Raw genomic sequence first — 72,089 nt, 5'->3', positions numbered from 1 at the left:
AACCGGATCTCTAACCCTAGCCCTCAACATAACCTTAACCCTAGGTAAAATCGTAAGCATAACCGGATCTCTAACCCTAGCCCTCAACATAACCCTAACCCTAGGTCCAATCATAAGCATAACCGGATCTCTAACCCTAGCCCTCAACATAACCGTAACCCTAGGTCCAATCGTTACCCTAACCGGATCTCTAACCCTAGCCCTCAACATAACCCTAAACCGAGGTCCAATCGTAACCCTAACCGGATCTCTAACCCTAGCCCTCAACATAACCCTAAACCTAGGTCCAATCGTAAGCATAACCGGATCTCTAACCCTAGCCCTCAACATAACCCTAACCCTAGGTCCAATCGTAACCCTAACCGGATCTCTAACCCTAGCCCTCAACATAACCCTAACCCTAGGTCCAATCGTAACCCTAACCGGATCTCTAACCCTAGCCCTCAACAAAACCCTAACCCTAGGTCCAATCGTAACCCTAACCGGATCTCTAACCCTAGCCCTCAACATAACCCTAACCCTAGGTAAAATCGTAAGCATAACCGGATCTCTAACCATAGCCTTCAACATAACCCTAACCCTAGGTCCAATCGTAAGCATAACCGGATCTCTAACCCTAGCCCTCAACATAACCCTAACGCTAGATCCAATCGTAACCCTAACCGGATCTCTAACCCTAGCCCTCAACATAACCCTAACCCTAGGTCCAATTGTAAGAATAACCGGATCTCTAACCCTAGCCCTCAACATAACCCTAACCCTAGGTCCAATCGTAAGCATAACCGGATCTCTAACCCTAGCCCTCAACATAACCCTAATCCTAGGTCCAATTGTAACCCTAACCGGTTCTCTAACCCTAGCCCTCAACATAACCCTAACCCTAGGTCCAATCGTAAACCTAACCGGAACTCTAACCCTAGCCCTCAACATAACCCTAACACTAGGTCCAATCGGAACCCTAACCGGACTCTAACCCTAGCCCTACACATAATCCTAATCCTAGGTCGAATCGGAATCCTAACGGGATCTCTAACCCCAGCCCTCAACATTACCCTAACCCTAGGTCCAATCGGAACCCTAACCGGTTCTCTAACACTAGCCCTCAACATAAGCCTAACCCTAGGTCCAATCATAACCCTAACCGGATCTCTAACCCTAGCCCTCAACATAACCCTAACCCTAGGTCCAATCGGAACCCTAACCGGATCTCTAACAATAGCCCTCAACATAACCCTAACCCTAGGTCTAATCGTAACCCTAACCGGATCTCTAACCCTAGCCCTCAACATAACCCTAACCCTAGGTCCAATCGGAACCCTAACCGGATCTCTAACCGTCGCTCTCAACATAAACCTAACCCTAGGTCCAATCGGAACCCTAACCGGATCTCTAACCCTAGCCCTCAACATAACCCTAACCCTAGGTAAAATCGTAAGCATAACCGGATCTCTAACCATAGCCCTCAACATAACCCTAACCCTAGGTCCAATCATAACCATAACCGGATCTCTAACCCTAGCCCTCAACATAACCCTAAACCTAGGTCCAATCGGAACCCTAACCGGATCTCTAACCGTCGCTCTCAACATAAACCTAACCCTAGGTCCAATCGTAACCCTAACAGGATCTCTAACCCTAGCCCTCAACATAACCCTAACCCTAGGTAAAATCGTAAGCATAACCGGATCTCTAACCATAGCCCTCAACATAACCCTAACCCTAGGTCCAATCATAACCATAACCGGATCTCTAACCCTAGCCCTCAACATAACCCTAAACCTAGGTCCAATCGTAACCCTAACCGGATCTCTAACCCTAGCCCTCAACATAACCCTAACCCTAGGTAAAATCGTAAGCATAACCGGATCTCTAACCATAGCCCTCAACATAACCCTAACCCTAGGACCAATCATAAGCATATCCGATCTCTAACCCTAGCCCTCAACATAACCCTAAACCTAGGTCCAATCGTAACCCTAACCGGATCTCTAACCCTAGCCCTCAACATAACCCTAACCCTAGGTCCAATCGTAACCCTAACCGGATCTCTAACCCTAGCCCTCAACATAACCCTAACCCTAGGTAAAATCGTAAGCATAACCGGATCTTTAACCCTAGCCCTCAACATAACCCTAACCCTATGTCCAATCGTAACCCTAACCGGATCTCTAACCCTAGCCCTCAACATAACCCTAACCCTAGGTCCAATCGTAACCCTAACCGGATCTCTAACCCTAGCCCTCAACATAACCCTAACCCTAGGTCCAATCGTAACCCTAACCGGATCTCTAACCCTAGCCCTCAACGTAACCCTAACCCTAGGTCCAATCGTAACCCTAACCGGATCTCTAACCCTAGCCCTCAACATAACCCTAACCCTAGGTCCAATCGTAAGCATAACTTGATCTCTAACCGTAGCCCTCAACATAACCCTAAACCGAGGACCAATCGTAACCCTAACCGGATCTCTAACCCTAGCCCTCAACATAACCCTAACCCTAGGTCCAATCGTAACCCTAACCGGATCTCTAACCCTAGCCCTCAACATAACCCTAAACCGAGGTCCAATCGTAACCCTAACCGGATCTCTAACCCTAGCCCTCAACATAACCTTAACCCTAGGTAAAATCGTAAGCATAACCGGATCTCTAACCCTAGCCCTCAACATAACCCTAACCCTAGGTCCAATCATAAGCATAACCGGATCTCTAACCCTAGCCCTCAACATAACCGTAACCCTAGGTCCAATCGTTACCCTAACCGGATCTCTAACCCTAGCCCTCAACATAACCCTAAACCGAGGTCCAATCGTAACCCTAACCGGATCTCTAACCCTAGCCCTCAACATAACCCTAAACCTAGGTCCAATCGTAAGCATAACCGGATCTCTAACCCTAGCCCTCAACATAACCCTAACCCTAGGTCCAATCGTAACCCTAACCGGATCTCTAACCCTAGCCCTCAACATAACCCTAACCCTAGGTCCAATCGTAACCCTAACCGGATCTCTAACCCTAGCCCTCAACAAAACCCTAACCCTAGGTCCAATCGTAACCCTAACCGGATCTCTAACCCTAGCCCTCAACATAACCCTAACCCTAGGTAAAATCGTAAGCATAACCGGATCTCTAACCATAGCCTTCAACATAACCCTAACCCTAGGTCCAATCGTAAGCATAACCGGATCTCTAACCCTAGCCCTCAACATAACCCTAACGCTAGATCCAATCGTAACCCTAACCGGATCTCTAACCCTAGCCCTCAACATAACCCTAACCCTAGGTCCAATTGTAAGAATAACCGGATCTCTAACCCTAGCCCTCAACATAACCCTAACCCTAGGTCCAATCGTAAGCATAACCGGATCTCTAACCCTAGCCCTCAACATAACCCTAATCCTAGGTCCAATTGTAACCCTAACCGGTTCTCTAACCCTAGCCCTCAACATAACCCTAACCCTAGGTCCAATCGTAAACCTAACCGGAACTCTAACCCTAGCCCTCAACATAACCCTAACACTAGGTCCAATCGGAACCCTAACCGGACTCTAACCCTAGCCCTACACATAATCCTAATCCTAGGTCGAATCGGAATCCTAACGGGATCTCTAACCCCAGCCCTCAACATTACCCTAACCCTAGGTCCAATCGGAACCCTAACCGGTTCTCTAACACTAGCCCTCAACATAAGCCTAACCCTAGGTCCAATCATAACCCTAACCGGATCTCTAACCCTAGCCCTCAACATAACCCTAACCCTAGGTCCAATCGGAACCCTAACCGGATCTCTAACAATAGCCCTCAACATAACCCTAACCCTAGGTCTAATCGTAACCCTAACCGGATCTCTAACCCTAGCCCTCAACATAACCCTAACCCTAGGTCCAATCGGAACCCTAACCGGATCTCTAACCGTCGCTCTCAACATAAACCTAACCCTAGGTCCAATCGGAACCCTAACCGGATCTCTAACCCTAGTCCTCAACATAACCGTAACCCTAGGTCCAATCGGAACCCTAACCGGATCTCTAACCCTAGTCCTCAACATAAACCTAACCCTAGGTCCAATCGAAACCCTAACCGGATCCCTAAACCTATCCCTCAATATAACCCTAACCCTAGGTCCAATCGGAACCCTAACCGGATCTCTAACCCTACCCCTCAACATAACCCTAAACCTAGGTCCAATCGGAACCCTAACCCGATCTCTAACCATAGCCCTCAACATAACCCTAACCCTAGGTCGTTTCGGAACCCTAACCGGATCTCTAACCCTAGCCCTCAACAATACCCTTACCCTAGGTCCAATCGGAACCCTATCCGGATTTCGAACCATATCCCTCAACATAACCCTAACCCTAGGTCTAATCGTAACCCTAACCGGATTTCTAACCCTAGCCCTATTCATAACCCTAACACTAGGTCCAATCGGAACCCTAACCGGATCTCTAACCCTAGCCCTCAACATAACCCTAAACCTAGGTCCAATCGTAACCCTAACCGGATCTCTAACCCTAGCCCTCAACATAACCCTAAACCGAGGTCCAATCGTAACCCTAACCGGATCTCTAACCCTAGCCCTCAACATAACCTTAACCCTAGGTAAAATCGTAAGCATAACCGGATCTCTAACCCTAGCCCTCAACATAACCCTAACCCTAGGTCCAATCATAAGCATAACCGGATCTCTAACCCTAGCCCTCAACATAACCGTAACCCTAGGTCCAATCGTAACCCTAACCGGATCTCTAACCCTAGCCCTCAACATAACCCTAACCCTAGGTCCAATCGTAAGAATAACCGGATCTCTAACCCTAGCCCTCAACATAACCCTAACCCTAGGTCCAATCGTAAGCATAACCGGATCTCTAACCATAGCCCTCAACATAACCCTAACCCTAGGACCAATCGTAAGAATAACCGGATCTCTAACCCTAGCCCTCAACATAACCCTAACCCTAGGTCCAATCGTAACCCTAACAGGATCTCTAACCCTAGCCCTCAACATAACCCTAACCCTAGGTAAAATCGTAAGCATAACCGGATCTCTAACCATAGCCCTCAACATAACCCTAACCCTAGGTCCAATCATAACCATAACCGGATCTCTAACCCTAGCCCTCAACATAACCCTAAACCTAGGTCCAATCGTAACCCTAACCGGATCTCTAACCCTAGCCCTCAACATAACCCTAACCCTAGGTAAAATCGTAAGCATAACCGGATCTCTAACCATAGCCCTCAACATAACCCTAACCCTAGGACCAATCATAAGCATATCCTATCTCTAACCCTAGCCCTCAACATAACCCTAAACCTAGGTCCAATCGTAACCCTAACCGGATCTCTAACCCTAGCCCTCAACAAAACCCTAACCCTAGGTCCAATCGTAACCCTAACCGGATCTCTAACCCTAGCCCTCAACATAACCCTAACCCTAGGTAAAATCGTAAGCATAACCGGATCTCTAACCATAGCCTTCAACATAACCCTAACCCTAGGTCCAATCGTAAGCATAACCGGATCTCTAACCCTAGCCCTCAACATAACCCTAACGCTAGATCCAATCGTAACCCTAACCGGATCTCTAACCCTAGCCCTCAACATAACCCTAACCCTAGGTCCAATCGTAAGAATAACCGGATCTCTAACCCTAGCCCTCAACATAACCCTAACCCTAGGTCCAATCGTAAGCATAACCGGATCTCTAACCCTAGCCCTCAACATAACCCTAATCCTAGGTCCAATTGTAACCCTAACCGGTTCTCTAACCCTAGCCCTCAACATAACCCTAACCCTAGGTCCAATCGTAAACCTAACCGGAACTCTAACCCTAGCCCTCAACATAACCCTAACACTAGGTCCAATCGGAACCCTAACCGGACTCTAACCCTAGCCCTACACATAATCCTAATCCTAGGTCGAATCGGAATCCTAACGGGATCTCTAACCCCAGCCCTCAACATTACCCTAACCCTAGGTCCAATCGGAACCCTAACCGGTTCTCTAACACTAGCCCTCAACATAAGCCTAACCCTAGGTCCAATCATAACCCTAACCGGATCTCTAACCCTAGCCCTCAACATAACCCTAACCCTAGGTCCAATCGGAACCCTAACCGGATCTCTAACAATAGCCCTCAACATAACCCTAACCCTAGGTCTAATCGTAACCCTAACCGGATTTCTAACCCTAGCCCTATTCATAACCCTAACACTAGGTCCAATCGGAACCCTAACCGGATCTCTAACCCTAGCCCTCAACATAACCCTAAACCTAGGACTCATCGTAACCCTAACCGGATGTCTAACCCTAGCCCTATACATAACCCTAACCCTAGGTCCAATCATAAGCATTACCGGATCTCTAACCCTAGCCCTCAACATAACCGTAACCCTAGGTCCAATCGTAACCCTAACCGGATCTCTAACCCTAGCCCTCAACATAACCCTAACCCTAGGTCCAATCGTAACCCTAACCGGATCTCTAACCCTAGCCCTCAACGTAACCCTAACCCTAGGTCCAATCGTAACCCTAACCGGATCTCTAACCCTAGCCCTCAACATAACCCTAACCCTAGGTCAAATCGTAACCCTAACCGGATCTCTAACCCTAGCCCTCAACATAACCCTAAACCGAGGTCCAATCGTAACCCTAACCGGATCTCTAACCCTAGCCCTCAACATAACCTTAACCCTAGGTAAAATCGTAAGCATAACCGGATCTCTAACCCTAGCCCTCAACATAACCCTAACCCTAGGTCCAATCATAAGCATAACCGGATCTCTAACCCTAGCCCTCAACATAACCGTAACCCTAGGTCCAATCGTAACCCTAACCGGATCTCTAACCCTAGCCCTCAACATAACCCTAACCCTAGGTCCAATCGTAAGAATAACCGGATCTCTAACCCTAGCCCTCAACATAACCCTAACCCTAGGTCCAATCGTAAGCATAACCGGATCTCTAACCATAGCCCTCAACATAACCCTAACCCTAGGACCAATCGTAAGAATAACCGGATCTCTAACCCTAGCCCTCAACATAACCCTAACCCTAGGTCCAATCGTAACCCTAACAGGATCTCTAACCCTAGCCCTCAACATAACCCTAACCCTAGGTAAAATCGTAAGCATAACCGGATCTCTAACCATAGCCCTCAACATAACCCTAACCCTAGGTCCAATCATAACCATAACCGGATCTCTAACCCTAGCCCTCAACATAACCCTAAACCTAGGTCCAATCGTAACCCTAACCGGATCTCTAACCCTAGCCCTCAACATAACCCTAACCCTAGGTAAAATCGTAAGCATAACCGGATCTCTAACCATAGCCCTCAACATAACCCTAACCCTAGGACCAATCATAAGCATATCCGATCTCTAACCCTAGCCCTCAACATAACCCTAAACCTAGGTCCAATCGTAACCCTAACCGGATCTCTAACCCTAGCCCTCAACATAACCCTAACCCTAGGTCCAATCGTAACCCTAACCGGATCTCTAACCCTAGCCCTCAACATAACCCTAACCCTAGGTAAAATCGTAAGCATAACCGGATCTTTAACCCTAGCCCTCAACATAACCCTAACCCTATGTCCAATCGTAACCCTAACCGGATCTCTAACCCTAGCCCTCAACATAACCCTAACCCTAGGTCCAATCGTAACCCTAACCGGATCTCTAACCCTAGCCCTCAACATAACCCTAACCCTAGGTCCAATCGTAACCCTAACCGGATCTCTAACCCTAGCCCTCAACGTAACCCTAACCCTAGGTCCAATCGTAACCCTAACCGGATCTCTAACCCTAGCCCTCAACATAACCCTAACCCTAGGTCCAATCGTAAGCATAACTTGATCTCTAACCGTAGCCCTCAACATAACCCTAAACCGAGGACCAATCGTAACCCTAACCGGATCTCTAACCCTAGCCCTCAACATAACCCTAACCCTAGGTCCAATCGTAACCCTAACCGGATCTCTAACCCTAGCCCTCAACATAACCCTAAACCGAGGTCCAATCGTAACCCTAACCGGATCTCTAACCCTAGCCCTCAACATAACCTTAACCCTAGGTAAAATCGTAAGCATAACCGGATCTCTAACCCTAGCCCTCAACATAACCCTAACCCTAGGTCCAATCATAAGCATAACCGGATCTCTAACCCTAGCCCTCAACATAACCGTAACCCTAGGTCCAATCGTTACCCTAACCGGATCTCTAACCCTAGCCCTCAACATAACCCTAAACCGAGGTCCAATCGTAACCCTAACCGGATCTCTAACCCTAGCCCTCAACATAAGCCTAAACCTAGGTCCAATCGTAAGCATAACCGGATCTCTAACCCTAGCCCTCAACATAACCCTAACCCTAGGTCCAATCGTAACCCTAACCGGATCTCTAACCCTAGCCCTCAACATAACCCTAACCCTAGGTCCAATCGTAACCCTAACCGGATCTCTAACCCTAGCCCTCAACAAAACCCTAACCCTAGGTCCAATCGTAACCCTAACCGGATCTCTAACCCTAGCCCTCAACATAACCCTAACCCTAGGTAAAATCGTAAGCATAACCGGATCTCTAACCATAGCCTTCAACATAACCCTAACCCTAGGTCCAATCGTAAGCATAACCGGATCTCTAACCCTAGCCCTCAACATAACCCTAACGCTAGATCCAATCGTAACCCTAACCGGATCTCTAACCCTAGCCCTCAACATAACCCTAACCCTAGGTCCAATCGTAAGAATAACCGGATCTCTAACCCTAGCCCTCAACATAACCCTAACCCTAGGTCCAATCGTAAGCATAACCGGATCTCTAACCCTAGCCCTCAACATAACCCTAATCCTAGGTCCAATTGTAACCCTAACCGGTTCTCTAACCCTAGCCCTCAACATAACCCTAACCCTAGGTCCAATCGTAAACCTAACCGGAACTCTAACCCTAGCCCTCAACATAACCCTAACACTAGGTCCAATCGGAACCCTAACCGGACTCTAACCCTAGCCCTACACATAATCCTAATCCTAGGTCGAATCGGAATCCTAACGGGATCTCTAACCCCAGCCCTCAACATTACCCTAACCCTAGGTCCAATCGGAACCCTAACCGGTTCTCTAACACTAGCCCTCAACATAAGCCTAACCCTAGGTCCAATCATAACCCTAACCGGATCTCTAACCCTAGCCCTCAACATAACCCTAACCCTAGGTCCAATCGGAACCCTAACCGGATCTCTAACAATAGCCCTCAACATAACCCTAACCCTAGGTCTAATCGTAACCCTAACCGGATCTCTAACCCTAGCCCTCAACATAACCCTAACCCTAGGTCCAATCGGAACCCTAACCGGATCTCTAACCGTCGCTCTCAACATAAACCTAACCCTAGGTCCAATCGGAACCCTAACCGGATCTCTAACCCTAGTCCTCAACATAACCGTAACCCTAGGTCCAATCGGAACCCTAACCGGATCTCTAACCCTAGTCCTCAACATAAACCTAACCCTAGGTCCAATCGAAACCCTAACCGGATCCCTAAACCTATCCCTCAATATAACCCTAACCCTAGGTCCAATCGGAACCCTAACCGGATCTCTAACCCTACCCCTCAACATAACCCTAAACCTAGGTCCAATCGGAACCCTAACCCGATCTCTAACCATAGCCCTCAACATAACCCTAACCCTAGGTCGTTTCGGAACCCTAACCGGATCTCTAACCCTAGCCCTCAACAATACCCTTACCCTAGGTCCAATCGGAACCCTATCCGGATTTCGAACCATATCCCTCAACATAACCCTAACCCTAGGTCTAATCGTAACCCTAACCGGATTTCTAACCCTAGCCCTATTCATAACCCTAACACTAGGTCCAATCGGAACCCTAACCGGATCTCTAACCCTAGCCCTCAACATAACCCTAAACCTAGGACTCATCGTAACCCTAACCGGATGTCTAACCCTAGCCCTATACATAACCCTAACCCTAGGTCCAATCATAAGCATTACCGGATCTCTAACCCTAGCCCTCAACATAACCGTAACCCTAGGTCCAATCGTAACCCTAACCGGATCTCTAACCCTAGCCCTCAACATAACCCTAACCCTAGGTCCAATCGTAACCCTAACCGGATCTCTAACCCTAGCCCTCAACGTAACCCTAACCCTAGGTCCAATCGTAACCCTAACCGGATCTCTAACCCTAGCCCTCAACATAACCCTAACCCTAGGTCCAATCGTAAGCATAACTTGATCTCTAACCGTAGCCCTCAACATAACCCTAAACCGAGGACCAATCGTAACCCTAACCGGATCTCTAACCCTAGCCCTCAACATAACCCTAACCCTAGGTCAAATCGTAACCCTAACCGGATCTCTAACCCTAGCCCTCAACATAACCCTAAACCGAGGTCCAATCGTAACCCTAACCGGATCTCTAACCCTAGCCCTCAACATAACCTTAACCCTAGGTAAAATCGTAAGCATAACCGGATCTCTAACCCTAGCCCTCAACATAACCCTAACCCTAGGTCCAATCATAAGCATAACCGGATCTCTAACCCTAGCCCTCAACATAACCGTAACCCTAGGTCCAATCGTAACCCTAACCGGATCTCTAACCCTAGCCCTCAACATAACCCTAACCCTAGGTCCAATCGTAAGAATAACCGGATCTCTAACCCTAGCCCTCAACATAACCCTAACCCTAGGTCCAATCGTAAGCATAACCGGATCTCTAACCATAGCCCTCAACATAACCCTAACCCTAGGACCAATCGTAAGAATAACCGGATCTCTAACCCTAGCCCTCAACATAACCCTAACCCTAGGTCCAATCGTAACCCTAACAGGATCTCTAACCCTAGCCCTCAACATAACCCTAACCCTAGGTAAAATCGTAAGCATAACCGGATCTCTAACCATAGCCCTCAACATAACCCTAACCCTAGGTCCAATCATAACCATAACCGGATCTCTAACCCTAGCCCTCAACATAACCCTAAACCTAGGTCCAATCGTAACCCTAACCGGATCTCTAACCCTAGCCCTCAACATAACCCTAACCCTAGGTAAAATCGTAAGCATAACCGGATCTCTAACCATAGCCCTCAACATAACCCTAACCCTAGGACCAATCATAAGCATATCCGATCTCTAACCCTAGCCCTCAACATAACCCTAAACCTAGGTCCAATCGTAACCCTAACCGGATCTCTAACCCTAGCCCTCAACATAACCCTAACCCTAGGTCCAATCGTAACCCTAACCGGATCTCTAACCCTAGCCCTCAACATAACCCTAACCCTAGGTAAAATCGTAAGCATAACCGGATCTTTAACCCTAGCCCTCAACATAACCCTAACCCTATGTCCAATCGTAACCCTAACCGGATCTCTAACCCTAGCCCTCAACATAACCCTAACCCTAGGTCCAATCGTAACCCTAACCGGATCTCTAACCCTAGCCCTCAACATAACCCTAACCCTAGGTCCAATCGTAACCCTAACCGGATCTCTAACCCTAGCCCTCAACGTAACCCTAACCCTAGGTCCAATCGTAACCCTAACCGGATCTCTAACCCTAGCCCTCAACATAACCCTAACCCTAGGTCCAATCGTAAGCATAACTTGATCTCTAACCGTAGCCCTCAACATAACCCTAAACCGAGGACCAATCGTAACCCTAACCGGATCTCTAACCCTAGCCCTCAACATAACCCTAACCCTAGGTCCAATCGTAACCCTAACCGGATCTCTAACCCTAGCCCTCAACATAACCCTAAACCTAGGTCCAATCGTAACCCTAACCGGATCTCTAACCCTAGCCCTCAACATAACCCTAACCCTAGGTCCAATCGTAACCCTAACCGGATCTCTAACCCTAGCCCTCAACATAACCCTAACCCTAGGTAAAATCGTAAGCATAACCGGATCTTTAACCCTAGCCCTCAACATAACCCTAACCCTATGTCCAATCGTAACCCTAACCGGATCTCTAACCCTAGCCCTCAACATAACCCTAACCCTAGGTCCAATCGTAACCCTAACCGGATCTCTAACCCTAGCCCTCAACATAACCCTAACCCTAGGTCCAATCGTAACCCTAACCGGATCTCTAACCCTAGCCCTCAACGTAACCCTAACCCTAGGTCCAATCGTAACCCTAACCGGATCTCTAACCCTAGCCCTCAACATAACCCTAACCCTAGGTCCAATCGTAAGCATAACTTGATCTCTAACCGTAGCCCTCAACATAACCCTAAACCGAGGACCAATCGTAACCCTAACCGGATCTCTAACCCTAGCCCTCAACATAACCCTAACCCTAGGTCCAATCGTAACCCTAACCGGATCTCTAACCCTAGCCCTCAACATAACCCTAAACCGAGGTCCAATCGTAACCCTAACCGGATCTCTAACCCTAGCCCTCAACATAACCTTAACCCTAGGTAAAATCGTAAGCATAACCGGATCTCTAACCCTAGCCCTCAACATAACCCTAACCCTAGGTCCAATCATAAGCATAACCGGATCTCTAACCCTAGCCCTCAACATAACCGTAACCCTAGGTCCAATCGTTACCCTAACCGGATCTCTAACCCTAGCCCTCAACATAACCCTAAACCGAGGTCCAATCGTAACCCTAACCGGATCTCTAACCCTAGCCCTCAACATAACCCTAAACCTAGGTCCAATCGTAAGCATAACCGGATCTCTAACCCTAGCCCTCAACATAACCCTAACCCTAGGTCCAATCGTAACCCTAACCGGATCTCTAACCCTAGCCCTCAACATAACCCTAACCCTAGGTCCAATCGTAACCCTAACCGGATCTCTAACCCTAGCCCTCAACAAAACCCTAACCCTAGGTCCAATCGTAACCCTAACCGGATCTCTAACCCTAGCCCTCAACATAACCCTAACCCTAGGTAAAATCGTAAGCATAACCGGATCTCTAACCATAGCCTTCAACATAACCCTAACCCTAGGTCCAATCGTAAGCATAACCGGATCTCTAACCCTAGCCCTCAACATAACCCTAACGCTAGATCCAATCGTAACCCTAACCGGATCTCTAACCCTAGCCCTCAACATAACCCTAACCCTAGGTCCAATCGTAAGAATAACCGGATCTCTAACCCTAGCCCTCAACATAACCCTAACCCTAGGTCCAATCGTAAGCATAACCGGATCTCTAACCCTAGCCCTCAACATAACCCTAATCCTAGGTCCAATTGTAACCCTAACCGGTTCTCTAACCCTAGCCCTCAACATAACCCTAACCCTAGGTCCAATCGTAAACCTAACCGGAACTCTAACCCTAGCCCTCAACATAACCCTAACACTAGGTCCAATCGGAACCCTAACCGGACTCTAACCCTAGCCCTACACATAATCCTAATCCTAGGTCGAATCGGAATCCTAACGGGATCTCTAACCCCAGCCCTCAACATTACCCTAACCCTAGGTCCAATCGGAACCCTAACCGGTTCTCTAACACTAGCCCTCAACATAAGCCTAACCCTAGGTCCAATCATAACCCTAACCGGATCTCTAACCCTAGCCCTCAACATAACCCTAACCCTAGGTCCAATCGGAACCCTAACCGGATCTCTAACAATAGCCCTCAACATAACCCTAACCCTAGGTCTAATCGTAACCCTAACCGGATCTCTAACCCTAGCCCTCAACATAACCCTAACCCTAGGTCCAATCGGAACCCTAACCGGATCTCTAACCGTCGCTCTCAACATAAACCTAACCCTAGGTCCAATCGGAACCCTAACCGGATCTCTAACCCTAGTCCTCAACATAACCGTAACCCTAGGTCCAATCGGAACCCTAACCGGATCTCTAACCCTAGTCCTCAACATAAACCTAACCCTAGGTCCAATCGAAACCCTAACCGGATCCCTAAACCTATCCCTCAATATAACCCTAACCCTAGGTCCAATCGGAACCCTAACCGGATCTCTAACCCTACCCCTCAACATAACCCTAAACCTAGGTCCAATCGGAACCCTAACCCGATCTCTAACCATAGCCCTCAACATAACCCTAACCCTAGGTCGTTTCGGAACCCTAACCGGATCTCTAACCCTAGCCCTCAACAATACCCTTACCCTAGGTCCAATCGGAACCCTATCCGGATTTCGAACCATATCCCTCAACATAACCCTAACCCTAGGTCTAATCGTAACCCTAACCGGATTTCTAACCCTAGCCCTATTCATAACCCTAACACTAGGTCCAATCGGAACCCTAACCGGATCTCTAACCCTAGCCCTCAACATAACCCTAAACCTAGGACTCATCGTAACCCTAACCGGATGTCTAACCCTAGCCCTATACATAACCCTAACCCTAGGTCCAATCATAAGCATTACCGGATCTCTAACCCTAGCCCTCAACATAACCGTAACCCTAGGTCCAATCGTAACCCTAACCGGATCTCTAACCCTAGCCCTCAACATAACCCTAACCCTAGGTCCAATCGTAACCCTAACCGGATCTCTAACCCTAGCCCTCAACGTAACCCTAACCCTAGGTCCAATCGTAACCCTAACCGGATCTCTAACCCTAGCCCTCAACATAACCCTAACCCTAGGTCCAATCGTAAGCATAACTTGATCTCTAACCGTAGCCCTCAACATAACCCTAAACCGAGGACCAATCGTAACCCTAACCGGATCTCTAACCCTAGCCCTCAACATAACCCTAACCCTAGGTAAAATCGTAACCCTAACCGGATCTCTAACCCTAGCCCTCAACATAACCCTAAACCGAGGTCCAATCGTAACCCTAACCGGATCTCTAACCCTAGCCCTCAACATAACCTTAACCCTAGGTAAAATCGTAAGCATAACCGGATCTCTAACCCTAGCCCTCAACATAACCCTAACCCTAGGTCAAATCGTAACCCTAACCGGATCTCTAACCCTAGCCCTCAACATAACCCTAAACCGAGGTCCAATCGTAACCCTAACCGGATCTCTAACCCTAGCCCTCAACATAACCTTAACCCTAGGTAAAATCGTAAGCATAACCGGATCTCTAACCCTAGCCCTCAACATAACCTTAACCCTAGGTAAAATCGTAACCCTAACCGGATCTCTAACCCTAGCCCTCAACATAACCCTAACCCTAGGTCCAATCGTAACCCTAACCGGATCTCTAACCCTAGCCCTCAACATAACCCTAACCCTAGGTAAAATCGTAAGCATAACCGGATCTCTAACCATAGCCTTCAACATAACCCTAACCCTAGGTCCAATCGTAAGCATAACCGGATCTCTAACCCTAGCCCTCAACATAACCCTAACGCTAGATCCAATCGTAACCCTAACCGGATCTCTAACCCTAGCCCTCAACATAACCCTAAACCTAGGTCCAATCGTAAGCATAACCGGATCTCTAACCCTAGCCCTCAACATAACCCTAACCCTAGGTCCAATCGTAACCCTAACCGGATCTCTAACCCTAGCCCTCAACATAACCCTAACCCTAGGTCCAATCGTAACCCTAACCGGATCTCTAACCCTAGCCCTCAACAAAACCCTAACCCTAGGTCCAATCGTAACCCTAACCGGATCTCTAACCCTAGCCCTCAACATAACCCTAACCCTAGGTAAAATCGTAAGCATAACCGGATCTCTAACCATAGCCTTCAACATAACCCTAACCCTAGGTCCAATCGTAAGCATAACCGGATCTCTAACCCTAGCCCTCAACATAACCCTAACGCTAGATCCAATCGTAACCCTAACCGGATCTCTAACCCTAGCCCTCAACATAACCCTAACCCTAGGTCCAATCGTAAGAATAACCGGATCTCTAACCCTAGCCCTCAACATAACCCTAACCCTAGGTCCAATCGTAAGCATAACCGGATCTCTAACCCTAGCCCTCAACATAACCCTAATCCTAGGTCCAATTGTAACCCTAACCGGTTCTCTAACCCTAGCCCTCAACATAACCCTAACACTAGGTCCAATCGGAACCCTAACCGGACTCTAACCCTAGCCCTACACATAATCCTAATCCTAGGTCGAATCGGAATCCTAACGGGATCTCTAACCCCAGCCCTCAACATTACCCTAACCCTAGGTCCAATCGGAACCCTAACCGGTTCTCTAACACTAGCCCTCAACATAAGCCTAACCCTAGGTCCAATCATAACCCTAACCGGATCTCTAACCCTAGCCCTCAACATAACCCTAACCCTAGGTCCAATCGGAACCCTAACCGGATCTCTAACAATAGCCCTCAACATAACCCTAACCCTAGGTCTAATCGTAACCCTAACCGGATTTCTAACCCTAGCCCTATTCATAACCCTAACACTAGGTCCAATCGGAACCCTAACCGGATCTCTAACCCTAGCCCTCAACATAACCCTAAACCTAGGACTCATCGTAACCCTAACCGGATGTCTAACCCTAGCCCTATACATAACCCTAACCCTAGGTCCAATCATAAGCATTACCGGATCTCTAACCCTAGCCCTCAACATAACCGTAACCCTAGGTCCAATCGTAACCCTAACCGGATCTCTAACCCTAGCCCTCAACATAACCCTAACCCTAGGTCCAATCGTAACCCTAACCGGATCTCTAACCCTAGCCCTCAACGTAACCCTAACCCTAGGTCCAATCGTAACCCTAACCGGATCTCTAACCCTAGCCCTCAACATAACCCTAACCCTAGGTCCAATCGTAAGCATAACTTGATCTCTAACCGTAGCCCTCAACATAACCCTAAACCGAGGACCAATCGTAACCCTAACCGGATCTCTAACCCTAGCCCTCAACATAACCCTAACCCTAGGTCAAATCGTAACCCTAACCGGATCTCTAACCCTAGCCCTCAACATAACCCTAAACCGAGGTCCAATCGTAACCCTAACCGGATCTCTAACCCTAGCCCTCAACATAACCTTAACCCTAGGTAAAATCGTAAGCATAACCGGATCTCTAACCCTAGCCCTCAACATAACCCTAACCCTAGGTCCAATCATAAGCATAACCGGATCTCTAACCCTAGCCCTCAACATAACCGTAACCCTAGGTCCAATCGTAACCCTAACCGGATCTCTAACCCTAGCCCTCAACATAACCCTAACCCTAGGTCCAATCGTAAGAATAACCGGATCTCTAACCCTAGCCCTCAACATAACCCTAACCCTAGGTCCAATCGTAAGCATAACCGGATCTCTAACCATAGCCCTCAACATAACCCTAACCCTAGGACCAATCGTAAGAATAACCGGATCTCTAACCCTAGCCCTCAACATAACCCTAACCCTAGGTCCAATCGTAACCCTAACAGGATCTCTAACCCTAGCCCTCAACATAACCCTAACGCTAGGTAAAATCGTAAGCATAACCGGATCTCTAACCATAGCCCTCAACATAACCCTAACCCTAGGTCCAATCATAACCATAACCGGATCTCTAACCCTAGCCCTCAACATAACCCTAAACCTAGGTCCAATCGTAACCCTAACCGGATCTCTAACCCTAGCCCTCAACATAACCCTAACCCTAGGTAAAATCGTAAGCATAACCGGATCTCTAACCATAGCCCTCAACATAACCCTAACCCTAGGACCAATCATAAGCATATCCGATCTCTAACCCTAGCCCTCAACATAACCCTAAACCTAGGTCCAATCGTAACCCTAACAGGATCTCTAACCCTAGCCCTCAACATAACCCTAACCCTAGGTAAAATCGTAAGCATAACCGGATCTCTAACCATAGCCCTCAACATAACCCTAACCCTAGGTCCAATCATAACCATAACCGGATCTCTAACCCTAGCCCTCAACATAACCCTAAACCTAGGTCCAATCGTAACCCTAACCGGATCTCTAACCCTAGCCCTCAACATAACCCTAACCCTAGGTAAAATCGTAAGCATAACCGGATCTCTAACCATAGCCCTCAACATAACCCTAACCCTAGGACCAATCATAAGCATATCCGATCTCTAACCCTAGCCCTCAACATAACCCTAAACCTAGGTCCAATCGTAACCCTAACCGGATCTCTAACCCTAGCCCTCAACATAACCCTAACCCTAGGTCCAATCGTAACCCTAACCGGATCTCTAACCCTAGCCCTCAACATAACCCTAACCCTAGGTAAAATCGTAAGCATAACCGGATCTTTAACCCTAGCCCTCAACATAACCCTAACCCTATGTCCAATCGTAACCCTAACCGGATCTCTAACCCTAGCCCTCAACATAACCCTAACCCTAGGTCCAATCGTAACCCTAACCGGATCTCTAACCCTAGCCCTCAACATAACCCTAACCCTAGGTCCAATCGTAACCCTAACCGGATCTCTAACCCTAGCCCTCAACGTAACCCTAACCCTAGGTCCAATCGTAACCCTAACCAGATCTCTAACCCTAGCCCTCAACATAACCCTAACCCTAGGTCCAATCGTAAGCATAACTTGATCTCTAACCCTAGCCCTCAACATAACCCTAACCCTAGGTAAAATCGTAAGCATAACCGGATCTCTAACCATAGCCTTCAACATAACCCTAACCCTAGGTCCAATCGTAAGCATAACCGGATCTCTAACCCTAGCCCTCAACATAACCCTAACGCTAGATCCAATCGTAACCCTAACCGGATCTCTAACCCTAGCCCTCAACATAACCCTAACCCTAGGTCCAATCGTAAGAATAACCGGATCTCTAACCCTAGCCCTCAACATAACCCTAACCCTAGGTCCAATCGTAAGCATAACCGGATCTCTAACCCTAGCCCTCAACATAACCCTAATCCTAGGTCCAATTGTAACCCTAACCGGTTCTCTAACCCTAGCCCTCAACATAACCCTAACCCTAGGTCCAATCGTAAACCTAACCGGAACTCTAACCCTAGCCCTCAACATAACCCTAACACTAGGTCCAATCGGAACCCTAACCGGACTCTAACCCTAGCCCTACACATAATCCTAATCCTAGGTCGAATCGGAATCCTAACGGGATCTCTAACCCCAGCCCTCAACATTACCCTAACCCTAGGTCCAATCGGAACCCTAACCGGTTCTCTAACACTAGCCCTCAACATAAGCCTAACCCTAGGTCCAATCATAACCCTAACCGGATCTCTAACCCTAGCCCTCAACATAACCCTAACCCTAGGTCCAATCGGAACCCTAACCGGATCTCTAACAATAGCCCTCAACATAACCCTAACCCTAGGTCTAATCGTAACCCTAACCGGATCTCTAACCCTAGCCCTCAACATAACCCTAACCCTAGGTCCAATCGGAACCCTAACCGGATCTCTAACCGTCGCTCTCAACATAAACCTAACCCTAGGTCCAATCGGAACCCTAACCGGATCTCTAACCCTAGTCCTCAACATAACCGTAACCCTAGGTCCAATCGGAACCCTAACCGGATCTCTAACCCTAGTCCTCAACATAAACCTAACCCTAGGTCCAATCGAAACCCTAACCGGATCCCTAAACGTATCCCTCAATATAACCCTAACCCTAGGTCCAATCGGAACCCTAACCGGATCTCTAACCCTACCCCTCAACATAACCCTAAACCTAGGTCCAATCGGAACCCTAACCCGATCTCTAACCATAGCCCTCAACATAACCCTAACCCTAGGTCGTTTCGGAACCCTAACCGGATCTCTAACCCTAGCCCTCAACAATACCCTTACCCTAGGTCCAATCGGAACCCTATCCGGATTTCGAACCATATCCCTCAACATAACCCTAACCCTAGGTCTAATCGTAACCCTAACCGGATTTCTAACCCTAGCCCTATTCATAACCCTAACACTAGGTCCAATCGGAACCCTAACCGGATCTCTAACCCTAGCCCTCAACATAACCCTAAACCTAGGACTCATCGTAACCCTAACCGGATGTCTAACCCTAGCCCTATACATAACCCTAACCCTAGGTCCAATCATAAGCATTACCGGATCTCTAACCCTAGCCCTCAACATAACCGTAACCCTAGGTCCAATGGTAACCCTAACCGGATCTCTAACCCTAGCCCTCAACATAACCCTAACCCTAGGTCCAATCGTAACCCTAACCGGATCTCTAACCCTAGCCCTCAACGTAACCCTAACCCTAGGTCCAATCGTAACCCTAACCGGATCTCTAACCCTAGCCCTCAACATAACCCTAACCCTAGGTCCAATCGTAAGCATAACTTGATCTCTAACCGTAGCCCTCAACATAACCCTAAACCGAGGACCAATCGTAACCCTAACCGGATCTCTAACCCTAGCCCTCAACATAACCCTAACCCTAGGTCAAATCGTAACCCTAACCGGATCTCTAACCCTAGCCCTCAACATAACCCTAAACCGAGGTCCAATCGTAACCCTAACCGGATCTCTAACCCTAGCCCTCAACATAACCTTAACCCTAGGTAAAATCGTAAGCATAACCGGATCTCTAACCCTAGCCCTCAACATAACCCTAACCCTAGGTAAAATCGTAACCCTAACCGGATCTCTAACCCTAGCCCTCAACATAACCCTAAACCGAGGTCCAATCGTAACCCTAACCGGATCTCTAACCCTAGCCCTCAACATAACCTTAACCCTAGGTAAAATCGTAAGCATAACCGGATCTCTAACCCTAGCCCTCAACATAACCTTAACCCTAGGTAAAATCGTAACCCTAACCGGATCTCTAACCCTAGCCCTCAACATAACCCTAACCCTAGGTCCAATCGTAACCCTAACCGGATCTCTAACCCTAGCCCTCAACAAAACCCTAACCCTAGGTCCAATCGTAACCCTAACCGGATCTCTAACCCTAGCCCTCAACATAACCCTAACCCTAGGTAAAATCGTAAGCATAACCGGATCTCTAACCATAGCCTTCAACATAACCCTAACCCTAGGTCCAATCGTAAGCATAACCGGATCTCTAACCCTAGCCCTCAACATAACCCTAACGCTAGATCCAATCGTAACCCTAACCGGATCTCTAACCCTAGCCCTCAACATAACCCTAACCCTAGGTCCAATCGTAAGAATAACCGGATCTCTAACCCTAGCCCTCAACATAACCCTAACCCTAGGTCCAATCGTAAGCATAACCGGATCTCTAACCCTAGCCCTCAACATAACCCTAATCCTAGGTCCAATTGTAACCCTAACCGGTTCTCTAACCCTAGCCCTCAACATAACCCTAACCCTAGGTCCAATCGTAAACCTAACCGGAACTCTAACCCTAGCCCTCAACATAACCCTAACACTAGGTCCAATCGGAACCCTAACCGGACTCTAACCCTAGCCCTACACATAATCCTAATCCTAGGTCGAATCGGAATCCTAACGGGATCTCTAACCCCAGCCCTCAACATTACCCTAACCCTAGGTCCAATCGGAACCCTAACCGGTTCTCTAACACTAGCCCTCAACATAAGCCTAACCCTAGGTCCAATCATAACCCTAACCGGATCTCTAACCCTAGCCCTCAACATAACCCTAACCCTAGGTCCAATCGGAACCCTAACCGGATCTCTAACAATAGCCCTCAACATAACCCTAACCCTAGGTCTAATCGTAACCCTAACCGGATCTCTAACCCTAGCCCTCAACATAACCCTAACCCTAGGTCCAATCGGAACCCTAACCGGATCTCTAACCGTCGCTCTCAACATAAACCTAACCCTAGGTCCAATCGGAACCCTAACCGGATCTCTAACCCTAGTCCTCAACATAACCGTAACCCTAGGTCCAATCGGAACCCTAACCGGATCTCTAACCCTAGTCCTCAACATAAACCTAACCCTAGGTCCAATCGAAACCCTAACCGGATCCCTAAACCTATCCCTCAATATAACCCTAACCCTAGGTCCAATCGGAACCCTAACCGGATCTCTAACCCTACCCCTCAACATAACCCTAAACCTAGGTCCAATCGGAACCCTAACCCGATCTCTAACCATAGCCCTCAACATAACCCTAACCCTAGGTCGTTTCGGAACCCTAACCGAATCTCTAACCCTAGCCCTCAACAATACCCTTACCCTAGGTCCAATCGGAACCCTATCCGGATTTCGAACCATATCCCTCAACATAACCCTAACCCTAGGTCTAATCGTAACCCTAACCGGATTTCTAACCCTAGCCCTATTCATAACCCTAACACTAGGTCCAATCGGAACCCTAACCGGATCTCTAACCCTAGCCCTCAACATAACCCTAAACCTAGGACTCATCGTAACCCTAACCGGATGTGTAACCCTAGCCCTATACATAACCCTAACCCTAGGTCCAATCATAAGCATTACCGGATCTCTAACCCTAGCCCTCAACATAACCGTAACCCTAGGTCCAATCGTAACCCTAACCGGATCTCTAACCCTAGCCCTCAACATAACCCTAACCCTAGGTCCAATCGTAACCCTAACCGGATCTCTAACCCTAGCCCTCAACGTAACCCTAACCCTAGGTCCAATCGTAACCCTAACCGGATCTCTAACCCTAGCCCTCAACATAACCCTAACCCTAGGTCCAATCGTAAGCATAACTTGATCTCTAACCGTAGCCCTCAACATAACCCTAAACCGAGGACCAATCGTAACCCTAACCGGATCTCTAACCCTAGCCCTCAACATAACCCTAACCCTAGGTCAAATCGTAACCCTAACCGGATCTCTAACCCTAGCCCTCAACATAACCCTAAACCGAGGTCCAATCGTAACCCTAACCGGATCTCTAACCCTAGCCCTCAACATAACCTTAACCCTAGGTAAAATCGTAAGCATAACCGGATCTCTAACCCTAGCCCTCAACATAACCCTAACCCTAGGTCCAATCATAAGCATAACCGGATCTCTAACCCTAGCCCTCAACATAACCGTAACCCTAGGTCCAATCGTAACCCTAACCGGATCTCTAACCCTAGCCCTCAACATAACCCTAACCCTAGGTCCAATCGTAAGAATAACCGGATCTCTAAACCTAGCCCTCAACATAACCCTAACCCTAGGTCCAATCGTAAGCATAACCGGATCTCTAACCATAGCCCTCAACATAACCCTAACCCTAGGACCAATCGTAAGAATAACCGGATCTCTAACCCTAGCCCTCAACATAACCCTAACCCTAGGTCCAATCGTAACCCTAACAGGATCTCTAACCCTAGCCCTCAACATAACCCTAACCCTAGGTAAAATCGTAAGCATAACCGGATCTCTAACCATAGCCCTCAACATAACCCTAACCCTAGGTCCAATCATAACCATAACCGGATCTCTAACCCTAGCCCTCAACATAACCCTAAACCTAGGTCCAATCGTAACCCTAACCGGATCTCTAACCCTAGCCCTCAACATAACCCTAACCCTAGGTAAAATCGTAAGCATAACCGGATCTCTAACCATAGCCCTCAACATAACCCTAACCCTAGGACCAATCATAAGCATATCCGATCTCTAACCCTAGCCCTCAACATAACCCTAAACCTAGGTCCAATCGTAACCCTAACCGGATCTCTAACCCTAGCCCTCAACATAACCCTAACCCTAGGTCCAATCGTAACCCTAACCGGATCTCTAACCCTAGCCCTCAACATAACCCTAACCCTAGGTAAAATCGTAAGCATAACCGGATCTTTAACCCTAGCCCTCAACATAACCCTAACCCTAGGTCCAATCGTAACCCTAACTGGATCTCTAACCCTAGCCCTCAACATAACCCTAAACCGAGGTCCAATCGTAACCCTAACCGGATCTCTAACCCTAGCCCTCAACATAACCTTAACCCTAGGTAAAATCGTAAGCATAACCGGATCTCTAACCCTAGCCCTCAACATAACCCTAACCCTAGGTCCAATCATAAGCATAACCGGATCTCTAACCCTAGCCCTCAACATAACCGTAACCCTAGGTCCAATCGTTACCCTAACCGGATCTCTAACCCTAGCCCTCAACATAACCCTAAACCGAGGTCCAATCGTAACCCTAACCGGATCTCTAACCCTAGCCCTCAACATAACCCTAAACCTAGGTCCAATCGTAAGCATAACCGGATCTCTAACCCTAGCCCTCAACATAACCCTAACCCTAGGTCCAATCGTAACCCTAACCGGATCTCTAACCCTAGCCCTCAACATAACCCTAACCCTAGGTCCAATCGTAACCCTAACCGGATCTCTAACCCTAGCCCTCAACAAAACCCTAACCCTAGGTCCAATCGTAACCCTAACCGGATCTCTAACCCTAGCCCTCAACATAACCCTAACCCTAGGTAAAATCGTAAGCATAACCGGATCTCTAACCATAGCCTTCAACATAACCCTAACCCTAGGTCCAATCGTAAGCATAACCGGATCTCTAACCCTAGCCCTCAACATAACCCTAACGCTAGATCCAATCGTAACCCTAACCGGATCTCTAACCCTAGCCCTCAACATAACCCTAACCCTAGGTCCAATCGTAAGAATAACCGGATCTCTAACCCTAGCCCTCAACATAACCCTAACCCTAGGTCCAATCGTAAGCATAACCGGATCTCTAACCCTAGCCCTCAACATAACCCTAATCCTAGGTCCAATTGTAACCCTAACCGGTTCTCTAACCCTAGCCCTCAACATAACCCTAACCCTAGGTCCAATCGTAAACCTAACCGGAACTCTAACCCTAGCCCTCAACATAACCCTAACACTAGGTCCAATCGGAACCCTAACCGGACTCTAACCCTAGCCCTACACATAATCCTAATCCTAGGTCGAATCGGAATCCTAACGGGATCTCTAACCCCAGCCCTCAACATTACCCTAACCCTAGGTCCAATCGGAACCCTAACCGGTTCTCTAACACTAGCCCTCAACATAAGCCTAACCCTAGGTCCAATCATAACCCTAACCGGATCTCTAACCCTAGCCCTCAACATAACCCTAACCCTAGGTCCAATCGGAACCCTAACCAGATCTCTAACAATAGCCCTCAACATAACCCTAACCCTAGGTCTAATCGTAACCCTAACCGGATCTCTAACCCTAGCCCTCAACATAACCCTAACCCTAGATCCAAACGGAACCCTAACCGGATCTCTAACCGTCGCTCTCAACATAAACCTAACCCTAGGTCCAATCGGAACCCTAACCGGATCTCTAACCCTAGTCCTCAACATAACCGTAACCCTAGGTCCAATCGGAACCCTAACCGGATCTCTAACCCTAGTCCTCAACATAAACCTAACCCTAGGTCCAATCGAAACCCTAACCGGATCCCTAAACCTATCCCTCAATATAACCCTAACCCTAGGTCCAATCGGAACCCTAACCGGATCTCTAACCCTACCCCTCAACATAACCCTAAACCTAGGTCCAATCGGAACCCTAACCCGATCTCTAACCATAGCCCTCAACATAACCCTAACCCTAGGTCGTTTCGGAACCCTAACCGGATCTCTAACCCTAGCCCTCAACAATACCCTTACCCTAGGTCCAATCGGAACCCTATCCGGATTTCGAACCATATCCCTCAACATAACCCTAACCCTAGGTCTAATCGTAACCCTAACCGGATTTCTAACCCTAGCCCTATTCATAACCCTAACACTAGGTCCAATCGGAACCCTAACCGGATCTCTAACCCTAGCCCTCAACATAACCCTAAACCTAGGACTCATCGTAACCCTAACCGGATGTCTAACCCTAGCCCTATACATAACCCTAACCCTAGGTCCAATCATAAGCATTACCGGATCTCTAACCCTAGCCCTCAACATAACCGTAACCCTAGGTCCAATCGTAACCCTAACCGGATCTCTAACCCTAGCCCTCAACATAACCCTAACCCTAGGTCCAATCGTAACCCTAACCGGATCTCTAACCCTAGCCCTCAACGTAACCCTAACCCTAGGTCCAATCGTAACCCTAACCGGATCTCTAACCCTAGCCCTCAACATAACCCTAACCCTAGGTCCAATCGTAAGCATAACTTGATCTCTAACCGTAGCCCTCAACATAACCCTAAACCGAGGACCAATCGTAACCCTAACCGGATCTCTAACCCTAGCCCTCAACATAACCCTAACCCTAGGTCAAATCGTAACCCTAACCGGATCTCTAACCCTAGCCCTCAACATAACCCTAAACCGAGGTCCAATCGTAACCCTAACCGGATCTCTAACCCTAGCCCTCAACATAACCTTAACCCTAGGTAAAATCGTAAGCATAACCGGATCTCTAACCCTAGCCCTCAACATAACCCTAACCCTAGGTCCAATCATAAGCATAACCGGATCTCTAACCCTAGCCCTCAACATAACCGTAACCCTAGGTCCAATCGTAACCCTAACCGGATCTCTAACCCTAGCCCTCAACATAACCCTAACCCTAGGTCCAATCGTAAGAATAACCGGATCTCTAACCCTAGCCCTCAACATAACCCTAACCCTAGGTCCAATCGTAAGCATAACCGGATCTCTAACCATAGCCCTCAACATAACCCTAACCCTAGGACCAATCGTAAGAATAACCGGATCTCTAACCCTAGCCCTCAACATAACCCTAACCCTAGGTCCAATCGTAACCCTAACAGGATCTCTAACCCTAGCCCTCAACATAACCCTAACCCTAGGTAAAATCGTAAGCATAACCGGATCTCTAACCATAGCCCTCAACATAACCCTAACCCTAGGTCCAATCATAACCATAACCGGATCTCTAACCCTAGCCCTCAACATAACCCTAAACCTAGGTCCAATCGTAACCCTAACCGGATCTCTAACCCTAGCCCTCAACATAACCCTAACCCTAGGTAAAATCGTAAGCATAACCGGATCTCTAACCATAGCCCTCAACATAACCCTAACCCTAGGACCAATCATAAGCATATCCGATCTCTAACCCTAGCCCTCAACATAACCCTAAACCTAGGTCCAATCGTAACCCTAACCGGATCTCTAACCCTAGCCCTCAACATAACCCTAACCCTAGGTCCAATCGTAACCCTAACCGGATCTCTAACCCTAGCCCTCAACATAACCCTAACCCTAGGTAAAATCGTAAGCATAACCGGATCTTTAACCCTAGCCCTCAACATAACCCTAACCCTATGTCCAATCGTAACCCTAACCGGATCTCTAACCCTAGCCCTCAACATAACCCTAACCCTAGGTCCAATCGTAACCCTAACCGGATCTCTAACCCTAGCCCTCAACATAACCCTAACCCTAGGTCCAATCGTAACCCTAACCGGATCTCTAACCCTAGCCCTCAACGTAACCCTAACCCTAGGTCCAATCGTAACCCTAACCGGATCTCTAACCCTAGCCCTCAACATAACCCTAACCCTAGGTCCAATCGTAAGCATAACTTGATCTCTAACCGTAGCCCTCAACATAACCCTAAACCGAGGACCAATCGTAACCCTAACCGAATCTCTAACCCTAGCCCTCAACATAACCCTAACCCTAGGTCCAATCGTAACCCTAACCGGATCTCTAACCCTAGCCCTCAACATAACCCTAAACCGAGGTCCAATCGTAACCCTAACCGGATCTCTAACCCTAGCCCTCAACATAACCTTAACCCTAGGTAAAATCGTAAGCATAACCGGATCTCTAACCCTAGCCCTCAACATAACCCTAACCCTAGGTCCAATCATAAGCATAACCGGATCTCTAACCCTAGCCCTCAACATAACCGTAACCCTAGGTCCAATCGTTACCCTAACCGGATCTCTAACCCTAGCCCTCAACATAACCCTAAACCGAGGTCCAATCGTAACCCTAACCGGATCTCTAACCCTAGCCCTCAACATAACCCTAAACCTAGGTCCAATCGTAAGCATAACCGGATCTCTAACCCTAGCCCTCAACATAACCCTAACCCTAGGTCCAATCGTAAACCTAACCGGATCTCTAACCCTAGCCCTCAACATAACCCTAACCCTAGGTCCAATCGTAACCCTAACCGGATCTCTAACCCTAGCCCTCAACATAACCCTAACCCTAGGTCCAATCGTAACCCTAACCGGATCTCTAACCCTAGCCCTCAACATAACCCTAACCCTAGGTAAAATCGTAAGCATAACCGGATCTCTAACCATAGCCCTCAACATAACCCTAACCCTAGGTCCAATCGTAAGCATAACCGGATCTCTAACCCTAGCCCTCAACATAACCCTAACGCTAGATCCAATCGTAACCCTAACCGGATCTCTAACCCTAGCCCTCAACATAACCCTAACCCTAGGTCCAATCGTAAGAATAACCGGATCTCTAACCCTAGCCCTCAACATAACCCTAACCCTAGGTCCAATCGTAAACCTAACCGGAACTCTAACCCTAGCCCTCAACATAACCCTAACACTAGGTCCAATCGGAACCCTAACTGGACTCTAACCCTAGCCCTACACATAATCCTAATCCTAGGTCGAATCGGAATCCTAACGGGATCTCTAACCCCAGCCCTCAACATTACCCTAACCCTAGGTCCAATCGGAACCCTAACCGGTTCTCTAACACTAGCCCTCAACATAAGCCTAACCCTAGGTCCAATCATAACCCTAACCGGATCTCTAACCCTAGCCCTCAACATAACCCTAACCCTAGGTCCAATCGGAACCCTAACCGGATCTCTAACAATAGCCCTCAACATAACCCTAACCCTAGGTCTAATCGTAACCCTAACCGGATCTCTAACCCTAGCCCTCAACATAACCCTAACCCTAGGTCCAATCGGAACCCTAACCGGATCTCTAACCGTCGCTCTCAACATAAACCTAACCCTAGGTCCAATCGGAACCCTAACCGGATCTCTAACCCTAGCCCTCAACATAACCGTAACCCTAGGTCCAATCGGAACCCTAACCGGATCTCTAACCCTAGTCCTCAACATAAACCTAACCCTAGGTCCAATCGAAACCCTAACCGGATCCCTAAACCTAGCCCTCAATATATCCCTAACCCTAGGTCCAATCGGAACCCTAACCGGATCTCTAACCCTACCCCTCAACATAACCCTAAACCTAGGTCCAATCGGAACCCTAACCCGATCTCTAACCATAGCCCTCAACATAACCCTAACCTTAGGTCGTTTCGGAACCCTAACCGGATCTCTAACCCTAGCCCTCAACAATACCCTTACCCTAGGTCCAATCGGAACCCTATCCGGATTTCGAACCCTATCCCTCAACATAACCCTAACCCTAGGTCCTATCGTAACCCTAACCGGATCTCTAACCCTAGCCCTCAACATAACCCTAACCCTAGGTCTAATCGCAACCCTAACCGGATCTCTAACCCTAGCCCTCAAAATAACCCTAACCCTAGGTCCAATCGGAAACCTAACCGGATCTCTAACCCTAGCCCTCATCCTAACCATAACCCTAGGTCCACTCGGAACCCTAACCGGATCTCTAACCCCAGCCCTACACATAACCCTAACCCTATGTCGATTTGGAAACCTAACCGGATCTCTAACCCTAGCCCTCAACATAACCCTAACCCTAGGTCGATTCGGAACCCTAACCGGTTCTCTAACCCTAGCTCTCAACATAACCCTAACCCTAGGTCCAATCGGAACCCTAACCGGATCTCTAACCCTAGTCCTCAACATAAACCTAACCCTAGGTCCAATCGAAACCCTAACCGGATCCCTAAACCTAGCCCTCAATATAACACTAACCCTAGGTCCAATCGGAACCCTAACCGGATCTCTAACCCTACCCCTCAACATAACCCTAAACCTAGGTCCAATCGGAACCCTAACCCGATCTCTAACCATAGCCCTTAACATAACCCTAACCCTAGGTCGTTTCGGAACCCTAACCAGATCTCTAACCCTAGCCCTCAACAATACCCTTACCCTAGGTCCAATCGGAACCCTATCCGGATTTCGAACCCTATCCCTCAACATAACCCTAACCCTAGGTCTAATCGTAACCCTAACCGGATTTCTAACCCTAGCCCTATTCATAACCCTAACACTAGGTCCAATCGGAACCCTAACCGGATCTCTAACCCTAGCCCTCAACATAACCCTAACCCTAGGACTCATCGTAACCCTAACCGGATGTCTAACCCTAGCCCTATACATAACCCTAACCCGAGGTCCTATCGTAAACCTAACCGGATCTCTAACCCTAGCCCTCAACATAACCCTAACCCTAGGTCTAATCGCAACCCTAACCGGATCTCTAACCCTAGCCCTCAAAATAACCCTAACCCTAGGTCCAATCGGAAACCTAACCGGATCTCTAACCCTAGCCCTCATCCTAACCATAACCCTAGGTCCACTCGGAACCCTAACCGGATCTCTAACCCCAGCCCTACACATAACCCTAACCCTATGTCGATTTGGAAACCTAACCGGATCTCTAACCCTAGCCCTCAACATAACCCTAACCCTAGGTCGATTCGGAACCCTAACCGGTTCTCTAACCCTAGCCCTCAACATAACCCTAACCCTAGGTCCAATCGGAACCCTAACCGGATCTCTAACCCTAGTCCTCAACATAAACCTAACCCTAGGTCCCATCGAAACCCTAACCGGATCCCTAAACCTAGCCCTCAATATAACACTAACCCTAGGTCCAATCGGAACCCTAACCGGATCTCTAACCCTACCCCTCAACATAACCCTAAACCTAGGTCCAATCGGAACCCTAACCCGATCTCTAACCATAGCCCTTAACATAACCCTAACCCTAGGTCGTTTCGGAACCCTAACCAGATCTCTAACCCTAGCCCTCAACAATACCCTTACCCTAGGTCCAATCGGAACCCTATCCGGATTTCGAACCCTATCCCTCAACATAACCCTAACCCTAGGTCTAATCGTAACCCTAACCGGATTTCTAACCCTAGCCCTATTCATAACCCTAACACTAGGTCCAATCGGAACCCTAACCGGATCTCTAACCCTAGCCCTCAACATAACCCTAACCCTAGGACTCATCGTAACCCTAACCGGATGTCTAACCCTAGCCCTATACATAACCCTAACCCGAGGTCCTATCGTAAACCTAACCGGATCTCTAACCCTAACCCTCAACATAACCCTAACCCTAGGTCTAATCGCAACCCTAACCGGATCTCTAACCCTAGCCCTCAAAATAACCCTAACCCTAGGTCCAATCGGAAACCTAACCGGATCTCTAACCCTAGCCCTCATCCTAACCATAACCCTAGGTCCACTCGGAACCCTAACCGGATCTCTAACCCCAGCCCTACACATAACCCTAACCCTATGTCGATTTGGAACCCTAACCGGATCTCTAACCCTAGCCCTCAACATAACCCTAACCCTAGGTCGATTCGGAACCCTAACCGGATCTCTAACCCTAGCCCTCAACATAACCCTAACCCTAGGTCCAATCGGAACCCTAACCGGTTCTCTAACCCTAGCTCTCAACATAAACCTAAACCTAGGTCCAATCGGAACCCTAACCGGATATCTAACCCTAACCCTCAACATAACCCTAAACCTAGGTCCAATCGGAATCCTAACCGGATCTCTAACCCTAGCCCTCAACATAACCCTAACCCTAGGTCCAATCGTAACCCTAACCTGATCTCTACATTAGCCCTCAACATAACCCTAACCCTAGGTCAAATCGGAACCCTAACCGGGTCTCTAACCCTAGCCCAACACATAACCCTAACCCTAGGTCCAATCGGAACCCTAACCGGAACTCTAACCCTAGCCCTCAACATAACCCTAACCCTAGGTCCAATCGGAACCCTAACCGGATCTCTAACCCTAGCCCTCAACATAACCCTAACCCTAGGTCCAATCGGAACCCTAACCGGATCTGTATACCTAGCCCTCAGCATAACCCTAACCCTAGGTACAATCGGAAACCTAACCGGATCTCTAACACTAGCCCTCAACATAACCCTAACCCTAGGTCCAATCGAAACCCTAACCGCATCTCTAACCCTAGCCCTCAACATAACCCTAACCCTAGGTCCAATCGGAACCCTAACCGGATCTCTAACCCTAGCCCTCAACATAACCCTAACCCTAGGTCCAATCCGAAACATAACCGGATCTCTAAACCTAGCCCTCAACATAACCCTAACCCTAGGTCCAATCGGAACCCTAACCGGATCTGTTTACCTAGCCCACAACATAACCCTAACCCTAGGTCCAATCGGAACCCTAACCGGATCTGTATACCTAGCCCTCAACATAACCCTAACCCTAGGTCCAATCCGAAACATAACCGGATCTCTAACCCTAGCCCTCAACATAACCCTAACCCTAGGTCCACTCGGAACCCTAACCGGAACTCTAACCCTAGCCCTCAACATAACCCTAACCCTAGGTCCAATCGGAACCCTAACCGGATCTCTAACCCTAGCCCTCAACATAACCCTAACCCTAGGTCCAATCGGAACCCTAACCGGATCTGTTTACCTAGCCCACAACATAACCCTAACCCTAGGTCCAATCGGAACCCTAACCGGATCTGTATACCTAGCCCTCAACATAACCCTAACCCTAGGTCCAATCCGAAACCTAACCGGATCTCTAACCCTAGCCCTCAACATAACCCTAACCCTAGGTCGATTCGGAACCCTAACCGGTTCTCTAACCCTAGCCCTCAACATAACCCTAACCCTAGGTCCAATCGGAACCCTAACCGGATCTCTAACCCTAGTCCTCAACATAAACCTAACCCTAGGTCCAATCGAAACCCTAACCGGATCCCTAAACCTAGCCCTCAATATAACACTAACCCTAGGTCCAATCGGAACCCTAACCGGATCTCTAACCCTACCCCTCAACATAACCCTAAACCTAGGTCCAATCGGAACCCTAACCCGATCTCTAACCATAGCCCTTAACATAACCCTAACCCTAGGTCGTTTCGGAACCCTAACCAGATCTCTAACCCTAGCCCTCAACAATACCCTTACCCTAGGTCCAATCGGAACCCTATCCGGATTTCGAACCCTATCCCTCAACATAACCCTAACCCTAGGTCTAATCGTAACCCTAACCGGATTTCTAACCCTAGCCCTATTCATAACCCTAACACTATTTCCAATCGGAACCCTAACCGGATCTCTAACCCTAGCCCTCAACATAACCCTAACCCTAGGACTCATCGTAACCCTAACCGGATGTCTAACCCTAGCCCTATACATAACCCTAACCCGAGGTCCTATCGTAAACCTAACCGGATCTCTAACCCTAGCCCTCAACATAACCCTAACCCTAGGTCTAATCGCAACCCTAACCGGATCTCTAACCCTAGCCCTCAAAATAACCCTAACCCTAGGTCCAATCGGAAACCTAACCGGATCTCTAACCCTAGCCCTCATCCTAACCATAACCCTAGGTCCACTCGGAACCCTAACCGGATCTCTAACCCCAGCCCTACACATAACCCTAACCCTATGTCGATTTGGAAACCTAACCGGATCTCTAACCCTAGCCCTCAACATAACCCTAACCCTAGGTCGATTCGGAACCCTAACCGGTTCTCTAACCCTAGCCCTCAACATAACCCTAACCCTAGGTCCAATCGGAACCCTAACCGGATCTCTAACCCTAGTCCTCAACATAAACCTAACCCTAGGTCCAATCGAAACCCTAACCGGATCCCTAAACCTAGCCCTCAATATAACACTAACCCTAGGTCCAATCGGAACCCTAACCGGATCTCTAACCCTACCCCTCAACATAACCCTAAACCTAGGTCCAATCGGAACCCTAACCCGATCTCTAACCATAGCCCTTAACATAACCCTAACCCTAGGTCGTTTCGGAACCCTAACCAGATCTCTAACCCTAGCCCTCAACAATACTCTTACCCTAGGTCCAATCGGAACCCTATCCGGATTTCGAACCCTATCCCTCAACATAACCCTAACCCTAGGTCTAATCGTAACCCTAACCGGATTTCTAACCCTAGCCCTATTCATAACCCTAACACTAGGTCCAATCGGAACCCTAACCGGATCTCTAACCCTAGCCCTCAACATTACCCTAACCCTAGGACTCATCGTAACCCTAACCGGATGTCTAACCCTAGCCCTATACATAACCCTAACCCGAGGTCCTATCGTAAACCTAACCGGATCTCTAACCCTAGCCCTCAACATAACCCTAACCCTAGGTCTAATCGCAACCCTAACCGGATCTCTAACCCTAGCCCTCAAAATAACCCTAACCCTAGGTCCAATCGGAAACCTAACCGGATCTCTAACCCTAGCCCTCATCCTAACCATAACCCTAGGTCCACTCGGAACCCTAACCGGATCTCTAACCCCAGCCCTACACATAACCCTAACCCTATGTCGATTTGGAACCCTAACCGGATCTCTAACCCTAGCCCTCAACATAACCCTAACCCTAGGTCGATTCGGAACCCTAACCGGATCTCTAACCCTAGCCCTCAACATAACCCTAACCCTAGGTCCAATCGGAACCCTAACCGGTTCTCTAACCCTAGCTCTCAACATAAACCTAAACCTAGGTCCAATCGGAACCCTAACCGGATATCTAACCCTAACCCTCAACATAACCCTAAACCTAGGTCCAATCGGAATCCTAACCGGATCTCTAACCCTAGCCCTCAACATAACCCTAACCCTAGGTCCAATCGTAACCCTAACCTGATCTCTACATTAGCCCTCAACATAACCCTAACCCTAGGTCAAATCGGAACCCTAACCGGGTCTCTAACCCTAGCCCAACACATAACCCTAACCCTAGGTCCAATCGGAACCCTAACCGGATCTCTAACCCTAGCCCTCAGCATAACCGTAACCCTAGGTCGATTGGGAACCCTAACCGGATCTCAAAACCTAGCCCTCAACATAACCCTAACCCTAGGTCCAATCGGAACCCTATCCGGATCTCTAACCCTAGCCCTCATGAAAACCCTAACCGTAGGTCCAATCGTAACCCTAACCGGATCTCTAACCCTAGCCCTCAACATAACCCTAACCCTAGGTCCAATCGGAACCCTAACCGGTTCTCTAACCCTATCCCTCAATATAACCCTAACCCTAGGTCCAATCGGATCCCTAACCGGATCTCTAACCCTAGCCCTCAACATAACCCTAACCCTAGGTCCAATCGGAACCCTAACCGGATCTCTAACCTTAGCCCTACACATAACCCTAACCCTAGGTCCAATTGGAACCCTAACCAGATCTCTAAACCTAACCCTCAACATATCCTTAACCCTAGGTCCATTCGGAACCCTAACCGGTTCTCTAACCCTAGCCCTCAACATAACGCTAACCCTAGGTCCGATCGTAACCCTAACCGTATCTCTAACCCTAGCCCTCAACATAACCCTAACCCTAGGTCCAATCGTAACCCTAACCGGATCTCTAACCCTAGCCCTCAACATAACCCTAACCCTAGGTAAAATCGTAAGCATAACCGGATCTCTAACCATAGCCCTCAACATAACCCTAACCCTAGGTCCAATCATAACCATAACCGGATCTCTAACCCTAGCCCTCAACATAACCCTAAACCTAGGTCCAATCGTAACCCTAACCGGATCTCTAACCCGAGCCCTCAACATAACCCTAACCCTAGGTCCAATCGTAACCCTAACCGGATCTCTAACCCTACCCCTCAACATAACCCTAACCCTAGGTCCAATCGTAACCCTAACCGGATCTCTAACCCTAGCCCTCAACATAACCCTAACCCTAGGTAAAATCGTAAGCATAACCGGATCTCTAACCATAGCCCTCAACATAACCCTAACCCTAGGACCAATCATAAGCATAACCGATCTCTAACCCTAGCCCTCAACATAACCCTAAACCTAGGTCCACTCGTAACCCTAACCGGATCTCTAACCCTAGCCCTCAACATAACCCTAACCCTAGGTCCAATCGTAACCCTAACCGGATCTTTAACCCTAGCCCTCAACATAACCCTAACCCTAGGTCCAATCGTAACCCTAACCGGATCTCTAACCCTAGCCCTCAACATAACCCTAACCCTAGGTCCAATCGTAACCCTAACCGGATCTCTAACCCTAGCCCTCAACATAACCCTAAACCGAGGTCCAATCGTAACCCTAAGTGGATCTCTAACCCTAGCCCTCAACATAACCCTAAACCTAGGTCCAATTGTAACCCTAACCGGATCTCTAACCCTAGCCCTCAACATAACCCTAACCCTAGGTCCAATCGTAACCCTAACCGGATCTCTAACCCTAGCCCTCAACATAACCCTAACCCTAGGTCCAATCGTAACCCTAACCGGATCTCTAACCCTAGCCCTCAACATAACCTTAACCCTAGGTCCAATCGGAACCCTAACCGGATCTCTAACCCTAGCCCTCAGCATAACCATAACCCTAGGTCGATTCGGAAACCTAACCGGATCTAAAACCCTAGCCCTCAACAGTACCCTAACCCTAGGTCCAATCGGAAGCCAAAGCGGAACTCTAACCCTAGCCCTCTACATAACCCTAACCCTTGGTCCAATCGAAACCCGAACCGGATCTCTAAACCTAGCCCTCAAGATAACCCTAACCCTAGGTCCAATCGGAACCCTAACCGGATCTCTAACCTTAGCCCTCAACATAACCCTAACCCTAGGTCCAATCGGAACCCTAACCGGTTCTCTAACCCTAGCCCTCAACATAACCCTAACCCTAGGTCCAATCGTAAACCTAACCGGAACTCTAACCCTAGCCCTCAACATAACCCTAACACTAGGTCCAATCGGAACCCTAACCGGACTCTAACCCTAGCCCTACACATAATCCTAATCCTAGGTCGAATCGGAATCCTAACGGGATCTCTAACCCCAGCCCTCAACATTACCCTAACCCTAGGTCCAATCGGAACCCTAACCGGTTCTCTAACACTAGCCCTCAACATAAGCCTAACCCTAGGTCCAATCATAACCCTAACCGGATCTCTAACCCTAGCCCTCAACATAACCCTAACCCTAGGTCTAATCGTAACCCTAACCGGATCTCTAACCCTAGCCCTCAACATAACCCTAACCCTAGGTCCAATCGGAACCCTAACCGGATCTCTAACCGTCGCTCTCAACATAAACCTAACCCTAGGTCCAATAGGAACCCTAACCGGATCTCTAACCCTAGTCCTCAACATAAACCTAACCCTAGGTCCAATCGAAACCCTAACCGGATCCCTAAACCTAGCCCTCAATATAACCCTAACCCTAGGTCCAATCGGAACCCTAACCGGATCTCTAACCCTACCCCTCAACATAACCCTAAACCTAGGTCCAATCGGAACCCTAACCCGATCTCTAACCATAGCCCTCAACATAACCCTAACCCTAGGTCGTTTTGGAACCCTAACCGGATCTCTAACCCTAGCCCTCAACAATACCCTTACCCTAGGTCCAATCGGAACCCTATCCGGATTTCAAACCCTATTCCTCAACATAACCCTAACCCTAGGTCTAATCGTAACCCTAACCGGATTTCTAACCCTAGCCCTATTCATAACCCTAACACTAGGTCCAATCGGAACCCTAACCGGATCTCTAACCCTAGCCCTCAACATAACCCTAACCCTAGGACTCATCGTAACCCTAACCGGATGTCTAACCCTAGCCCTATACATAACCCTAACCCTAGGTCCTATCGTAACCCTAACCGGATCTCTAACCCTAGCCCTCAACATAACCCTAACCCTAGGTCTAATCGAAACCCTAACCGGATCTCTAAATCTAGCCCTCAAAATAACCTTAACCCTAGGTCCAATCGGAAACCTAACCGGATCTCTAACCCTAGCCCTCATCCTAACCATAACCCTAGGTCCACTCGGAACCCTAACCGGATCTCTAAACCCAGCCCTACACATAACCCTAACCCTATGTCGATTTGGAACCCTAACCGGATCTCTAACCCTAGCCCTCAACATAACCCTAACCCTAGGTCCAATCGGAACCCTAACCGGTTCTCTAACCCTAGCCCTCAACATAACCCTAACCCAAGGTCCAATCGTAAACCTAACCGGAACTCTAACCCTAGCCCTCAACATAACCCTAACACTAGGTCCAATCGGAACCCTAACCGGACTCTAACCCTAGCCCTACATATAATCCTAATCCTAGGTCGAATCGGAATCCTAACGGGATCTCTAACCCCAGCCCTCAACATTACCCTAACCCTAGGTCCAATCGGAACCCTAAGCGGTTCTCTAACACTAGCCCTCAACATAAGCCTAACCCTAGGTCCAATCATAACCCTAACCGGATCTCTAACCCTAGCCCTCAACATAACCCTAACCCTAGGTCTAATCGTAACCCTAACCGGATCTCTAACCCTAGCCCTCAACATAACCCTAACCCTAGGTCCAATCGGAACCCTAACCGGATCTCTAACCGTCGCTCTCAACATAAACCTAACCCTAGGTCCAATCGGAACCCTAACCGGATCTCTAACCCGAGCCCTCAACATAACCCTAACCCTAGGTCCAATCGTAACCCTAACCGGATCTCTAACCCTACCCCTCAACATAACCCTAACCCTAGGTCCAATCGTAACCCTAACCAGATCTCTAACCCTAGCCCTCAACATAACCCTAACCCTAGGTAAAATCGTAAGCATAACCGGATCTCTAACCATAGCCCTCAACATAACCCTAACCCTAGGACCAATCATAAGCATAACCGATCTCTAACCCTAGCCCTCAACATAACCCTAAACCTAGGTCCACTCGTAACCCTAACCGGATCTCTAACCCTAGCCCTCAACATAACCCTAACCCTAGGTCCAATCGGAACCCTAACCGGTTCTCTAACCCTATCCCTCAATATAACCCTAACCCTAGGTCCAATCGGATCCCTAACCGGATCTCTAACCCTAGCCCTCAACATAACCCTAACCCTAGGTCCAATCGGAACCCTAACCGGATCTCTAACCTTAGCCCTACACATAACCCTAACCCTAGGTCCAATTGGAACCCTAACCAGATCTCTAAACCTAACCCTCAACATATCCTTAACCCTAGGTCCATTCGGAACCCTAACCGGTTCTCTAACCCTAGCCCTCAACATAACGCTAACCCTAGGTCCGATCGTAACCCTAACCGTATCTCTAACCCTAGCCCTCAACATAACCCTAACCCTAGGTCCAATCGTAACCCTAACCGGATCTCTAACCCTAGCCCTCAACATAACCCTAACCCTAGGTAAAATCGTAAGCATAACCGGATCTCTAACCATAGCCCTCAACATAACCCTAACCCTAGGTCCAATCATAACCATAACCGGATCTCTAACCCTAGCCCTCAACATAACCCTAAACCTAGGTCCAATCGTAACCCTAACCGGATCTCTAACCCGAGCCCTCAACATAACCCTAACCCTAGGTCCAATCGTAACCCTAACCGGATCTCTAACCCTACCCCTCAACATAACCCTAACCCTAGGTCCAATCGTAACCCTAACCGGATCTCTAACCCTAGCCCTCAACATAACCCTAACCCTAGGTAAAATCGTAAGCATAACCGGATCTCTAACCATAGCCCTCAACATAACCCTAACCTAGGACCAATCATAAGCATAACCGATCTCTAACCCTAGCCCTCAACATAACCCTAAACCTAGGTCCACTCGTAACCCTAACCGGATCTCTAACCCTAGCCCTCAACATAACCCTAACCCTAGGTCCAATCGTAACCCTAACCGGATCTTTAACCCTAGCCCTCAACATAACCCTAACCCTAGGTCCAATCGTAACCCTAACCGGATCTCTAACCCTAGCCCTCAACATAACCCTAACCCTAGGTCCAATCGTAACCCTAACCGGATCTCTAACCCTAGCCCTCAACATAACCCTAAACCGAGGTCCAATCGTAACCCTAAGTGGATCTCTAACCCTAGCCCTCAACATAACCCTAAACCTAGGTCCAATTGTAACCCTAACCGGATCTCTAACCCTAGCCCTCAACATAACCCTAACCCTAGGTCCAATCGTAACCCTAACCGGATCTCTAACCCTAGCCCTCAACATAACCCTAACCCTAGGTCCAATCGTAACCCTAACCGGATCTCTAACCCTAGCCCTCAACATAACCTTAACCCTAGGTCCAATCGGAACCCTAACCGGATCTCTAACCCTAGCCCTCAGCATAACCATAACCCTAGGTCGATTCGGAAACCTAACCGGATCTAAAACCCTAGCCCTCAACAGTACCCTAACCCTAGGTCCAATCGGAAGCCAAAGCGGAACTCTAACCCTAGCCCTCTACATAACCCTAACCCTTGGTCCAATCGAAACCCGAACCGGATCTCTAAACCTAGCCCTCAAGATAACCCTAACCCTAGGTCCAATCGGAACCCTAACCGGATCTCTAACCTTAGCCCTCAACATAACCCTAACCCTAGGTCCAATCGGAACCCTAACCGGTTCTCTAACCCTAGCCCTCAACATAACCCTAACCCTAGGTCCAATCGTAAACCTAACCGGAACTCTAACCCTAGCCCTCAACATAACCCTAACACTAGGTCCAATCGGAACCCTAACCGGACTCTAACCCTAGCCCTACACATAATCCTAATCCTAGGTCGAATCGGAATCCTAACGGGATCTCTAACCCCAGCCCTCAACATTACCCTAACCCTAGGTCCAATCGGAACCCTAACCGGTTCTCTAACACTAGCCCTCAACATAAGCCTAACCCTAGGTCCAATCATAACCCTAACCGGATCTCTAACCCTAGCCCTCAACATAACCCTAACCCTAGGTCTAATCGTAACCCTAACCGGATCTCTAACCCTAGCCCTCAACATAACCCTAACCCTAGGTCCAATCGGAACCCTAACCGGATCTCTAACCGTCGCTCTCAACATAAACCTAACCCTAGGTCCAATCGGAACCCTAACCGGATCTCTAACCCTAGCCCTCAACATAACCGTAACCCTAGGTCCAATCGGAACCCTAACCGGATCTCTAACCCTAGTCCTCAACATAAACCTAACCCTAGGTCCAATCGAAACCCTAACCGGATCCCTAAACCTAGCCCTCAATATAACCCTAACCCTAGGTCCAATCGGAACCCTAACCGGATCTCTAACCCTACCCCTCAACATAACCCTAAACCTAGGTCCAATCGGAACCCTAACCCGATCTCTAACCATAGCCCTCAACATAACCCTAACCCTAGGTCGTTTTGGAACCCTAACCGGATCTCTAACCCTAGCCCTCAACAATACCCTTACCCTAGGTCCAATCGGAACCCTATCCGGATTTCAAACCCTATTCCTCAACATAACCCTAACCCTAGGTCTAATCGTAACCCTAACCGGATTTCTAACCCTAGCCCTATTCATAACCCTAACACTAGGTCCAATCGGAACCCTAACCGGATCTCTAACCCTAGCCCTCAACATAACCCTAACACTAGGACTCATCGTAACCCTAACCGGATGTCTAACCCTAGCCCTATACATAACCCTAACCCTAGGTCCTATCGTAACCCTAACCGGATCTCTAACCCTAGCCCTCAACATAACCCTAACCCTAGGTCTAATCGAAACCCTAACCGGATCTCTAACCCTAGCCCTCAAAATAACCTTAACCCTAGGTCCAATCGGAAACCTAACCGGATCTCTAACCCTAGCCCTCATCCTAACCATAACCCTAGGTCCACTCGGAACCCTAACCGGATCTCTAAACCCAGCCCTACACATAACCCTAACCCTATGTCGATTTGGAACCCTAACCGGATCTCTAACCCTAGCCCTCAACATAACCCTAACCCTAGGTCCAATCGGAACCCTAACCGGTTCTCTAACCCTAGCCCTCAACATAACCCTAACCCAAGGTCCAATCGTAAACCTAACCGGAACTCTAACCCTAGCCCTCAACATAACCCTAACACTAGGTCCAATCGGAACCCTAACCGGACTCTAACCCTAGCCCTACACATAATCCTAATCCTAGGTCGAATCGGAATCCTAACGGGATCTCTAACCCCAGCCCTCAACATTACCCTAACCCTAGGTCCAATCGGAACCCTAAGCGGTTCTCTAACACTAGCCCTCAACATAAGCCTAACCCTAGGTCCAATCATAACCCTAACCGGATCTCTAACCCTAGCCCTCAACATAACCCTAACCCTAGGTCTAATCGTAACCCTAACCGGATCTCTAACCCTAGCCCTCAACATAACCCTAACCCTAGGTCCAATCGGAACCCTAACCGGATCTCTAACCGTCGCTCTCAACATAAACCTAACCCTAGGTCCAATCGGAACCCTAACCGGATCTCTAACCCGAGCCCTCAACATAACCCTAACCCTAGGTCCAATCGTAACCCTAACCGGATCTCTAACCCTACCCCTCAACATAACCCTAACCCTAGGTCCAATCGTAACCCTAACCGGATCTCTAACCCTAGCCCTCAACATAACCCTAACCCTAGGTAAAATCGTAAGCATAACCGGATCTCTAACCATAGCCCTCAACATAACCCTAACCCTAGGACCAATCATAAGCATAACCGATCTCTAACCCTAGCCCTCAACATAACCCTAAACCTAGGTCCACTCGTAACCCTAACCGGATCTCTAACCCTAGCCCTCAACATAACCCTAACCCTAGGTCCAATCGTAACCCTAACCGGATCTTTAACCCTAGCCCTCAACATAACCCTAACCCTAGGTCCAATCGTAACCCTAACGGGATCTCTAACCCTAGCCCTCAACATAACCCTAACCCTAGGTCCAATCGGAACCCTAACCGGATCTCTAACCTTAGCCCTACACATAACCCTAACCCTAGTCCAATTGGAACCCTAACCAGATCTCTAAACCTAACCCTCAACATATCCTTAACCCTAGGTCCATTCGGAACCCTAACCGGTTCTCTAACCCTAGCCCTCAACATAACGCTAACCCTAGGTCCGATCGTAACCCTAACCGTATCTCTAACCCTAGCCCTCAACATAACCCTAACCCTAGGTCCAATCGTAACCCTAACCGGATCTCTAACCCTAGCCCTCAACATAACCCTAACCCTAGGTAAAATCGTAAGCATAACCGGATCTCTAACCATAGCCCTCAACATAACGCTAACCCTAGGTCCAATCATAACCATAACCGGATCTCTAACCCTAGCCCTCAACATAACCCTAAACCTAGGTCCAATCGTAACCCTAACCGGATCTCTAACCCGAGCCCTCAACATAACCCTAACCCTAGGTCCAATCGTAACCCTAACCGGATCTCTAACCCTACCCCTCAACATAACCCTAACCCTAGGTCCAATCGTAACCCTAACCGGATCTCTAACCCTAGCCCTCAACATAACCCTAACCCTAGGTAAAATCGTAAGCATAACCGGATCTCTAACCATAGCCCTCAACATAACCCTAACCCTAGGACCAATCATAAGCATAACCGATCTCTAACCCTAGCCCTCAACATAACCCTAAACCTAGGTCCACTCGTAACCCTAACCGGATCTCTAACCCTAGCCCTCAACATAACCCTAACCCTAGGTCCAATCGTAACCCTAACCGGATCTTTAACCCTAGCCCTCAACATAACCCTAACCCTAGGTCCAATCGTAACCCTAACCGGATCTCTAACCCTAGCCCTCAACATAACCCTAACCCTAGGTCCAATCGTAACGCTAACCGGATCTCTAACCCTAGCCCTCAACATAACCCTAAACCGAGGTCCAATCGTAACCCTAAGTGGATCTCTAACCCTAGCCCTCAACATAACCCTAAACCTAGGTCCAATTGTAACCCTAACCGGATCTCTAACCCTAGCCCTCAACATAACCCTAACCCTAGGTCCAATCGTAACCCTAACCGGATCTCTAACCCTAGCCCTCAACATAACCCTAACCCTAGGTCCAATCGTAACCCTAACCGGATCTCTAACCCTAGCCCTCAACATAACCTTAACCCTAGGTCCAATCGAAACCCTAACCGGATCTCTAACCCTAGCCCTCAGCATAACCATAACCCTAGGTCGATTCGGAAACCTAACCGGATCTAAAACCCTAGCCCTCAACAGTACCCTAACCCTAGGTCCAATCGGAAGCCAAAGCGGAACTCTAACCCTAGCCCTCTACATAACCCTAACCCTTGGTCCAATCGAAACCCGAACCGGATCTCTAAACCTAGCCCTCAAGATAACCCTAACCCTAGGTCCAATCGGAACCCTAACCGGATCTCTAACCTTAGCCCTCAACATAACCCTAACCCTAGGTCCAATCGGAACCCTAACCGGTTCTCTAACCCTAGCCCTCAACATAACCCTAACCCTAGGTCCAATCGTAAACCTAACCGGAACTCTAACCCTAGCCCTCAACATAACCCTAACACTAGGTCCAATCGGAACCCTAACCGGACTCTAACCCTAGCCCTAAACATAATCCTAATCCTAGGTCGAATCGGAATCCTAACGGGATCTCTAACCCCAGCCCTCAACATTACCCTAACCCTAGGTCCAATCGGAACCCTAACCGGTTCTCTAACACTAGCCCTCAACAGAAGCCTAACCCTAGGTCCAATCATAACCCTAACCGGATCTCTAACCCTAGCCCTCAACATAACCCTAACCCTAGGTCTAATCGTAACCCTAACCGGATCTCTAACCCTAGCCCTCAACATAACCCTAACCCTAGGTCCAATCGGAACCCTAACCGGATCTCTAACCGTCGCTCTCAACATAAACCTAACCCTAGGTCCAATCGGAACCCTAACCGGATCTCTAACCCTAGCCCTCAACATAACCGTAACCCTAGGTCCAATCGGAACCCTAACCGGATCTCTAACCCTAGTCCTCAACATAAACCTAACCCTAGGTCCAATCGAAACCCTAACCGGATCCCTAAACCTAGCCCTCAATATAACCCTAACCCTAGGTCCAATCGGAACCCTAACCGGATCTCTAACCCTACCCCTCAACATAACCCTAAACCTAGGTCCAATCGGAACCCTAACCCGATCTCTAACCATAGCCCTCAACATAACCCTAACCCTAGGTCGTTTTGGAACCCTAACCGGATCTCTAACCCTAGCCCTCAACAATACCCTTACCCTAGGTCCAATCGGAACCCTATCCGGATTTCAAACCCTATTCCTCAACATAACCCTAACCCTAGGTCTAATCGTAACCCTAACCGGATTTCTAACCCTAGCCCTATTCATAACCCTAACACTAGGTCCAATCGGAACCCTAACCGGATCTCTAACCCTAGCCCTCAACATAACCCTAACCCTAGGACTCATCGTAACCCTAACCGGATGTCTAACCCTAGCCCTATACATAACCCTAACCCTAGGTCCTATCGTAACCCTAACCGGATCTCTAACCCTAGCCCTCAACATAACCCTAACCCTAGGTCTAATCGAAACCCTAACCGGATCTCTAACCCTAGCCCTCAAAATAACCTTAACCCTAGGTCCAATCGGAAACCTAACCGGATCTCTAACCCTAGCCCTCATCCTAACCATAACCCTAGGTCCACTCGGAACCCTAACCGGATCTCTAAACCCAGCCCTACACATAACCCTAACCCTATGTCGATTTGGAACCCTAACCGGATCTCTAACCCTAGCCCTCAACATAACCCTAACCCTAGGTCCAATCGGAACCCTAACCGGTTCTCTAACCCTAGCCCTCAACATAACCCTAACCCAAGGTCCAATCGTAAACCTAACCGGAACTCTAACCCTAGCCCTCAACATAACCCTAACACTAGGTCCAATCGGAACCCTAACCGGACTCTAACCCTAGCCCTACACATAATCCTAATCCTAGGTCGAATCGGAATCCTAACGGGATCTCTAACCCCAGCCCTCAACATTACCCTAACCCTAGGTCCAATCGGAACCCTAAGCGGTTCTCTAACACTAGCCCTCAACATAAGCCTAACCCTAGGTCCAATCATAACCCTAACCGGATCTCTAACCCTAGCCCTCAACATAACCCTAACCCTAGGTCTAATCGTAACCCTAACCGGATCTCTAACCCTAGCCCTCAACATAACCCTAACCCTAGGTCCAATCGGAACCCTAACCGGATCTCTAACCGTCGCTCTCAACATAAACCTAACCCTAGGTCCAATCGGAACCCTAACCGGATCTCTAACCCGAGCCCTCAACATAACCCTAACCCTAGGTCCAATCGTAACCCTAACCGGATCTCTAACCCTACCCCTCAACATAACCCTAACCCTAGGTCCAATCGTAACCCTAACCGGATCTCTAACCCTAGCCCTCAACATAACCCTAACCCTAGGTAAAATCGTAAGCATAACCGGATCTCTAACCATAGCCCTCAACATAACCCTAACCCTAGGACCAATCATAAGCATAACCGATCTCTAACCCTAGCCCTCAACATAACCCTAAACCGAGGTCCAATCGTAACCCTAAGTGGATCTCTAACCCTAGCCCTCAACATAACCCTAAACCTAGGTCCAATTGTAACCCTAACAGGATCTCTAACCCTAGCCCTCAACATAACCCTAACCCTAGGTCCAATCGTAACCCTAACCGGATCTCTAACCCTAGCCCTCAACATAACCCTAACCCTAGGTCCAATCGTAACCCTAACCGGATCTCTAACCCTAGCCCTCAACATAACCTTAACCCTAGGTCCAATCGGAACCCTAACCGGATCTCTAACCCTAGCCCTCAGCATAACCGTAACCCTAGGTCGATTCGGAAACCTAACCGGATCTAAAACCCTAGCCCTCAACAGTACCCTAACCCTAGGTCCAATCGGAAGCCAAAGCGGAACTCTAACCCTAGCCCTCTACATAACCCTAACCCTTGGTCCAATCGAAACCCGAACCGGATCTCTAAACCTAGCCCTCAAGATAACCTTAACCCTAGGTCCAATCGGAACCCTAACCGGATCTCTAACCCTAGCCCTCAACATAACCCTAACCCTAGGTCCAATCGGAACCCTAACCGGTTCTCTAACCCTAGCCCTCAACATAACCCTAACCCTAGGTCCAATCGTAAACCTAACCGGAACTCTAACCCTAGCCCTCAACATAACCCTAACACTAGGTCCAATCGGAACCCTAACCGGACTCTAACCCTAGCCCTACACATAATCCTAATCCTAGGTCGAATCGGAATCCTAACGGGATCTCTAACCCCAGCCCTCAACATTACCCTAACCCTAGGTCCAATCGGAACCCTAACCGGTTCTCTAACACTAGCCCTCAACATAAGCCTAACCCTAGGTCCAATCATAACCCTAACCGGATCTCTAACCCTAGCCCTCAACATAACCCTAACCCTAGGTCTAATCGTAACCCTAACCGGATCTCTAACCCTAGCCCTCAACATAACCCTAACCCTAGGTCCAATCGGAACCCTAACCGGATCTCTAACCGTCGCTCTCAACATAAACCTAACCCTAGGTCCAATCGGAACCCTAACCGGATCTCTAACCCTAGCCCTCAACATAACCGTAACCCTAGGTCCAATCGGAACCCTAACCGGATCTCTAACCCTAGTCCTCAACATAAACCTAACCCTAGGTCCAATCGAAACCCTAACCGGATCCCTAAACCTAGCCCTCAATATAACCCTAACCCTAGGTCCAATCGGAACCCTAACCGGATCTCTAACCCTACCCCTCAACATAACCCTAAACCTAGGTCCAATCGGAACCCTAACCCGATCTCTAACCATAGCCCTCAACATAACCCTAACCCTAGGTCGTTTTGGAACCCTAACCGGATCTCTAACCCTAGCCCTCAACAATACCCTTACCCTAGGTCCAATCGGAACCCTATCCGGATTTCAAACCCTATCCCTCAACATAACCCTAACCCTAGGTCTAATCGTAACCCTAACCGGATTTCTAACCCTAGCCCTATTCATAACCCTAACACTAGGTCCAATCGGAACCCTAACCGGATCTCTAACCCTAGCCCTCAACATAACCCTAACCCTAGGACTCATCGTAACCCTAACCGGATGTCTAACCCTAGCCCTATACATAACCCTAACCCTAGGTCCTATCGTAACCCTAACCGGATCTCTAACCCTAGCCCTCAACATAACCCTAACCCTAGGTCTAATCGAAACCCTAACCGGATCTCTAACCCTAGCCCTCAAAATAACCTTAACCCTAGGTCCAATCGGAAACCTAACCGGATCTCTAACCCTAGCCCTCATCCTAACCATAACCCTAGGTCCACTCGGAACCCTAACCGGATCTCTAAACCCAGCCCTACACATAACCCTAACCCTATGTCGATTTGGAACCCTAACCGGATCTCTAACCCTAGCCCTCAACATAACCCTAACCCTAGGTCCAATCGGAACCCTAACCGGTTCTCTAACCCTAGCCCTCAACATAACCCTAACCCTAGGTCCAATCGTAAACCTAACCGGAACTCTAACCCTAGCCCTCAACATAACCCTAACACTAGGTCCAATCGGAACCCTAACCGGACTCTAACCCTAGCCCTACACATAATCCTAATCCTAGGTCGAATCGGAATCCTAACGGGATCTCTAACCCCAGCCCTCAACATTACCCTAACCCTAGGTCCAATCGGAACCCTAACCGGTTCTCTAACACTAGCCCTCAACATAAGCCTAACCCTAGGTCCAATCATAACCCTAACCGGATCTCTAACCCTAGCCCTCAACATAACCCTAACCCTAGGTCTAATCGTAACCCTAACCGGATCTCTAACCCTGGCCCTCAACATAACCCTAACCCTAGGTCCAATCGGAACCCTAACCGGATCTCTAACCGTCGCTCTCAACATAAACCTAACCCTAGGTCCAATCGGAACCCTAACCGGATCTCTAACCCTAGCCCTCAACATAACCGTAACCCTAGGTCCAATCGGAACCCTAACCGGATCTCCAACCCTAGTCCTCAACATAAACCTAACCCTAGGTCCAATCGAAACCCGAACCGGATCCCTAAACCTAGCCCTCAATATAACCCTAACCCTAGGTCCAATCGGAACCCTAACCGGATCTCTAACCCTACCCCTCAACATAACCCTAAACCTAGGTCCAATCGGAACCCTAACCCGATCTCTAACCATAGCCCTCAACATAACCCTAACCCTAGGTCGTTTCGGAACCCTAACCGGATCTCAAACCCTAGCCCTCAACAATACCCTTACCCTAGGTCCAATTGGAACCCTATCCGGATTTCGAACCCTATCCCTCAACATAACCCTAACCCTAGGTCTAATCGTAACCCTAACCGGATTTCTAACCCTAGCCCTAATCATAACCCTAACACTAGGTCCAATCGGAACCCTAACCGGATCTCTAACCCTAGCCCTCAACATAACCCTAACCCTAGGACTCATCGTAACCCTAACCGGATGTCTAACCCTAGCCCTATACATAACCCTAACCCTAGGTCCTATCGTAACCCTAACCGGATCTCTAACCCTAGCCCTCAACATAACCCTAACCCTAGGTCTAATCGCAACCCTAACCGGATCTCTAACCCTAGCCCTCAAAATAACCCTAACCCTAGGTCCAATCGGAAACCTAACCGGATCTCTAACCCTAGCCCTCATCCTAACCATAACCCTAGGTCCACTCGGAACCCTAACCGGATCTCTAACCCCAGCCCTACACATAACCCTAACCCTATGTCGATTTGGAACCCTAACCGGATCTCTAACCCTAGCCCTCAACATAACACTAACCCTAGGTCGATACGGAACCCTAACTGGATCTCTAACCCTAGCCCTCAACATAACCCTAACCCTAGGTCCAATCGGAACCCTAACCGGTTCTCTAACCCTAGCTCTCAACATAAACCTAACCCTAGGTCCAATCGGAACCCTAACCGGATCTCTAACCCTAGCCCTCAACATAACCGTAACCCTAGGTCCAATCGGAACCCTAACCGGATCTCTAACCCTAGTCCTCAACATAAACCTAACCCTAGGTCCAATCGAAACCCTAACCGGATCCCTAAAGCTAGCCCTCAATATAACCCTAACCCTAGGTCCAATCGGAACCCTAACCGGATCTCTAACCCTACCCCTCAACATAACCCTAAACCTAGGTCCAATCGGAACCCTAACCCGATCTCTAACCATAGCCCTCAACATAACCCTAACCCTAGGTCGTTTCGGAACCCTAACCGGATCTCAAACCCTAGCCCTCAACAATACCCTTACCCTAGGTCCAATCGGAACCCTATCCGGATTTCGAACTCTATCCCTCAACATAACCCTAACCCTAGGTCTAATCGTAACCCTAACCGGATTTCTAACCCTAGCCCTATTCATAACCCTAACACTAGGTCCAATCGGAACCCTAACCGGATCTCTAACCCTAGCCCTCAACATAACCCTAACCCTAGGACTCATCGTAACCCTAACCGGATGTCTAACCCTAGCCCTATACATAACCCTAACCCTAGGTCCTATCGTAACCCTAACCGGATCTCTAACCCTAGCCCTCAACATAACCCTAACCCTAGGTCTAATCGCAACCCTAACCGGATCTCTAACCCTAGCCCTCAAAATAACCCTAACCCTAGGTCCAATCGGAAACCTAACCGGATCTCTAACCCTAGCCCTCATCCTAACCATAACCCTAGGTCCACTCGGAACCCTAACCGGATCTCTAACCCCAGCCCTACACATAACCCTAACCCTATGTCGATTTGGAACCCTAACCGGATCTCTAACCCTAGCCCTCAACATAACACTAACCCTAGGTCGATACGGAACCCTAACTGGATCTCTAACCCTAGCCCTCAACATAACCCTAACCCTAGGTCCAATCGGAACCCTAACCGGTTCTCTAACCCTAGCTCTCAACATAAACCTAAACCTAGGTCCAATCGGAACCCTAACCGGATATCTAACCCTAACCCTCAACATAACCCTAAACCTAGGTCCAATCGGAACCCTAACCGGATCTCTAACCCTAGCCCTCAACATAACCCTAACCCTAGGTCCAATCGTAACCCTAACCTGATCTCTACATTAGCCCTCAACATAACCCTAACCCTAGGTCAAATCGGAACCCTAACCGGGTCTCTAACCCTAGCCCAACACATAACTCTAACCCTAGGTCCAATCGGAACCCTAACCGGATCTCTAACCCTAGCCCTCAGCATAACCGTAACCCTAGGTCGATTGGGAACCCTAACCGGATCTCAAAACCTAGCCCTCAACATAACCCTAACCCTAGGTCCAATCGGAACCCTAACCGGATCTCAAAACCTAGCCCTCAACATAACCCTAACCGTAGGTCCAATCGTAACCCTAACCGGTTCTCTAACCCTATCCCTCAATATAACCCTAACCCTAGGTCCAATCGGATCCCTAACCGGATCTCTAACCCTAGCCCTCAACATAACCCTAACCCTAGGTCCAATCGGAACCCTAACCGGATCTCTAACCTTAGCCCTACACATAACCCTAACCCTAGGTCCAATTGGAACCCTAACCAGATCTCTAAACCTAACCCTCAACATATCCTTAACCCTAGGTCCATTCGGAACCCTAACCGGTTCTCTAACCCTAGCCCTCAACATAACCCTAACCCTAGGTCCAATCGTAACCCTAACCGGATCTCTAACCCTAACCCTCAACATAACCCTAACCCTAGGTCCAATCGTAACCCTAACCGGATCTCTAACCCTAGCCCTCAACATAACCCTAAACCTAGGTCCAATCGTAACCCTAACCGGATCTCTAACCCTAGCCCTCAACAGAACCCTAACCCTAGGTCCAATCGTAACCCTATCCGGATCTCTAACCCTAGCCCTCAACATAACCCTAAACCTAGGTCCAATCGTAAGCATAACCAGATCTCTAACCCTAGCCCTCAACATAACCCTAACCCTAGGTCCAATCGTAACCCTAACCGGATCTCTAACCCTAGCCCTCAACATAACCCTAACCCTAGGTCCAATCATAAGCATAACCGGATCTCTAACCCTAGCCCTCAACATAACCCTAAACCTAGGTCCAATCGTAACCCTAACCGGATCTCTAACCCTAGCCCTCAACATAACCCTAACCCTAGGTCCAATCGTAACCCTAACCGGATCTCTAACCCTAGCCCTCAACATAACCCTAACCCTAGGTCCAATCGTAACCCTAAGCGGATCTCTAACCCTAGCCCTCAACATAACCTTAACCCTAGGTCCAATCGTAACCCTAACCGGATCTCTAACCCTAGCCCTCAACATAACCCTAAACCGAGGTCCAATCGTAACCATAACCGGATCTCTAACCCTAGCCCTCAACATGACCCTAACCCTAGGTCCAATCGTAACCCTAACCGGATCTCTATCCCTAGCCCTCAACATAACCCTAACCCTAGGTCCAATCGTAACCCTAACCGGATCTCTAACCCTAGCCCTCAACATAACCCTAACCCTAGGTCCAATCGTAACCCTAACCGGATCTCTAACCCTAGCCCTCAACATAACCCTAACCCTAGGTCCAATCGTAACCCTAACCGGATCTCTAACCCTAGCCCTCAACATAACCCTAACCCTAGGTCCAATCGTAACCCTATCCGGATCTCTAACCCTAGCCCTCAACCTAACCCTAAACCTAGGTCCAATCGTAAGCATAACCAGATCTCTAACCCTAGCCCTCAACATAACGCTAACCCTAGGTCCAATCGTAACCATAACCGGATCTCTAACCCTAGCCCTCAACATAACCCTAACCCTAGGTCCAATCATAAGCATAACCGGATCTCTAAAGCTAGCCCTCAACATAACCCTAAACCTAGGTCCAATCGTAACCCTAACCGGATCTCTAACCCTAGCCCTCAACATAACCCTAACCCTAGATCCAATCGTAACCCTAACCGGATTTCTAACCCTAGCCCACAACATAACCTTAACCCTAGGTCCAATCATAAGCATAACCGGATCTCTAACCCTAGCCCTCAACATAACCCTAACCCTAGGTCCAATCGTAACCCTAACCGGATCTCTAACCCTAGCCCTCAACATAACCCTAACCCTAGGTCCAATCGTAACCCTAACCGGATCTCTAACCCTAGCCCTCAACATAACCCTAACCCTAGGTCCAATCGTAAACCTAACCGGATCTCTAACCCTAGCCCTCAACATAACCTTAACCCTAGGTCCAATCGTAACCCTAACCGGATCTCTAACCCTAGCCCTCAACATAACCCTAACCCTAGGTCCAATCGTAACCCTAACCGGATCTCTAACCCTAGCCCTCAACATAACCCTAACCCTAGGTCCAATCGTAACCCTAACCGAATCTCTAACCCTAGCCCTCAACATAACCCTCAACCGAGGTCCAATCGTAACCCTAACCGGATCTCTAACCCTAGCCCTCAACATAACCCTAACCCTAGGTCCAATCGTAACCCTAACCGGATCTCTAACCCTAGCCCTCAACATAATCCTAACCCTAGGTAAAATCGTAAGCATAACCGGATCTCTAACCCTAGCCCTCAACATAACCCTAACCTTAGGTCCAATCGTAACCCTAACCGGATCTCTAACCCTAGCCCTCAACATAACCCTAACCCTAGGTCCAATCGTAACCCTAACCGGATCTCTAACCCTAGCCCTCAACATAACCCTAACCCTAGGTCCATTCGTAACCCTAACCGGATCTCTAACCCTAGCCCTCAACATAACCCTAACCCTAGGTCCAATCGTAACCCTAACCGGATCTCTAACCCTAGCCCTCAACATAACCCTCAACCGAGGTCCAATCGTAACCCTAACCGGATCTCTAACCCTAGCCCTCAACATAACCCTAACCCTAGGTCCAATCGTAACCCTAACCGGATCTCTAACCCTAGCCCTCAACATAACCTTAACCCTAGGTAAAATCGTAAGCATAACCGGATCTCTAACCCTAGCCCTCAACATAACCCTATCCCTAGGTCCAATCATAAGCATAACCGGATCTCTAAACCTAGCCCTCAACATAACCGTAACCCTAGGTCCAATCGTAACCCTAACCGGATCTCTAACCCTAGCCCTCAACATAACCCTAACCCTAGGTCCAATCGTAACCCTAACCGGATCTCTAACCCTAGCCCTCAACATAACCCTAACCCTAGGTCCAATCGTAACCCTAACCGGATCTCTAACCCTAGCCCTCAACATAACCCTAACCCTAGGTACAATCGTAAGCATAACCGGATCTCTAACCATAGCCCTCAACATAACCCTAACCCTAGTTCCAATCGTAAGCATAACCGGATCTCTAACCCTAGCCCCCACATAATCCTAACCCTAGGTCCAATCGTAACCCTAACCGGATCTCTAACCCTAGCCCTCAACATAACCCTAACCCTAGGTAAAATCGTAAGCATAACCGGATCTCTAACCATAGCCCTCAACATAACCCTATCCCTAGGTCCAATCATAAGCATAACCGGATCTCTAAACCTAGCCCTCAACATAACCGTAACCCTAGGTCCAATCGTAACCCTAACCGGATCTCTAACCCTAGCCCTCAACATAACCCTAACCCTAGGTCCAATCGTAACCCTAACCGGATCTCTAACCCTAGCCCTCAACATAACCCTAACCCTAGGTCCAATCGTAACCCTAACCGGATCTCTAACCATAGCCCTCAACATAACCCTAACCCTAGTTCCAATCGTAAGCATAACCGGATCTCTAACCCTAGCCCTCAACATAACCCTAACCCTAGGTCCAATCGTAACCCTAACCGGATCTCTAACCCTAGCCCTCAACATAACCCTAACCCTAGGTAAAATCGTAAGCATAACCGGATCTCTAACCATAGCCCTCAACATAACCCTAACCCTAGTTCCAATTGTAAGCATAACCGGATCTCTAACCCTAGCCCTCAACATAACCCTAACCCTAGGTCCAATCGTAACCCTAACCGGATCTCTAACCCTAGCCCTCAACATAACCCTAACCCTAGGTCCAATCGTAAGAATAACCGGATCTCTAACCCTAGCCCTCAACATAACCCTCACTCTAGGTCCAATCGTAACCCTTACCGGATCTCTAACCCTAGCCCTCAACATAACCCTAACCCTAGGTACAATCGTAAGCATAACCGGATCTCTAACCATAGCCCTCAACATAACCCTAACCCTAGTTCCAATCGTAAGCATAACCGGATCTCTAACCCTAGCCCCCACATAATCCTAACCCTAGGTCCAATCGTAACCCTAACCGGATCTCTAACCCTAGCCCTCAACATAACCCTAACCCTAGGTAAAATCGTAAGCATAACCGGATCTCTAACCATAGCCCTCAACATAACCCTATCCCTAGGTCCAATCATAAGCATAACCGGATCTCTAAACCTAGCCCTCAACATAACCGTAACCCTAGGTCCAATCGTAACCCTAACCGGATCTCTAACCCTAGCCCTCAACATAACCCTAACCCTAGGTCCAATCGTAACCCTAACCGGATCTCTAACCCTAGCCCTCAACATAACCTTAACCCTAGGTAAAATCGTAAGCATAACCGGATCTCTAACCCTAGCCCTCAACATAACCCTATCCCTAGGTCCAATCATAAGCATAACCGGATCTCTAAACCTAGCCCTCAACATAACCGTAACCCTAGGTCCAATCGTAACCCTAACCGGATCTCTAACCCTAGCCCTCAACATAACCCTAACCCTAGGTCCAATCGTAACCCTAACCGGATCTCTAACCCTAGCCCTCAACATAACCCTAACCCTAGGTCCAATCGTAACCCTAACCGGATCTCTAACCCTAGCCCTCAACATAACCCTAACCCTAGGTACAATCGTAAGCATAACCGGATCTCTAACCATAGCCCTCAACATAACCCTAACCCTAGTTCCAATCGTAAGCATAACCGGATCTCTAACCCTAGCCCCCACATAATCCTAACCCTAGGTCCAATCGTAACCCTAACCGGATCTCTAACCCTAGCCCTCAACATAACCCTAACCTTAGGTCCAATCGTAACCCTAACCGGATCTCTAACCCTAGCCCTCAACATAACCCTAACCCTAGGTCCAATCGTAACCCTAACCGGATCTCTAACCCTAGCCCTCAACATAACCCTAACCCTAGGTCCATTCGTAACCCTAACCGGATCTCTAACCCTAGCCCTCAACATAACCCTAACCCTAGGTCCAATCGTAACCCTAACCGGATCTCTAACCCTAGCCCTCAACATAACCCTCAACCGAGGTCCAATCGTAACCCTAACCGGATCTCTAACCCTAGCCCTCAACATAACCCTAACCCTAGGTCCAATCGTAACCCTAACCGGATCTCTAACCCTAGCCCTCAACATAACCCTAACCCTAGGTAAAATCGTAAGCATAACCGGATCTCTAACCATAGCCCTCAACATAACCCTATCCCTAGGTCCAATCATAAGCATAACCGGATCTCTAAACCTAGCCCTCAACATAACCGTAACCCTAGGTCCAATCGTAACCCTAACCGGATCTCTAACCCTAGCCCTCAACATAACCCTAACCCTAGGTCCAATCGTAACCCTAACCGGATCTCTAACCCTAGCCCTCAACATAACCCTAACCCTAGGTCCAATCGTAACCCTAACCGGATCTCTAACCATAGCCCTCAACATAACCCTAACCCTAGTTCCAATCGTAAGCATAACCGGATCTCTAACCCTAGCCCTCAACATAACCCTAACCCTAGGTCCAATCGTAACCCTAACCGGATCTCTAACCCTAGCCCTCAACATAACCCTAACCCTAGGTAAAATCGTAAGCATAACCGGATCTCTAACCATAGCCCTCAACATAACCCTAACCCTAGTTCCAATTGTAAGCATAACCGGATCTCTAACCCTAGCCCTCAACATAACCCTAACCCTAGGTCCAATCGTAACCCTAACCGGATCTCTAACCCTAGCCCTCAACATAACCCTAACCCTAGGTCCAATCGTAAGAATAACCGGATCTCTAACCCTAGCCCTCAACATAACCCTCACTCTAGGTCCAATCGTAACCCTTACCGGATCTCGAACCCTAGCCCTCAACATAACCCTAACCCTAGGTACAATCGTAAGCATAACCGGATCTCTAACCATAGCCCTCAACATAACCCTAACCCTAGTTCCAATCGTAAGCATAACCGGATCTCTAACCCTAGCCCCCACATAATCCTAACCCTAGGTCCAATCGTAACCCTAACCGGATCTCTAACCCTAGCCCTCAACATAACCCTAACCCTAGGTAAAATCGTAAGCATAACCGGATCTCTAACCATAGCCCTCAACATAACCCTATCCCTAGGTCCAATCATAAGCATAACCGGATCTCTAAACCTAGCCCTCAACATAACCGTAACCCTAGGTCCAATCGTAACCCTAACCGGATCTCTAACCCTAGCCCTCAACATAACCCTAACCCTAGGTCCAATCGTAACCCTAACCGGATCTCTAACCCTAGCCCTCAACATAACCCTAACCCTAGGTCCAATCGTAACCCTAACCGGATCTCTAACCATAGCCCTCAACATAACCCTAACCCTAGTTCCAATCGTAAGCATAACCGGATCTCTAACCCTAGCCCTCAACATAACCCTAACCCTAGGTCCAATCGTAACCCTAACCGGATCTCTAACCCTAGCCCTCAACATAACCCTAACCCTAGGTAAAATCGTAAGCATAACCGGATCTCTAACCATAGCCCTCAACATAACCCTAACCCTAGTTCCAATTGTAAGCATAACCGGATCTCTAACCCTAGCCCTCAACATAACCCTAACCCTAGGTCCAATCGTAACCCTAACCGGATCTCTAACCCTAGCCCTCAACATAACCCTAACCCTAGGTCCAATCGTAAGAATAACCGGATCTCTAACCCTAGCCCTCAACATAACCCTCACTCTAGGTCCAATCGTAACCCTTACCGGATCTCTAAACCTAGCCCTCAACATAACCCTAACCCTAGGTCCAATCGTAACCCTAACCGGATCTCTAAGCCTAGCCCTCAACATAACCCTAACCCTACGTAAAATCATAAGCATAAACGGATCTCTAACCCTAGCCCTCAACATAACCCTAAGCCTAGGTCCAATCGTAAGCATAACCGGATCTCTAACCCTGCCCTCAACATAACCCTAAACCTACGTCCAATTGTAACCCTAACCGGATCTCTAACCCTAGCCCTCAACATAACCCTAACCCTAGGTCCAATCGTAACCCTAACCGGATCTCTAACCCTAGCCCTCAACATAACCCTAACCCTAGGTCCAATCGTAACCCTAACCGGATCTCTAACCCTAGCCCTCAACATAACCCTAACCCTAGGTCCAATCGTAACCCTAACCGGATCTCTAACCCTAGCCCTCAACATAACCCTAAACCTAGGTCCAATCGTAAGCATAACCGGATCTCTAACCCTAGCCCTCAACATAACCCTAAACCGAGGTCCAATCGTAACCCTAACCGGATCTCTAACCCTAGCCCTCAACATAACCCTAACCCTAGGTAATATCGTAAGCATAACCGGATCTCTAACCCTAGCCCTCAACATAACCCTAACCCTAGGTCCAATCGTAACCCTAACCGGATCTCTAACCCTAGCCCTCAACATAACCTTAACCCTAGGTCCAATCGTAACCCTAACCGGATCTCTAACCCTAGCCCTCAACATAACCCTAACCCTAGGTCCAATCGTAACCCTAACCGGATCTCTAAACCTAGCCCTCAACATAACCCTAACCCTAGGTCCAATCGTAACCCTAACCGGATCTCTAACCCTAGCCCTCAACATAACCCTAACCCTAGGTCCAATCGTAACCCTAACCGGATCTCTAACCATAGCCCTCAACATAACCCTAACCCTAGTTCCAATCGTAAGCATAACCGGATCTCTAACCCTAGCCCTCAACATAACCCTAACCCTAGGTCCAATCGTAACCCTAACCGGATCTCTAACCCTAGCCCTCAACATAACCCTAACCCTAGGTAAAATCGTAAGCATAACCGGATCTCTAACCATAGCCCTCAACATAACCCTAACCCTAGTTCCAATTGTAAGCATAACCGGATCTCTAACCCTAGCCCTCAACATAACCCTAACCCTAGGTCCAATCGTAACCCTAACCGGATCTCTAACCCTAGCCCTCAACATAACCCTAACCCTAGGTCCAATCGTAAGAATAACCGGATCTCTAACCCTAGCCCTCAACATAACCCTCACTCTAGGTCCAATCGTAACCCTTACCGGATCTCTAAACCTAGCCCTCAACATAACCCTAACCCTAGGTCCAATCGTAACCCTAACCGGATCTCTAAGCCTAGCCCTCAACATAACCCTAACCCTACGTAAAATCATAAGCATAAACGGATCTCTAACCCTAGCCCTCAACATAACCCTAAGCCTAGGTCCAATCGTAAGCATAACCGGATCTCTAACCCTGCCCTCAACATAACCCTAAACCTACGTCCAATTGTAACCCTAACCGGATCTCTAACCCTAGCCCTCAACATAACCCTAACCCTAGGTCCAATCGTAACCCTAACCGGATCTCTAACCCTAGCCCTCAACATAACCCTAACCCTAGGTCCAATCGTAACCCTAACCGGATCTCTAACCCTAGCCCTCAACATAACCCTAACCCTAGGTCCAATCGTAACCCTAACCGGATCTCTAACCCTAGCCCTCAACATAACCCTAAACCTAGGTCCAATCGTAAGCATAACCGGATCTCTAACCCTAGCCCTCAACATAACCCTAAACCGAGGTCCAATCGTAACCCTAACCGGATCTCTAACCCTAGCCCTCAACATAACCCTAACCCTAGGTAATATCGTAAGCATAACCGGATCTCTAACCCTAGCCCTCAACATAACCCTAACCCTAGGTCCAATCGTAACCCTAACCGGATCTCTAACCCTAGCCCTCAACATAACCTTAACCCTAGGTCCAATCGTAACCCTAACCGGATCTCTAACCCTAGCCCTCAACATAACCCTAACCCTAGGTCCAATCGTAACCCTAACCGGATCTCTAAACCTAGCCCTCAACATAACCCTAACCCTAGGTCCAATCGTAACCCTAACCGAATCTCTAACCCTAGCCCTCAACATAACCCTCAACCGAGGTCCAAACGTAACCCTAACCGGATCTCTAACCCTAGCCCTCAACATAACCCTAACCCTAGGTCCAATCGTAACCCTAACCGGATCTCTAACCCTAGCCCTCAACATAACCCTAACCCTAGGTAAAATCGTAAGCATAACCGGATCTCTAACCCTAGCCCTCAACATAACCCTAAAATTAGGTCCAATCGTAACCCTAACCGGATCTGTAACCCTAGCCCTCAACATAACCCTAACCCTAGGTCCAATCGTAACCCTAACCGGATCTCTAACCCTAGCCCTCAACATAACCTTAACCCTAGGTCCAATCGTAACCCTAACCGGATCTCTAACCCTAGCCCTCAACATAACCCTAACCCTAGGTCCAATCGTAACCCTAACCGGATCTCTAACCCTAGCCCTCAACATAACCCTAACCCTAGGTCCAATCGTAACCCTAACCGGATCTCTAACCCTAGCCCTCAACATAACCCTCAACCGAGGTCCAATCGTAACCCTAACCGGATCTCTAACCCTAGCCCTCAACATAACCCTAACCCTAGGTCCAATCGTAACCCTAACCGGATCTCTAACCCTAGCCCTCAACATAACCTTAACCCTAGGTAAAATCGTAAGCATAACCGGATCTCTAACCCTAGCCCTCAACATAACCCTATCCCTAGGTCCAATCATAAGCATAACCGGATCTCTAAACCTAGCCCTCAACATAACCGTAACCCTAGGTCCAATCGTAACCCTAACCGGATCTCTAAGCCTAGCCCTCAACATAACCCTAACCCTAGGTCCAATCGTAACCCTAACCGGATCTCTAACCCTAGCCCTCAACATAACCCTAACCCTAGGTACAATCGTAAGCATAACCGGATCTCTAACCATAGCCCTCAACATAACCCTAACCCTAGTTCCAATCGTAAGCATAACCGGATCTCTAACCCTAGCCCTCAACATAACCCTAACCCTAGGTCCAATCGTAACCCTAACCGGATCTCTAACCCTAGCCCTCAACATAACCCTAACCCTAGGTAAAATCGTAAGCATAACCGGATCTCTAACCATAGCCCTCAACATAACCCTAACCCTATTTCCAATCGTAAGCATAACCGGATCTCTAACCCTAGCCCTCAACATAACCCTAACCCTAGGTCCAATCGTAACCCTAACCGGATCTCTAACCCTAGCCCTCAACATAACCCTAACCCTAGGTAAAATCGTAAGCATAACCGGATCTCTAACCCTAGCCCTCAACATAACCCTAACCTTAGGTCCAATCGTAACCCTAACCGGACCTCTAACCCTAGCCCTCAACATAACCCTAACCCTAGGTCCAATCGTAACCCTAACCGGATCTCTAACCCTAGCCCTCAACATAACCTTAACCCTAGGTACAATCGTAACCCTAACCGGATCTCTAACCCTAGCCCTCAACATAACCCTAACCCTAGTCCAATCGTAACCCTAACCGGATCTCTAACCCTAGCCCTCAACATAACCCTAACCCTAGGTCCAATCGTAACCCTAACCGGATCTCTAACCCTAGCCCTCAACATAACCCTCAACCGAGGTCCAATCGTAACCCTAACCGGATCTCTAACCCTAGCCCTCAACATAACCCTAACCCTAGGTCCAATCGTAACCCTAACCGGATCTCTAACCCTAGCCCTCAACATAACCCTAACCCTAGGTAAAATCGTAAGCATAACCGGATCTCTAACCATAGCCCTCAACATAACCCTAACCCTAGTTCCAATCGTAAGCATAACCGGATCTCTAACCCTAGCCCTCAACATAACCCTAACCCTAGGTCCAATCGTAACCCTAACCGGATCTCTAACCCTAGCCCTCAACATAACCCTAACCCTAGGTAAAATCGTAAGCATAACCGGATCTCTAACCCTAGCCCTCAACATAACCCTAACCTTAGGTCCAATCGTAACCCTAACCGGATCTCTAACCCTAGCCCTCAACATAACCCTAAGCCTAGGTCCAATCGTAACCCTAACCGGATCTCTAACCCTAGCCCTCAACATAACCTTAACCCTAGGTCCAATCGTAACCCTAACCGGATCTCTAACCCTAGTCCTCAACATAACCCTAACCCTAGGTCCAATCGTAACCCTAACCGGATCTCTAACCCTAGCCCTCAACATAACCCTAACCCTAGGTCCAATCGTAACCCTAACCGGATCTCTAACCCTAGCCCTCAACATAACCCTCAACCGAGGTCCAATCGTAACCCTAACCGGATCTCTAACCCTAGCCCTCAACATAACCCTAACCCTAGGTCCAATCGTAACCCTAACCGGATCTCTAACCCTAGCCCTCAACATAACCTTAACCCTAGGTAAAATCGTAAGCATAACCGGATCTCTAACCCTAGCCCTCAACATAACCCTATCCCTAGGTCCAATCATAAGCATAACCGGATCTCTAAACCTAGCCCTCAACATAACCGTAACCCTAGGTCCAATCGTAACCCTAACCGGATCTCTAACCCTAGCCCTCAACATAACCCTAACCCTAGGTCCAATCGTAACCCTAACCGGATCTCTAACCCTAGCCCTCAACATAACCCTAACCCTAGGTACAATCGTAAGCATAACCGGATCTCTAACCATAGCCCTCAACATAACCCTAACCCTAGTTCCAATCGTAAGCATAACCGGATCTCTAACCCTAGCCCTCAACATAACCCTAACCCTAGGTCCAATCGTAACCCTAACCGGATCTCTAACCCTAGCCCTCAACATAACCCTAACCCTAGGTAAAATCGTAAGCATAACCGGATCTCTAACCATAGCCCTCAACATAACCCTAACCCTAGTTCCAATCGTAAGCATAACCAGATCTCTAACCCTAGCCCTCAACATAACCCTAACCCTAGGTCCAATCGTAACCCTAACCGGATCTCTAACCCTAGCCCTCAACATAACCCTAACCCTAGTTCCAATCGTAAGCATAACCGGATCTCTAACCATAGCCCTCAACATAACACTAACCCTAGGTCCAATCGTAACCCTAACCGGATCTCTAACCCTAGCCCTCAACATAACCCGAACCCTAGGTAAAATCGTAAGCATAACCGGATCTCTAACCCTAGCCCTCAACATAACCCTATCCCTAGGTCCAATCATAAGCATAACCGGATCTCTAAACCTAGCCCTCAACATAACCGTAACCCTAGGTCCAATCGTAACCCTAACCGGATCTCTAACCCTAGCCCTCAACATAACCCTAACCCTAGGTCCAATCGTAACCCTAACCGGATCTCTAAACCTAGCCCTCAACATAACCCTAACCCTAGGTCCAATCGTAACCCTAACCGAATCTCTAACCCTAGCCCTCAACATAACCCTCAACCGAGGTCCAATCGTAACCCTAACCGGATCTCTAACCCTAGCCCTCAACATAACCCTAACCCTAGGTCCAATCGTAACCCTAACCGGATCTCTAACCCTAGCCCTCAACATAACCCTAACCCTAGGTAAAATCGTAAGCATAACCGGATCTCTAACCCTAGCCCTCAACATAACCCTAAAATTAGGTCCAATCGTAACCCTAACCGGATCTGTAACCCTAGCCCTCAACATAACCCTAACCCTAGGTCCAATCGTAACCCTAACCGGATCTCTAACCCTAGCCCTCAACATAACCTTAACCCTAGGTCCAATCGTAACCCTAACCGGATCTCTAACCCTAGCCCTCAACATAACCCTAACCCTAGGTCCAATCGTAACCCTAACCGGATCTCTAACCCTAGCCCTCAACATAACCCTAACCCTAGGTCCAATCGTAACCCTAACCGGATCTCTAACCCTAGCCCTCAACATAACCCTCAACCGAGGTCCAATCGTAACCCTAACCGGATCTCTAACCCTAGCCCTCAACATAACCCTAACCCTAGGTCCAATCGTAACCCTAACCGGATCTCTAACCCTAGCCCTCAACATAACCTTAACCCTAGGTAAAATCGTAAGCATAACCGGATCTCTAACCCTAGCCCTCAACATAACCCTATCCCTAGGTCCAATCATAAGCATAACCGGATCTCTAAACCTAGCCCTCAACATAACCGTAACCCTAGGTCCAATCGTAACCCTAACCGGATCTCTAAGCCTAGCCCTCAACATAACCCTAACCCTAGGTCCAATCGTAACCCTAACCGGATCTCTAACCCTAGCCCTCAACATAACCCTAACCCTAGGTACAATCGTAAGCATAACCGGATCTCTAACCCTAGCCCTCAACATAACCCTAACCCTAGGTCCAATCGTAACCCTAACCGGATCTCTAGCCCTAGCCCTCAACATAACCCTAACCCTAGGTAAAATCGTAAGCATAACCGGATCTCTAACCCTAGCCCTCAACATAACCCTAACCTTAGGTCCAATCGTAACCCTAACCGGATCTCTAACCCTAGCCCTCAACATAACCCTAACCCTAGGTCCAATCGTAACCCTAACCGGATCTCTAACCCTAGCCCTCAACATAACCTTAACCCTAGGTCCAATCGTAACCCTAACCGGATCTCTAACCCTAGCCCTCAACATAACCCTAACCCTAGTCCAATCGTAACCCTAACCGGATCTCTAACCCTAGCCCTCAACATAACCCTAACCCTAGGTCCAATCGTAACCCTAACCGGATCTCTAACCCTAGCCCTCAACATAACCCTCAACCGAGGTCCAATCGTAACCCTAACCGGATCTCTAACCCTAGCCCTCAACATAACCCTAACCCTAGGTCCAATCGTAACCCTAACCGGATCTCTAACCCTAGCCCTCAACATAACCCTAACCCTAGGTAAAATCGTAAGCATAACCGGATCTCTAACCATAGCCCTCAACATAACCCTAACCCTAGTTCCAATCGTAAGCATAACCGGATCTCTAACCCTAGCCCTCAACATAACCCTAACCCTAGGTCCAATCGTAACCCTAACCGGATCTCTAACCCTAGCCCTCAACATAACCCTAACCCTAGGTAAAATCGTAAGCATAACCGGATCTCTAACCCTAGCCCTCAACATAACCCTAACCTTAGGTCCAATCGTAACCCTAACCGGATCTCTAACCCTAGCCCTCAACATAACCCTAACCCTAGGTCCAATCGTAACCCTAACCGGATCTCTAACCCTAGCCCTCAACATAACCTTAACCCTAGGTCCAATCGTAACCCTAACCGGATCTCTAACCCTAGCCCTCAACATAACCCTAACCCTAGGTCCAATCGTAACCCTAACCGGATCTCTAACCCTAGCCCTCAACATAACCCTAACCCTAGGTCCAATCGTAACCCTAACCGGATCTCTAACCCTAGCCCTCAACATAACCCTCAACCGAGGTCCAATCGTAACCCTAACCGGATCTCTAACCCTAGCCCTCAACATAACCCTAACCCTAGGTCCAATCGTAACCCTAACCGGATCTCTAACCCTAGCCCTCAACATAACCTTAACCCTAGGTAAAATCGTAAGCATAACCGGATCTCTAACCCTAGCCCTCAACATAACCCTATCCCTAGGTCCAATCATAAGCATAACCGGATCTCTAAACCTAGCCCTCAACATAACCGTAACCCTAGGTCCAATCGTAACCCTAACCGGATCTCTAACCCTAGCCCTCAACATAACCCTAACCCTAGGTCCAATCGTAACCCTAACCGGATCTCTAACCCTAGCCCTAAACATAACCCTAACCCTAGGTACAATCGTAAGCATAACCGGATCTCTAACCATAGCCCTCAACATAACCCTAACCCTAGTTCCAATCGTAAGCATAACCGGATCTCTAACCCTAGCCCTCAACATAACCCTAACCCTAGGTCCAATCGTAACCCTAACCGGATCTCTAACCCTAGCCCTCAACATAACCCTAACCCTAGGTAAAATCGTAAGCATAACCGGATCGCTAACCATAGCCCTCAACATAACCCTAACCCTAGTTCCAATCGTAAGCATAACCAGATCTCTAACCCTAGCCCTCAACATAACCCTAACCCTAGGTCCAATCGTAACCCTAACCGGATCTCTAACCCTAGCCCTCAACATAACCCTAACCCTAGTTCCAATCGTAAGCATAACCGGATCTCTAACCATAGCCCTCAACATAACCCTAACCCTAGGTCCAATCGTAACCCTAACCGGATCTCTAACCCTAGCCCTCAACATAACCCTAACCCTAGGTAAAATCGTAAGCATAACCGGATCTCTAACCCTAGCCCTCAACATAACCCTAACCCTAGGTCCAATCGTAACCCTAACCGGATCTCTAACCCTAGCCCTCAACATAACCCTAACCCTAGGTAAAATCGTAAGCATAACCGGATCTCTAACCATAGCCCTCAACATAACCCTAACCCTAGTTCCAATCGTAAGCATAACCGGATCTCTAACCCTAGCCCTCAACATAACCCTAACCCTAGGTCCAATCGTAACCCTAACCGGATCTCTAACCCTAGCCCTCAACATAACCCTAACCCTAGTTCCAATCGTAAGCATAACCGGATCTCTAACCATAGCCCTCAACATAACCCTAACCCTAGGTCCAATCGTAACCCTAACCGGATCTCTAACCCTAGCCCTCAACATAACCCTAACCCTAGGTAAATCGTAAGCATAACCGGATCTCTAACCCTAGCCCTCAACATAACCCTAACCTTAGGTCCAATCGTAACCCTAACCGGATCTCTAACCCTAGCCCTCAACATAACCCTAACCCTAGGTCCAATCGTAACCCTAACCGGATCTCTAACCCTAGCCCTCAACATAACCCTAACCCTAGGTCCAATCGTAACCCTAACCGGATCTCTAACCCTAGCCCTCAACATAACCCTCAACCGAGGTCCAATCGTAACCCTAACCGGATCTCTAACCCTAGCCCTCAACATAACCCTAACCCTAGGTCCAATCGTAACCCTAACCGGATCTCTAACCCTAGCCCTCAACATAACCTTAACCCTAGGTAAAATCGTAAGCATAACCGGATCTCTAACCCTAGCCCTCAACATAACCCTATCCCTAGGTCCAATCATAAGCATAACCGGATCTCTAAACCTAGCCCTCAACATAACCGTAACCCTAGGTCCAATCGTAACCCTAAACGGATCTCTAACCCTAGCCCTCAACATAACCCTAACCCTAGGTCCAATCGTAACCCTAACCGGATCTCTAACCCTAGCCCTCAACATAACCCTAACCCTAGGTACAATCGTAAGCATAACCGGATCTCTAACCATAGCCCTCAACATAACCCTAACCCTAGTTCCAATCGTAAGCATAACCGGATCTCTAACCCTAGCCCTCAACATAACCCTAACCCTAGGTCCAATCGTAACCCTAACCGGATCTCTAACCCTAGCCCTCAACATAACCCTAACCCTAGGTAAAATCGTAAGCATAACCGGATCTCTAACCATAGCCCTCAACATAACCCTAACCCTAGTTCCAATCGTAAGCATAACCGGATCTCTAACCATAGCCCTCAACATAACCCTAACCCTAGTTCAAATTGTAAGCATAACCGGATCTCTAACCCTAGCCCTCAACATAACCCTAACCCTAGGTCCAATCGTAACCCTAACCGGATCTCTAACCCTAGCCCTCAACATAACCCTAACCCTAGGTCCAATCGTAACCCTAACCGGATCTCTAACCCTAGCCCTCAACATAACCCTCACTCTAGGTCCAATCGTAACCCTTACCGGATCTCTAAACCTAGCCCTCAACATAACCCTTACCCTAGGTCCAATCGTAACCCTAACCGGATCTCTAAGCCTAGCCCTCAACATAACCCTAACCCTACGTAAAATCGTAAGCATAAACGGATCTCTAACCCTAGCCCTCAACATAACCCTAAGCCTAGGTCCAATCGTAAGCATAACCGGATCTCTAACCCTAGCCCTCAACATAACCCTAAACCTACGTCCAATCGTAACCCTCACCGGATCTCTAACCCTAGCCCTCAACATAACCCTAACCCTAGGTCCAATCGTAACCCTAACCGGATCTCTAACCCTAGCCCTCAACATAACCCTAACCCTAGGTCCAATCGTAAGCATAACCGGATCTCTAACCCTAGCCCTCAACATAACCCTAAACCGAGGTCCAATCGTAACCCTAACCGGATCTCTAACCCTAGCCCTCAACATAACCCTAACCCTAGGTAATATCGTAAGCATAACCGGATCTCTAACCCTAGCCCTCAACATAACCCTAACCCTAGGTCCAATCGTAACCCTAACCGAATCTCTAACCCTAGCCCTCAACATAACCCTCAACCGAGGTCCAATCGTAACCCTAACCGGATCTCTAACCCTAGCCCTCAACATAACCCTAACCCTAGGTCCAATCGTAACCCTAACCGGATCTCTAACCCTAGCCCTCAACATAACCCTAACCCTAGGTAAAATCGTAAGCATAACCGGATCTCTAACCCTAGCCCTCAACATAACCCTAAAATTAGGTCCAATCGTAACCCTAACCGGATCTGTAACCCTAGCCCTCAACATAACCCTAACCCTAGGTCCAATCGTAACCCTAACCGGATCTCTAACCCTAGCCCTCAACATAACCTTAACCCTAGGTCCAATCGTAACCCTAACCGGATCTCTAACCCTAGCCCTCAACATAACCCTAACCCTAGGTCCAATCGTAACCCTAACCGGATCTCTAACCCTAGCCCTCAACATAACCCTAACCCTAGGTCCAATCGTAACCCTAACCGGATCTCTAACCCTAGCCCTCAACATAACCCTCAACCGAGGTCCAATCGTAACCCTAACCGGATCTCTAACCCTAGCCCTCAACATAACCCTAACCCTAGGTCCAATCGTAACCCTAACCGGATCTCTAACCCTAGCCCTCAACATAACCTTAACCCTAGGTAAAATCGTAAGCATAACCGGATCTCTAACCCTAGCCCTCAACATAACCCTATCCCTAGGTCCAATCATAAGCATAACCGGATCTCTAAACCTAGCCCTCAACATAACCGTAACCCTAGGTCCAATCGTAACCCTAACCGGATCTCTAACCCTAGCCCTCACCATAACCCTAACCCTAGGTCCAATCGTAACCCTAACCGGATCTCTAACCCTAGCCCTAAACATAACCCTAACCCTAGGTACAATCGTAAGCATAACCGGATCTCTAACCATAGCCCTCAACATAACCCTAACCCTAGTTCCAATCGTAAGCATAACCGGATCTCTAACCCTAGCCCTCAACATAACCCTAACCCTAGGTCCAATCGTAACCCTAACCGGATCTCTAACCCTAGCCCTCAACATAACCCTAACCCTAGGTAAAATCGTAAGCATAACCGGATCTCTAACCATAGCCCTCAACATAACCCTAACCCTAGTTCCAATCGTAAGCATAACCAGATCTCTAACCCTAGCCCTCAACATAACCCTAACCCTAGGTCCAATCGTAACCCTAACCGGATCTCTAACCCTAGCCCTCAACATAACCCTAACCCTAGTTCCAATCGTAAGCATAACCGGATCTCTAACCATAGCCCTCAACATAACCCTAACCCTAGGTCCAATCGTAACCCTAACCGGATCTCTAACCCTAGCCCTCAACATAACCCTAACCCTAGGTAAAATCGTAAGCATAACCGGATCTCTAACCCTAGCCCTCAACATAACCCTAACCCTAGGTCCAATCGTAACCCTAACCGGATCTCTAACCCTAGCCCTCAACATAACCCTAACCCTAGGTAAAATCGTAAGCATAACCGGATCTCTAACCATAGCCCTCAACATAACCCTAACCCTAGTTCCAATCGTAAGCATAACCGGATCTCTAACCCTAGCCCTCAACATAACCCTAACCCTAGGTCCAATCGTAACCCTAACCGGATCTCTAACCCTAGCCCTCAACATAACCCTAACCCTAGTTCCAATCGTAAGCATAACCGGATCTCTAACCATAGCCCTCAACATAACCCTAACCCTAGGTCCAATCGTAACCCTAACCGGATCTCTAACCCTAGCCCTCAACATAACCCTAACCCTAGGTAAATCGTAAGCATAACCGGATCTCTAACCCTAGCCCTCAACATAACCCTAACCTTAGGTCCAATCGTAACCCTAACCGGATCTCTAACCCTAGCCCTCAACATAACCCTAACCCTAGGTCCAATCGTAACCCTAACCGGATCTCTAACCCTAGCCCTCAACATAACCCTAACCCTAGGTCCAATCGTAACCCTAACCGGATCTCTAACCCTAGCCCTCAACATAACCCTCAACCGAGGTCCAATCGTAACCCTAACCGGATCTCTAACCCTAGCCCTCAACATAACCCTAACCCTAGGTCCAATCGTAACCCTAACCGGATCTCTAACCCTAGCCCTCAACATAACCTTAACCCTAGGTAAAATCGTAAGCATAACCGGATCTCTAACCCTAGCCCTCAACATAACCCTATCCCTAGGTCCAATCATAAGCATAACCGGATCTCTAAACCTAGCCCTCAACATAACCGTAACCCTAGGTCCAATCGTAACCCTAACCGGATCTCTAACCCTAGCCCTCAACATAACCCTAACCCTAGGTCCAATCGTAACCCTAACCGGATCTCTAACCCTAGCCCTCAACATAACCCTAACCCTAGGTACAATCGTAAGCATAACCGGATCTCTAACCATAGCCCTCAACATAACCCTAACCCTAGTTCCAATCGTAAGCATAACCGGATCTCTAACCCTAGCCCTCAACATAACCCTAACCCTAGGTCCAATCGTAACCCTAACCGGATCTCTAACCCTAGCCCTCAACATAACCCTAACCCTAGGTAAAATCGTAAGCATAACCGGATCTCTAACCATAGCCCTCAACATAACCCTAACCCTAGTTCCAATCGTAAGCATAACCGGATCTCTAACCATAGCCCTCAACATAACCCTAACCCTAGTTCAAATTGTAAGCATAACCGGATCTCTAACCCTAGCCCTCAACATAACCCTAACCCTAGGTCCAATCGTAACCCTAACCGGATCTCTAACCCTAGCCCTCAACATAACCCTAACCCTAGGTCCAATCGTAACCCTAACCGGATCTCTAACCCTAGCCCTCAACATAACCCTCACTCTAGGTCCAATCGTAACCCTTACCGGATCTCTAAACCTAGCCCTCAACATAACCCTTACCCTAGGTCCAATCGTAACCCTAACCGGATCTCTAAGCCTAGCCCTCAACATAACCCTAACCCTACGTAAAATCGTAAGCATAAACGGATCTCTAACCCTAGCCCTCAACATAACCCTAAGCCTAGGTCCAATCGTAAGCATAACCGGATCTCTAACCCTAGCCCTCAACATAACCCTAAACCTACGTCCAATCGTAACCCTCACCGGATCTCTAACCCTAGCCCTCAACATAACCCTAACCCTAGGTCCAATCGTAACCCTAACCGGATCTCTAACCCTAGCCCTCAACATAACCCTAACCCTAGGTCCAATCGTAAGCATAACCGGATCTCTAACCCTAGCCCTCAACATAACCCTAAACCGAGGTCCAATCGTAACCCTAACCGGATCTCTAACCCTAGCCCTCAACATAACCCTAACCCTAGGTAATATCGTAAGCATAACCGGATCTCTAACCCTAGCCCTCAACATAACCCTAACCCTAGGTCCAATCGTAACCCTAACCGAATCTCTAACCCTAGCCCTCAACATAACCCTCAACCGAGGTCCAATCGTAACCCTAACCGGATCTCTAACCCTAGCCCTCAACATAACCCTAACCCTAGGTCCAATCGTAACCCTAACCGGATCTCTAACCCTAGCCCTCAACATAACCCTAACCCTAGGTAAAATCGTAAGCATAACCGGATCTCTAACCCTAGCCCTCAACATAACCCTAAAATTAGGTCCAATCGTAACCCTAACCGGATCTGTAACCCTAGCCCTCAACATAACCCTAACCCTAGGTCCAATCGTAACCCTAACCGGATCTCTAACCCTAGCCCTCAACATAACCTTAACCCTAGGTCCAATCGTAACCCTAACCGGATCTCTAACCCTAGCCCTCAACATAACCCTAACCCTAGGTCCAATCGTAACCCTAACCGGATCTCTAACC

This window comes from Miniopterus natalensis, unplaced genomic scaffold (assembly GCF_054644295.1).
Source record: "Miniopterus natalensis isolate mMinNat1 unplaced genomic scaffold, mMinNat1.hap1 Scaffold_60, whole genome shotgun sequence".
Lineage (NCBI taxonomy): Eukaryota > Metazoa > Chordata > Mammalia > Chiroptera > Miniopteridae > Miniopterus > Miniopterus natalensis.
The sequence above is the reverse complement of the archived record's forward strand: the minus strand, read 5'-3'. Positions refer to the sequence as shown.